The sequence below is a fragment of the Anastrepha ludens genome, chromosome 2, assembly GCF_028408465.1.
Source record: "Anastrepha ludens isolate Willacy chromosome 2, idAnaLude1.1, whole genome shotgun sequence".
Taxonomy (NCBI): domain Eukaryota; kingdom Metazoa; phylum Arthropoda; class Insecta; order Diptera; family Tephritidae; genus Anastrepha; species Anastrepha ludens.
The window spans coordinates 31,875,146-31,947,234 of NC_071498.1; the positions used below are offsets into that span (position 1 = coordinate 31,875,146).

Consider the following 72,089-nt stretch of genomic DNA (forward strand, 5'->3'; position numbering starts at 1 on the left):
CCTCGGCAGACAATGGCAAATCTACGAATGAATTTCTGCCAAGAAAAGCCTACTCATAAAAACCACATGCCGTTCGGTGGCTGCATAAAGCTGTAGGAAGTCCATCAATTTGTGGAAAACATCAAGATGCCCACCACAAATAGGAGGAGAAACTCGGCCAAATGCTTTTTGGTCAATTACAGATTAGACACAGAAGACAACAGCTTAACTGAAGAAATGAAGAGGTTTGCAGTTATCGTCACAAATCACACCGATTTAAAATCTTAAATTTTCTTCAGTGCGTGAATTGGAAGCATCAGTCGGCGATGCAGAAAAAAAAGCAGGAGGAACCTTTGACACAGTCCGATCTGCAGAATTTATTCAAAAAGTGCAAGCGATCATTGATTTAGATGCTCCAACATCAAATGAGCGCAATTGCGAGTGAGCTAAATGTTTCTGAGGGTCTTATCCGTCTAGTTGTCCATGCAGATTTGCGCTATGAATACTACGTTACAAACACGAGACTTATCCGATCAAAACGTCTGCTAAACAAAATTAAACACCCTGAAACGCCCGAGATTATATGATTTTTTTCCGGCGAAAAAAATGTTGACCAAAACCAAAAGACCAACCACAGAAATGACCAGTATGACAGATGGTTATGTTCCAATCCTACAGAGGTTCCTGTCAAGGACATATCAAACCACCACACTTCTTTACTAACAGATTTCGAGTGAATTCTACTGCATATGCCGAGGTTCTAGGGATTGTAGTGTAACCCTGGATTGATATTGTACGCGGTGACAGTCCATACATCTTTCAGCAAGATTCTGTTCCTTCCTAAAAAGTGATGGCGACACAAGATTGGATGGCCGAATATTTCCATGACCCCATAATGCCGAACTTATGGCCGCCTAACTCCTTAGACTTTAATCCCCTGAATTACTACTATGGTGCATAGTTGAGCAAGAAACCAAAAGCATCCTGATAACACGAGCTCTTCTCTGAAGACTGCAATTAATGCCGTTATGGTCAATATGAATAAGGAGCATTTGATTCGGCATGCAATCGTATCCGGAATCGGATGGAGGAGGTTACTGCAGCTAATGGAAATTTTATTGAATGAATTTGTAGATATACAAATAAGTTAATGTTGTAAAAAACTTTCATGAAGCTTCACTGAATTTTGTTCATAATAAAAGTTATTTAGTTTTGCTCTCAAGTTGTCCTGAAATAACCCTGTAAATAGCTGTCATGGACGAGTTTATTTATTTAGAAAAAATTGCAATATTTGTGTTACAACGAAGGGTCAGGACACCCTATGAATTGCGGGTGGTTTGATTGTTTTTTTTTTTTCGTACAGCCCCCATTCGGTGTGTCCGCGTTCAGATCCCATGGTCCTATTAGGAGTTGGTATAAAACTATATATTAGATCATTCTATTTGACAAAAGCTCCGGTTGATACCTGGAGTACGTAAGCATAGGAAAACTATAATGGATTATTTTTTACCGACTACCCAAACTTTACCAGCTGTCAGAGGCCAAATTATGGCCAAACTCTGAAAATGAGCCAGGTAAATACTGTTTTCGCATTTTCATAGATGGCTCCAGGACCAAGCACTCTTCCGACTATGGTGTCTACGTGGAATCCAGCGGGACAAAACTACACATTGCTCTTGGAATGTACGCATCTGTGCTTCAAACGGAGGTATACGAATATGCTGTTCAAGAAGCAATGAACTCTGTTGTAGATAACATGTGGAAAGGTAGATCATGACTTTAGACAGCCCTCCTACCACTTCAAGAGTAATTGATCCTGTACTTCATGCTGAACTGTGTAGGTAAACATAATAGTCTGATGCTAACGTGGGTCCCGGAACACGTGGGTATCGCTCTCGGTAACGAGACCTCTGACTTTTTAGCTAGGATGGGCTACTTCTTTGACCCGGAGCCCGTTCTGCCACTTTCTTCTACAGCCTTCAAAGCCACGGTTAGCAAACGGATTACCTCAATCCACTGAGCTTTGCAAACTCAGAGAGGCTGCAGATGGACAAAACTGATGTTACCTATCATGTCCGACCGACTGTCGCAGATCCTTCTGTCATTAAGCAGAAGGGACTGTAGACAGCAGTTTAGTACAGTTAAAAGTTTGCGTCCAACTCCAAACGCTCTATATCTAAAAAGTATTATATTTTTGATGTATATATTACGTCAATAAAAAAAACGAAAACTAATAAAATTATATTGTATTTAAATTTAAACGAGTATGCACCACTATGATTTGTTCGAGGTTTAAAATAATCAGCTCAAAACAAAAAATGTTCAAGTTTCCGAACATTCGAGTTAGCGCGAGTCGGCTGCAGACATATGTATATATATGTATTTATCTTGATTCCTTTATGCTATTTCATACCACACAACAGTTATGTGTGCAAAATTATATTATAATTAATTATAATTATATGCCCTCATGCAAAAAAGCAAAAATTGTGAAAGTCGACTATTGGAGATGCGGGGCATCGATCCCCGTACCTCTCACATGCTAAGCGAGCGCTCTACCATCTGAGCTACATCCCCAGGCGACAAATTATTGTATACCAGCGCTATTTGTAACAACTATGAAAAGTGTTGAAACTGCACTACCGACATTACTAATGACAGCAACAACACCCCATAAATTAGGGTCATTAAGCTGCCTGCAAATGGGCAAGCAGTTCATTTCGGTTAGTTGGGCTGATTTCTACATGCGAATGCTCATAAAAATACATTAGTACAAATGCGTGTGTGTATGTACGCATGTGGCGTATTTTGCCTTCCTCGGTTCGTCAAAAAAAGCTTTCATACGAAACATGTAAAAATAGAAAAAGCTTTATAATTACCTTAGAAGATAAAAAAAGCAAATGCTAACAAATACTTTTCAAATAATAGTGAAATATTATAAAAAAAAACAAAAATAACATACAGAAAAACTATCGCTCATTTTAAATGATCGCAAATAGAAGGAGGTGATGGAAATTTCAATGAGAGAGGCTTGAAGAGAAATTCCGTTACAGAAACATACCTACATACTTACGAAATTACAACTAAAAATAAAAAAATTTAGAAAAAAATTAAAATATACCAATTTACAAGTTTACGAAATTCAGCTGAATAATATCAAAAATTTACTATTTAACCCTTCGTTAGGCACGTGGATTTTTGTAACGTGGTTAGGCACGTGGTCTACAATCGTAGACCATTTTAATATTATGACTAAAAGTGTTATTCATTTGTGTTTCTCAATAATACTTCATAAGTATATTCTGTGATTTAATGTGAGGAATATAAACTAATATTTTCACTAAAATATTTGTGTATCTTCTGTAAATTCAATAAAAACGTGAATGTATGTGTTTTTTAACATTTATTGCAATTCATAAAAGTTTTTTCTTATAACTAATGGACGATTTACAAAAGAGTTTTTATTATTCGTAAAAATTAAAATAAAAATATGTAAAATTCAATTCTTTAAATAAAAAAATAAAAGTTCAGTACAAAACTTATATGTTATGGTTTCTGAAAACTGCTTATATTTCCTCACTGAGACATTCCGTGCAACTTTCCCTCATATGATTTTTGCTAGGAAATCTGCCGCATTTAGTACACGACTTTCGGGATGATTTGTTCATATTGCGAGGGCAAATATGACAACGTCCAATATAGTTACTTGGTGATTGAGTGGGTTGTGGTGCAATGCTTAGGATGCCAAGAAGGTTGTGGGCTCGCTGCCTCATTTCCATGGGTAGTCGAGGATTCTTTGATCTAACTTCAATTTGTGGTCGAATGAGCTCCCAAGCGCATTTTTCAAGAAAATCACTTGGTTTTTTTCATCATTTGTTTGCTCATCTATTGCGTTATCATGGTGCATAGATGATATCAGGATCACTGACCGGTTTTTTTGGGCAGTACGACACTAATATAGTATACAATTTTCTTGGAAACCAAAAATACTTGACTTTTCTTTACGATTCTTCCTGGGAAAGAATTCTTTGGGAACTTCGCGTTTATTTTTTCTCACAGTTCCCAAATATGTAAGCTTTTTCTTTAGCATCCATAGCACTTTCTTCACTACTTGATAGTTCGGAGAGCGGATTTTTGCTGCTTTCCAATCGTTTTTTTTTTTGGAATCAGACATAATATTATCTGAAACTAATTAAATTAGCACACTCTTGTAAAAAAATATAAGCAAAACTTAACTGAACTTAATTCAAATATTTAATATATCAAGTAATATTGCCGCAAGAAAAAGTAACGTCGTTAGTCACGTGGTCTACATATGTAGACCAGCACTGTTCAGACCTTGATAAAATTTACAACTGTACGTCAAACTCGCACTGAATGCACTAATTGGATAAAGAGATTAATTATAAACAGCTATTAAAAAGCTTAGGTAATTTAAGAGACAAATTTAAGGAGTTGCACGACTTTGAAAAGACGTGGTCTACCATTGTAGACCACGTGCCTAATGAAGGGTTAAGGAGTTATATACACTTGAAAGGCTGAAAAACCACGTTTTTTTTGAGAATTTTTTACAAAGAACGATTTTATTAAACAATGTCTACTTTAAAGTTAATTATAGCACGTAAAGTTTGTGAAAATATTGAAGTGCACGGCTCCTGCAGATGATCTCCCAAGCGTCCTCCAAAAAACGCGTTCGGCCGTGGACAAAATATCTCCGGTTTGGATGATCTGAAATCGAAAAACCAATTCGATTCTTTTTGTGGATAGATAAAGCTAGGTGTTAATCGAAGGAATAGTCAAAATTTTATTTTTTTATAAAATGGCGGCTATAGGAAAAAAATCGAAAAAAAAATAGATAAAATCATCAGAATTCCTATTTCTTCGATTAATACCTGGAGAATATATCTTCGAAGGTTGCGTCAAAATTTCAAGACGGTCGGTTCTTGAGAAATGGTGTCCACCGGCTTCGAAAACACGGTTTTGAGAACAACGCGTTTAAAGTTTGAAAAACACATTACATTAAGTAAAAATTCTCTGAAACGCCTTTCCAAATTTGCGTGTAACTTCGAAAATATTCCCCGGAACGATATTAAATTTTAAATGTGCATTCTTAAATATATGTACATTAAGAAAATAAAATAAAAACCAAATCGATTTTTTGAAAATTCTAACTGTATAATCAATAAAACTGTAATAAATTATTCAATCCGCAAAATAGAAAACTTACCTACCCTGCGGCGAATTACAAAAAAAAAAACCTTTTTTGATTGATTCGATATTCCTTAAATTTTATTTAAGAAAGTGGCCTGTTCTACAGAAAAAACCAAAATCGAGATAAATGGCGGTGATTGCGTGAAAAGAGCCTAAACATTAAAAAAGCTCAGTTTAGTAAGAGCTAAAAATATCTTTTTAATAGAAATTTACCAGAAATTATTGGATTTCGCTTAGTCCAAAAAGAATTTCCACTTTATTAAGTTCACGCAAGGACCTTTGACTAGGTAGGTGGGTAGGTAGAAGTGAAAGTCGGTCTTCAAACATACCCACTTAGACTAGAAAATATCAATAAAACCTTATTATAACCTCCCATAGACAAAAAAGCAATACCGTGGATACGACAACTTTGTCACAAACCACTAGTTTACAACCAAAAACACCCAAGAAACAGGTAATGGTAAAAATTCGAAGGTGGCGCAAAATTAACCACCGTATACGAAGATTTTAATTTTTACTAATGGCGGCTTACGCCAATCATATCTGACACTTATGAACTAGACAGCTGCCTGGACTATGTAGGATTTTGGACTAAGTAGCCAATTGATTAGTAAAGTCCTCTCTCAACGAACAAAACTATCACTCTACAAGGCTCTCATCATGTCCGTGCTATCGTATGGTACAGAAGTTTGGACGAAGACAATATGAAATGAGGCGTCCCTTTAAGAGAAATATTCTGTGGACGATGGAGCAATGAGCTGTATGCGCTTTTCGATGGCATAGACATAGCGCAGCGAATAAAGATAAAAATAAAATATTTCCAACCTGGTAGCAGCAGGCTAATCACCTGCCCTGCCAGAAAGCAAAACAGATTAACGAAGCCAACACAAGACTGAGTCTTGTCGAGGCCTTGTGCTCCCGAGTGGAGTAAAAAAGGAAAAACAAAATCTCATCACTCAAAATTTTTTTTTTGAAAAAAGTTATTCAAAAGAAAAATTGCTTATGATGATTAATTTTGCGCCACATTGTGTATAAAATCAAACACAAAATCTGAAAATCTATCTGATTTATTTTCTCTCATGTAATTTTCGTGATATTGTCAAAAAGCGATTTTGGTGAAAAAAGATAGATTGCAAAAATTTCTAATATCCGGAAAATTTGTTTGTCGATCAAAACAAGTGAAATATCGATTTAAAGAAAATTCAGATTTCTATCTTTTTTTAATAAAATGTATCTAAAAATTAATTTTTCAATAAAATCAAAAGTTTTCAAGATATTTTCAAGACGAATCTATTAAAGATGATAGCAGTTGGCCAGTTGATTTCTTACTTTTGCGCTGCACATTTGGATATCAGCAAAAAATTGATTTAGGAAATTTCTAATTATGAGAATTAAATAAGAAATAAATAAAAAATAGCAAAATGATAGAAAAAGGTTTTTCTATAGCGGTCGCCCCTCGGCAGGCAATGGCAAACCTGCGATTGTATATCTGCCATGAAAAAGCTCCGCGTGAGAAGTCATCTGCCGTTCGGAGGCGGCGTAAAATTTTAGATCCCTCCACAAGCATAACAAACTGCTCAGTAAGCAGTTTCTGCTAGGGTGTTACCGCAGGCCTCACCTATGCAGACATCTGCTCGAGCCTGAGCCACCTCCCAGGCACATCAGGAGGCACTTTCTCAACTACGCGGACGAGATCTCAGACAAAACAAACAGACAGTTACAGGATCGGACAGTGTACAGACAGGCCATAAATGACATTCATCGGGAGACTCTCACCACCTTCTTAAGCTCCCGTCCCCCGAATGCCGTTATCAGAGTCCAACCACCACCAATCGCAGACGAAGAGCTCCAACTCGAAGGTCCCGCGTAATCTTGGCACAATTACGTTCTGGATATTGTAGCAGGTTAAACTCCTACTTATCCAGAATCGACCCCGACATACTGAACATATGTCCAGCATGTGAAGGCACCCCGCACGACACTAACCACCTTTTCACATGCCCTATTAAATCCACTCATCTAACACCCCTCTCCTTCTGGACCGAGCCTGTCGAAACAGCTAGTTTCCTGGGCCTACCGTTAGATGAGCTAGACGGAGACGACCAGTGATTACGCTACACTGACAGGGCAAAGGTACTGCTACAACAACAACAACAGATCCATCCACTTGTAGAAAACCTCAAAACGCACAGCACAAATAAGAGGAGGGGCTCTTACTGAGAGATTTAATGAAAGACTATTTTTACACCTCTGCGGAACACAAATTATACGGCCTGGTCTCACTTTTTATGTTCCCGAAGTAAAAATTACCACTTCGGAAAATGTGTTAAGCGAACTGAGGCCATTATATGTAGATATGTAGAAAATAGATTGCAGAAGTTGAAACATCAGAATCAGCCTACAAGAAGTGTATTGAGATTTAAAATGAGTTGTCGCAGGAGTTCACTTTGAATAAAAAAATATTATAATACTCGTATTAATAAATATTTTATTATTGGCAAAAGTTGTATTCACATGAAATGTTCATTGCTGCTCCCAACTAAATAAAAAAAAACCAAATTACACCCAAGCGATCAATAACGAATTTTTCCAGCATTTGAGTCGCACACAATCACTCAAACTTAATTAAAAAGCAATTTATTTAGTTGAAAAGCGCTCGAGATATGCACTTGGATTTGCACATACACACACAAAAACAAGTGCATGCTTACGCTCAGCTGCATTGTGGAGCACTGCGAACAGTGCCACGGTTGCAGTGTGTCAACGCTTTAGATAACCCAGTATGGATCAACGCCGGGGCCACGCTGGGATCGCTGCACATTTCAAAACATGTAAAATGACAAGCGGCTTAACGCAAGCACACTCGCATTCGCATGCTGGAGTAAATGTAAATGTTTTAGTAGGTAGGTGAGTATTTGCAACCAAGTTCCAGCCGGCGGCTCTACGTACAATGGATCGCCAATCAGCTGGAATAAATCAATTTTATCATTTAGCAAAGTGACAAGTGGCCGCAGGCAAATTGAGTTTGTACGAGTATGTATTTAAGCGGCGTAGGAGATTAGCCGTGAGTGTTCGCGAAGCTTATGAAAATATGAATATGCATATACTCCGTATATATGTATGTGTGTGTGAGTGTGTGCATTTGTTGAGCGCGCGCGCTTCTAATTCATGTAAATTACTGTTAAAATAAAAGGTGGCGTAAGTCGACTAAATAGTCACCGACAAATGATTTATCGGCATTGGCGCCAGACCCTGACAATGATACGATTACCGTGCGATCGGCGATCATTTAATTAATAAATTATGAGAAAAACAAAAATTTATTGCCGATATATATGATATTTTATTGTAAAATATGTAGTAAAATACGTAAAATATATTGCAGAAAACTCCAGGTACCCGTGTAATTAATACAAAAAAAAATATTTTTCCATTGAAATCAGCGCTCTAGCTTCAACACCTCAAATTTCAAACCATCCTTCAGACGACTCAATTCCTCAATGAGGCCGGTGTTTGCAAAGGCATAGCCGGGCGATATGACGCCGCCGCTGGAGAATAAAAAGTTAAGAAAATAACAGATAATTTATAGAATTTGTGGCAGATACATTGAATTCATTTTTTAATTTTATTTTATTTACTTTATTTTTATTTTTTTTATTACTTTACTTTTATTTATATTTTTTTAATTAATTTCATGCAATTTAGTTGTTTTTTTTTTTTGTTTATTTTATTTTTATTTTTTCATTTCTAAGTACCTCGTTTTATTTTATTTGATTTGGTTCGTTTAAGGGTGACCCCGCATCGGAGTGCCACATAGACCGCAAGTTGGGTCCGTTGTGTTTCCCTAGAGCTCATTATTTTATATGATTTCCCCACCTAACCGAGATTTTTATTATAGATTTTGGTCCAAAATATTAATTCGTTTCGAGAATTTAATGAGAGATTCGATTTTCAGGTCCGAGAGTGCTGAAAGATTGTCAATTGTGGGAAAGCCTAGAGCGAGTCGACTTCTGGCTAGACCGGGACAACTGCACAGCAAATGTCTGCTCGATACTTCCTCATCTTCGTCCTCGCAGTATCTGCACAGGTCGTTCTGAGGAACCCCGAGCCGACGTGCGTGAGTGCCCAAAAGGCAGTGGCCGGTGAGAAGAGATATTATATGCCTTAGTTCGTGTTTCGAAAGACTTATAAGGGTTTTTGTCTGTTTCAGATTGTAGGATGGCCAGATTTTTCTGGTCGTAACGCAAGTAGTTTCCACTCGTCACCTCCGATCAGCAATGCTGTGAAATTCTCGATCAATGATCATTTTACATGTTGCGAGCGGAATGTGGATTGTGCGTAAGTTACTAATATTTGATTGCGCAGCTCCAGCTCTTGCGAGCTCATCAGCTTTGCAGTTACCTTCGAATCCACGGTGGTCCGGTATCCAGATAACTTGGACAGAATTCTGAACACTTATCTCGAGAGATAAGAGAGAGGATCGAACCACATCTGAGTGGGTATAAGAGGAGCTGATTGCTCGAACGGCCGCTTGACTGTCAGTGAAAAAGCGGATATCCTCAAGTGATATTCTCTTTTCTAAGATAGTTTTCGCAGCATACCAGATAGCGCATACTTCCGCTTGGAATACACTACAGGAGTCGGGTAATCTAAATGATACCACTTACCGTCTTGTTTTGAACCATCTGTATATATAATCAGGGGGCCATCGATTTCGGTAAGAGTTGTCTTCCCTTCTTCCCTGGTTGGGAGTGAACAGGAGAATAGCAAGGGTGGTTATTTATTTAATATTTTTTTTTGGTTCTTTTTTTAATTTTATTCATTCATTATTTTGTAGAATTTAATTTATTTTATTTAATTTTCTTTTAATTTAGTTAATTATTTATTTATTTTCTAACTTTGTTCTCCCTTAATTTTATTTACTATTTTTTTTATTTGACTAATTTGTGAACATTTATATTCTTACTTTGTTTTATTTATAATTTGTTATATTTTATTTCATTTCATTTATTTATCACTTTAAGTAATTTTATTTTATTTTTCTTTAATTGATTTTATTTCACTAAACTGGTTTTTGTTGATCCAATTGGTTTAGTTTATGATAACTTATTTTTTAATTAAAATTAGTTCAATTAGAATTGTATCAGATTTCACTTTAATTAATTTGGTTTTGTTTTCATTATAATTCATCCGAATTTATCTTAATTTATTTTAATTAATTTTTTCGCTGTTTGTTTTTTTTCTATACCTTCTTTTAATTTAATTTTACTTTAATTAAATAATTTAAATTATTTGTTCAGGTATTTTTGCTTGTTTTAATTATATATAATTTTATTTTCTTTTTGTTTAATTTTAATTAATTAATTTTTTTTTTTATTTTTTTTTTAAATTAAATTATTTTACTTTCTTTAATTCATTTGATTTTATTTTGCTTCACTCTATGCATTGTTTTTTTTTTTTTTTATATAGTATTTTATTTTTCTTTTCTCATTTTGCTTATTTTATTTAACTTTTTCATTTCATTTCATTAATCATCACTTTTATTCAATAACTTCAGCAACTTACTTCTTGGGCATTTTATCATTCTCCTTTAGTATAATTTTTGCCGCCGCCAAAATCGACACGCTTGTCATGCCATAGAACGGGTCAGTAGCTGAGAGCCGTGTTAGAAGTTCTTGTTTGGGTTCCTCGGTGAATGGCTGTCCCTCAGCCCAACCTTTGGTGCGAAAAGTCATTTGAAATTTTTGCGTTGCTCGATTTGCTGCGACTGGTCCCTCGTGGGACATGAGACCTCTAGTGAAGAATTTCGGATTTTTAATTAGAATTCGTTGCATGCAAGGAATTTGTGCCATTATAGCGGTGAATAGAAGTATCATTTGCGTCACTAGAGTGGTCCAAAAGGAACTAGGTAATATTTGAAAAAAGAGTAAAATAGAGAAAGAATTTTTTTTATACGCGTTCATTTTTTAAACCCACTTGAAACCAATATAATTTTCGAACTGTACTGGACGCTTCTGATTGTCCACATAGCGCAAGCGTTGAGTATTCATTACGACATCACGATCGCCGGAGTGTATGGCAAAGAAGTAGCGATCGAGAAATTGGACTTTGCGTATAAAGGGGCTGCGAGATAGAAGAGAAGAAAAGATACGCAAATTAATGTGTTATAAAATTTCACTTCAATAAGTGCAATTAAAAATAGTGAGTTCTAAATAAAAATTCTGCTAAAGTAGAATTAGTAAAATTCATTAATGGTTCAAGAAATTAGAATGCCATCAAAACTATGATATGCTGTAATATTTTATTTAAATAAATTTATTTTTAACAATTTTTCTTTTAAACTTTTGAAAATTTCCATTTCATAGGAGACGCGGCAATCTCGCTTAATTAATACGACAACCTACCATACAATAAGTTTGCCTACCACATTTCGTTAATAAAATACTTTTCTCTCACCAGTACTTCAATTTAGGCCGCAAATCTGGCAGCTTCTCGTGCTCCAACGCGTGATGCAACCTTCGCAGTTCCCTATAGTTGGCCATGGCATGAATGGCACTCTCCCAAGTGCCGGCGTGTAAAACAGCCTTGGAGTCTTTGTCGCGGTAATCAAGCATGTTTTCCCAAAACATTTCGCACGAATTTACAGTACCTGCGGGAATACAAAGCAAGCACTTGGTTTTTCTGTAGCGTGAAGATGGTTTAAGGAAGAGGAAATTTTATTGGCAACACCAAGAATTTGGAATTAAGGCAAGAGTAAAGGTTAAGGTCAAAGTGTGTGAGAAAAAGTAAGTGAGGGAAGGGAAATGTAATAAAAAGGAGGTAAGTGAGAGAAGGGAAAAGTGTTCAAAGTGTAATGCTTACATTAGGGATTGAAAAGATGGAGACCTGGAGATGGAGAGACTGGTAAAAATGGTAATGGTAATATTGGCGGGAATGGAATTTGAAATTAAAAAAATTTTTTTTTTTTTAATCAAGAGTGAAAAAAATTAAAAAATGTTTGGAAAAAAATAATTTTGTTTTAATTTTTGAACATTTTTTTGTTAAAAATGTTTGAAGAAATACATATTTTCTAAAAAAAAACTAAAATATTACTTAAATAAATGTAATTAAAAAAATTTTTTTCCACTCTTTGAAAAAAATTACAAAAAAATTTTTTCCCAAAAAATTAAAAGTAACAAATTAAATATTATTCCAAAAAAAAATTTCTTTAATTTTTTTATATCAAATCAAATATATTATTTTTTTTAATTTTCTGAACATTTTTAGAAATGTTCAATGAAGCATAGAAAATAGATTTTTTCGCTTTCGATTTTTTGGAAAAGCGTTGAAAAAGATTTTTTTAAGTATATTTAAGTAATGTTTTAATTTTTTTATACAATATAAAAATCCACCTCTCAAAATCTTTGAACAAAAATTGTTTGCAAATAATTTGATTTTTCCATTTTAGATATTGAAAAAAAAGTTTTTTGTCATTTTTGAAAAGCACCGCCCTCCCCTCTAAGGGGATATTTTACAAGAACTATAAAAAATAATATCCCCAAGAGTTTCCTAAGAAATTAGAAAAACAATTTCTGGAATTTGTAATTTTTTTTTTTCAAAATTTGTTGCTAATCAAATGTGAAAAGAATTATATACTTCTTGAAGAAAAAAACGTTTGTTTTAATTTTTTTTTAATTTTGTTTTTTTGTTAAAAATGTTTGAAGAAACTTTTTCTAAAACAAAAAAATGAAATATTACTTGAGTATAATTAAAAAATTGTTTCTTCCACTTTTTGAAAAAAAAATTACAAAAAATTTTTTTCCCAAAACATTAAAAGTGAAAAATTAAATATTTTTCCAACAGAAAATTTGTTTTTCTTTTTGACTTTTTTTATATATTTTTTATATGAAGTGAAGTGAAAAAAATTAAATAGTTTTTGCAAAATTTCTTGTTTTAATTTTCGAACATTTTAAAAATGTTAAAAGAAACATTTTTTGAAAAAAAAATAGATTTTCGCTTTTGATTTGTTGAAAAAAAGTTTTTTTGTGTTATTTTGTTTTCAAAAAGTTGAAAAAATTTGTTTAAGAATATTTAAGTAATGTTTTAATTCTTTCATATAAAACTCCACCATTTAAAACCTTTGAAGGAAAAATTTTTGGAAATAATTTGATTTTTTCGCATTAGATTTTTTGAAAAAAAAAAAAAAAAACCCCTCTCAGGGTGTATTTTACAAGAACTATAAAAAACAATGTCCCCAAAGGTTTCCTAAAAAAATTTGAAAAAAAAAATTCTTGAAGATATTGCATTTTAAAGAATTGTGTACCAAAATTTTCAGCATGGAAAGAATGTTTTTTTTTGTTCATTTACTTCTTTATATACACAAACCTGCGAACAAACTAATTTTCATAAAAATTTTCAACAATGCTTAATACTGATATCACTTGACTTGGAATCGCTTGGAATAGTAACGGTAATAGTTTCTCACATACAAATTCGAATAGTACTGCTTATATTAATGGTAACGGTAATTGTAATAGTGTTAGTGGTAATTAACTTTAGAATGTTTGAGTATTCAATTAAAGCTTGCAGTTTAATTATAACTAAGTTCCATTGCAATCAAATTTCATTCACAAGTAAATACAAAAAATATCGAATTATTATAGCTGTTACTTCTCTTTCCTGATCATGTAAAAATGATATATGCACCCAATCATATTACTCACTTGCATTTCATTCACACTTATCACAATACCAGTACTATCTATTTTATTAAAAATCGAGAAGTCAATTAACCCACCTGGAAAATTCCTCTCTGCATGCACCACGCCCATTTCGGCGGGTATGCTGTCAAATCCACAGGCCGAGATCACATAGGCGTGCTTCTCCTGCGCCAGTTCATGATATTTAACTTGCATTCCGTCTATGTATTGCGGCTCCCCGCTAATGTCCACGTGATGTGTACCGGCTTCAATGCACGCCTTAACCACCACTTCGCCAAAGAAACGATAGGGGCCACAACAATTGATTACGATCTTAGCGATATTGAAATAAAAATGACAAGTATTTATTGATTTTAGTAAATCGCTTCAACCATTTCATATTAACCTTGCATTTTTTCGCCATTTCTTCAATCGATTTCCGGTCCTCCACATCTGCCAAGATAATTGGCACCGCACTCAGATCTTTCCCGGTTGCCTGACTTGCTTTTCTCAGCACGTTTTCGAGTTTACTCTAACAGTGTGAAGAGCACTGTAGCTTATGAGATTTTCCAAGCCCTTTTACTCACCTTATTACGGCCGGCAATGCCCCATGTGAGGCTCTCCAATACCTCTGGCGCTTTTTCAACCACAATTTGACCCGTAAATCCGGTAGCCCCAAATATGATTGCATCTAATTTCACGGACATTTTCACTTTTACTACGTTTCAACACGAAAAAAAAAACTGTTAACGCTTTAAACGCTACGCTTTAACTAAACTTGTATTCTCATCCGTTTGTTGTGTTATTGTTGTGGCGAAGGTTATGTAAGCGCAGTTGAGAATTGCGACTGAACTGCATCGTCATTCCAATCTAAAGCTTACTTGCATTGAGATGTACATATGTCAGCTGTGTAATTAAAAGTAATTACATGCATAACCCGGCAGTAAAGTATTCCGAACTAGTGATTTTAGGACTAGATATGTACTAGTGTGATGGTATAAAGAATTTTATCAATAGCAAAATGTCCGATTTAAATGAATTATCCGATCAGATATCTCAATGGAACTGATGCTATTCACCAAGAAAACCAAGGTGCCAAACTTTAATCTCCCAAAACTAAACGGCGTCAGCCTCACGCTAACCAAACAGGCAAAATACCTAGGGGTTATCCTGGATCCCAAACTCAGCTGGAAGTCCAACGTAGAGTACAGGGTAAAGAAAGCGAACATAGCACTTTACACATGTAAGAGAATGTTGGGAAAAAAATGGGGTATCCAACCAAAATTATCCAACTGGTCCTACACAGCCATTGTAAGGCCAATACTAACATATGCGGCACTAGTTTGGTGGCCTGCAACAGAAAGGAAATACAACAAAACTAAGCTGAACAAGATACAAAGAACAGCGTGTATCTTGACTACAGGAGCACTTAGCACCAGTCCTACTGAAGCGCTCAATGTACTAACACATCTATTGCCATTAGATTTACACATTAAAACAATAGCTACTTGCAGCGCGGTGAGACTCAGAGACATAGGAAGCTGGACAACAAGGCCGTACGGTCACAGCAAGATCCTCCTACAGGGACCCCCGCTGCTCAAAAACGGATCAGACTACACAGTCCCCGACCTCAACTTCAAGAAAGGCTTTACGGTACGTTTTCCACCGAGAGCCGAGTGGAGCAAAGGAGAGGTGATTGGAAGACACGATATCGAAATCTATACCGATGGTTCTAAGATGAACTGTGGTGTGGGAGCTGGCTTCCATTCGGAGCCACTCAACCTATCTCAATCAATTCGTCTTCCTGATTATGCCAGCGTGTTCCAGGCAGAACTTTTAGCGATCAGAGAAGCATACAAATCCCTAGAACTCTACAAGGTAGTTGGTGCAAGAGTAGCTATCTTCTCAGACAGTCAAGCAGCTATTAAGGCCTTAGACTCCAACTACATTTCATCCAAACTGGTCCTACAGTGTAGAGAGAAGCTGAAACTGCTCAGCCATTGGCTTGAAATTACCCTGATATGGGTCCCCGGTCATAGGAACATACGAGGCAATGAGATAGCGGATGAGCTAGCAAGAAAGGGCTCAACACTAGACATAGCAGAGGCGGTGGCAGTTTCCACCCCACTGAACACACTAAAAGCATCTATTGCTTCACACTATCATGCTTTAGCCGAAAGAAGGTGGAAGCAAATACCTACATGTATCACAACAAAAAACACATGGCCGTCATATAAAATCCAAAGGACGAATGACCTGTTAGGATGTTCTCGGCCAAACATTTCACGTATCACTGCAACCCTTACAGGACATTGGAAAGTAGGGGATCATGGAGCTACCCTTCAATCCTATCTGTAGAAGCTGTCCAGCGGAAGGGGTGAAGGAAAGTCTGTTCCACTATTTATGTGAATGTCCGGGACTAGCCAGGGCACGACTCCGATCCTTCGGTAAGCCTTTCCTACAGCAAATTAAGGAGATCTCAGTCATCGAGATAAAGGATTTGCCCCTATACTTGGACCTCACTAAATGGATCTGACTCGGAAACACCAAAAAAAAAAAACAACAACAACAACAACAACAAGAACTCATCATTTCACGAAATAGTGGTATTAAAACGGTGCTGGTCACTAATTAGGAGCATTTCAGCTAAGAAATGTTCAACCACCTCAACAACCACAACAACAACAACATCTCAATGAAACTGCGTGCATGTAACAAAACTAGCTGCCCAGGACAGTACTCAAGTGCACAATTGAAAAATTGGAAAACAAAATTTTAAAAATGTTTAACTGCTAAAACAAAATGTTAATTTTGATATCAAGCAAAAAATTCGATTATTACAAAATCGTGGCAAGAAGACATGGCACGATAGGTTGCTGCTAAAATTTTAAGATATGGCAACACTACCGTGTGTAGATAATTTTTTAAATTCGAAATCCAATCCATCAGTCAGTTGTCAGAGGCGTAGGGTATATTCAGAAACGCCTTATAAATGCGCAGTAATTGCAGCGCTGGCAGCACTGCCAATGTGACAAGTGATGCAATTGATAGATTTGTTAACGATTTGCAAAAAGATTTGTTGCATTTATGAACGCGTTTTACACTAAAATGGAAGTATTATTGAGTTTAGTTGTTGACGATATATTTGAAGTAAAAAATGATAGTTTTTTGCTAAATTTAAAAAAAAAAGCTAAAAAGAAGATCACATATAGTAAGATGTTCATTAAAACGAAAAATTCCCAAAAATAAATCTTTTTTGCTAGTCGCTAACGCTTTTTAATTTATTGTGATTGTAATTCATTACTTTTCCAATTTTCAAAAAAAAAAAACAAAAACAAAAAAAAAAAAAATTTTTTTTAAACAATTAGAAAATTTTCGCCGCGCGATTTGCCCGTCTATTTTCAAATCTTTATCCACTTTTTTTATTTCTTCCGCCACCTTATTCCACAAAACACTCTTTTTCCTCCTCCCTGAAGCAAATTCACTTTCCATGCTCAGTCGGACTCTGAGAAGCAACTTTACTTCCGATGTACTTAGATAATCGCTAAAATCAAGAAAAATGTAATAAAATATTGTTTTAATAACGTATATTTAATATATCTTTGCATTAAAAGCTAAAAAAATTAGTTTTATACTCAGTTTTCATCAAACATCATATTAGCGTAATCAGCGGCAGTATTAAATTTTTTCCTGCAAATAATGCATGACGTTTGATACAAAAATGGCGTTTTGGAACGCGACGCATTTGCAGTACTGCCATATTTGCATTTCTGAACGCATTGCCAACACTGCAAAAGTACGTTGCGCATTATAATGCGTTTCTGAATATACCCGTACCTAGAGGACGTAGCAACCATGGCAGCGAAAAAATTGCTCTTAGTATAGTTTTGACAGTATAAGTTTTAACTTGCTGTAGGATCTCTCGCAGCTAGCAATGGAAACTGCTATTGTCAGTAGAATTTGAATTGCGACGCGAAAATTCGGGAGCATGCTTTTATCTCCAAACTGAACAATGAATTCGAGGAGTGTCTCTGGACTTGAAATGATTTTTTTTTCGGCTCGTGAGTAGCATCCTGCAGTCAAGAATTTCTTCGTAAAGTTCATTTCCATCAATCTCACTCACGTAGAATTGACCTAACTCGTAGCACTTTTTTTTAGATCGTATTCTTTTTCCTGATAAATAAGACCTTTGACATCGAGAAGGAATCCAAATTTGTCATCGATTTCATTCAACCGTACGAATCTTCCGTTCATTTCTTGAAATAGTCGATCATCCATATTTTTATTCTTCTTCGGCGTCTTTCAGTTGCAACGTCCCATTTTTGACATAAAATTATCCCTTCCTCGAGTGAACTATCAACGATGGCCTCTCAAATTTTCAGCAGCATCGTGAAAATTCATCGTGGGATCTTGCAGCTTCTTTTGAATGCGTTCAATGCGGATTAGTACTTTATTCCAAAATCCCAGCAAAAGCAAGAAATCATACTTCAATATTCGGTTGTTTAGTTACTGGGCATCACTTTTTGTTTTACTTGTTTGATTCTTGTCTTCGGCCATTTCTGGAAGAACTTCCAAAATTTCTACGTTTGCACTCCATCTGGTTTCAGATTTGGATTTCATAACAACTGGTATAGCTTCCTTAAGTTTTTCCAAACGTTGTGTTGGACGAGAAAAAAATGCATACAGACTTTCGATCGTTCCAAAAAAGTGATCATTGCTACATTATTGCTACATTTTGTTTTGCTGCATGTACACCAACTAAGTTATTACACAATTTTTATCTTTATGTGACAAACAATCAAACTATTCAATTACTGAGAAAAAAAGGATGAAAAACACTGAGTGAAGATTATGATTACACCGAAGTGCCGTGACGTAGCAAGTTAGTGCATGCAAAGATGTAAAATGTTGAGAAGGGGGGCGGTCCTTCGATTTCCACCTCGGTGTTTTCTCTAGATCGCACATACTGCTTTCTCCGTCGCGCTCGCGCCCGATTCACCGGCACTCGCCAGCTTAACCGGCTTTGACTTTAAACAACGTAAAGGGGCGCGGACAGTATACGTTTCAGTTTTTCTCGCTGGCGAGTATACAGATTACAGAGCCGACTATCGTGACTTCTTGTATCTCTATTTAAAACTGAAGTTCTAAATCGTGATTGAATATACATTGAATACTCAAAGTTGAGGTGTCACTTTGTGCCGCCACCCCTAGAGTAGCGCCCATGGCACATGCCCTGCTTGCCATACCCTAGTTACGCCACTGGTTCTGGTGGCGGAAAAATTCGATGTTGTGTGTAAGCTGATATTGTATCTGCTTACCAATGCACTGATGCCTTGGTCCAACTGCAAACGGGCGTAATATACGAATAGGCTACGCTAGAGCAGTAGTTTGCACTGCATGCAATTAAATATAAAAATAGTAAATAGATAATAATAATACAATGGATTGTATTAATGGAGAAAACAATTTCACAAATGTTGATGTAAAAAATACAATTACTTTCTAATTTATTTTCCAAAATGCTGATAAAAAATTCATTATTATTTTCCCAAGTTTTTTCTTCAAAAACGTTGATACAAAAAAATTTAATTATTTTCCCAATTTTTCCCTAAAATGTTGATAATAAATTATTCTTACTTTCCGAAATTTTTTTTCTCAAAAATGTTGATTTAAAAATATATATTTATTTTCCTAATTTTTTTTTATAAAATGTTCATAAAAAAAATTATACTATTTTCCTAATTTTTTTTCTCAAAAATGTTGATTTAAAAATATATATTTATTTTCCTAATTTTTTTTTTAAATATTCATAAAAAAAATTATAGCTATTTTCCTAATTTTTTATTCTCAAAAAGGTTGATATAAAAAAAGTTTATTATTTTCCCAATTTTTTCTTTTTCAAAATATTGATATAAAAATATATAATTATTTTCCCAAGTTTTTTTCTCAAAAATGTTGATTTAAAAATATAATTATTTTTCCAATTTTTTTTCTAAAATGTTGATATAAAAAAATACAACTATTTTCCAATTTTTTTTCCAAAATGTTGATAAAAAAATTATTATTTTTCCGAAGTTTTTCTTCAAAAATGTTGATATAAAAAATATACAATAGTTATTTTCTAATTTTTTTCCTAAAATGTTGATAAAAAATTATACTTATTTTCCGAAGTTTTTTTTCTCAAAAATGTTAATTTAAAAATATATATTTATTTTCATAATTTTTCTTTTATAAAATGTTCATAAAAAAAATTATAGCTATTTTCCTAATTTTTTTTTCTCAAAAATGTTGATTTAAAAATATATATTTATTTTCCTAATTTTTTTTCTAATATTCATAAAAAAAATTATAACCATTTTCCTAATTTTTTATTCTCAAAAATGTTGATATAAAAAAAAGAATTATTTTCTCAATTTTTTTCTTTTTCAAAATATTGATATAAAAAAATATAATTATTTTCCCAATTTTTTATTCTCAAAAATGTTGATTTAAAACTATAATTATTTTCCCAATTTTTGTCTTCAAAAATGTTGATATAAAATATTATAATTATTTCCCGAATTTTTTTCCTCAAAAATGTTAATATAAAAAAATTGGATTGTGTTCCCAAAAATTTTATTCAAGAAGTATATTTTATATCAAAAAATATAAAAATATTCATATATAGAAATGTTAAAAAAAAAACCGAAGGTATTTTACTTTACAGAACTCGAAAATTTTAACATTGAATAAATCTTAAAATTATAATATTTTTGTTTTTAATTTTTCAGTTTACTTCTTATTATATTCAAGCCTACATGTAAGCCAATTTTCAGAAGAATTAACGACAATGTCCAAAAAATTTGAATCACTTCACCATTCAATCATTCATTCAAAAGTTCATTGTCCCATTTTGTGAAACAAAAAAAATTCATTTTCGTTTATTGTGAAGTTTGTCTATGAAATTTTTGAAATCGGTCTATAGGTTATTCAACTATATAAGATAAATGTTTCTTTCTTGCGGACCATTTTTCCCTTCAAGTAGAAATTTTAATACTTACGAGACTTGGTACAACATATACTTATTAGGCTTGATATGAAATAGGAAGAATATTAAACGCCTGTGGTTAGTCTTGCCTACCTTTCACCCATCACGCCCACTCGTAAATAAAACTTTGTACTCACTTGGCAGTTGGTATCGTCTACTTACTCGTAATGCGCAAAGCGTCTCTGGCTAATGGACCGAATTTTATACTGTAAAGTATACAGAAGTATACTTTTATATATCAGCTGTATTTGCTGTGGGGTTTCACTGAAAAAATACGCCGCATATCCGTCAGAACTTAAATAATAGTTGGTTTTTTCATTAGTATTTTTATTTTTCTATAGATGGGTGTAGTGATCGATATCCCATAAAGTTTATGCTCGTTGTTGTATACTAAGAACTTATTTATTTTTCTCCGAAACTAATATTTCAATAGGGTGACTAATTTTGTATAATGACAACCTACCTTTTGTCTGATTAAATATTTTTCCAAAATGACCTTAAATGTGCATTTAGGTAAAAAACCAAAAAAATTGGGTGCTCAAAATGAAACCATCATCAATCACGACCCAAAGGTCAAACACTGAATGTTTTTATAGCTGATTGATTAAATATTTTTCCAAAATGACCTTAAATGTGCATTTAGGTAAAAAACCAAAAAAATTGGGTGCTCAAAATGAAACCATCATCAATCACGACCCAAAGGTCAAACACTGAATGTTTTTATAGCTGATTGCGCATGCGTAGCGCAACTGCCGTAGCCGACTACGCTTTCAACTTGCAAATCGGCTTTTAGACCGAATATTGAAGGTTCGATTAAAATTTTAATATTATTTTAATATTAAGTAATATTAAATATTTAATTTTTTAAATATAAAAAAAAATTCCTTAACACTTCACCTGCTCATAGTTAATGTTATAAAACAGTTTGTTTTTTTTTAAAGAAACGATTTAATTTCGAAAATATAAAATACAAAAAATTATCTATCTTATTACTGTTGTTTTTGTTCTTGTTTTTTTTTCTCATTACAAAAGTTAAAATGTTATCATCTAACCCATCTAATTATGAAAAGTAAAGAAATATTTCTGAGTCAAATTTAACATAAATCATTTAAATAGTTACTGCCCCGGTTTTACCACTTCATATTTAATGCCATATCTGAACTTCTGCAAATCCTCGATTATACTAGTTTTAGAAAAGGCGTAGCCAGGTGAGATAACACCACCCCTAAAATAGAAAATATTATTTAACAACAGAAGGAATTTTTTCTATAAAAGAGTGATAGGTAGAATCGATACTTAAATATCTACTTAATCGATACTCTATTCTCAAAAGTGAGTACTGAAAAGTACTCAAAAGCACTCACTACAGCACTCAAAAGTACTACACCGATGCTCATTTGAAAATCTGTGTGATCTGTGTGAATTCATGGAACGTTAGCTCAAGTACCGAAGAGTGATATACTGTTGTTGTAGCAGCTTACCAAACCCTGTCAGTGTGATGTAGTTACCGGTCGTCATCTAACGGTAGACGCAGGAAACGTGCTCTTTCGACAAGGGGGGGGAGGGATGTTAGGTTAGGAGGCGATATATTTGCTTTTGGTGTTGACTTACAGTATTCGAAAAACGTCACTACTACATGAGTATTACAGCGAGATGAATATATTTACCCTGCTACTCTCTTTTGAAGTTAGTAATGCTCGATTGAGTACTTTTGAGTCGTTTTCTTTTCAAATTAAAGGCTTTGTAGTCTGAGCAGATTGAAAATAAAATATCCGATTCTGAGCATCGATGCTGAACTACTCGATTTGCAAAAGTACTCGATACTTCCTATCACTTTTCATAGGTATATATTTAAAAAATATACAGTGAGTGTCACTTAAAATCGTACATCCACCAAGCTCAACTTTTTAAGTTTATTAATTACTTATATATAAAATTATGATTAATATTCTAGCAAAGCAGAAAATTAAAGTTTTAAACTTACAGATAGACAAACTTTCATCAAAATTCCAAATTTTAGTTTTTTAGAAATTTTTTAGCTGTGTATCAAAATTACGTTTAGTAAGTGGCATTTCTTGGAAGAACAAACATACATCAAGTTTTAGCCAGATGGGTATACTCGTAATCTTTTGTATTTGGTATTAGTTTGTAACGATAGAGCCGAGTGATCACAACAACACACCACCTCACGCCTCAGCAAGTTTGGTCGCAAAATTAATGGAAATAGGATTCCAACTCGTTTCATATCCCCCCTCTACTCTACATCCCTCCTCTGCTTCTCGGACAACTATTTGTTCCCCAATATGAAGAAATGGCTGGCGGAAAAAAGTTGTATTCAAAGGAGGAGACAATTGAAGAAACGAAGGCTATTTTCCAGACTTGAACAAATCCTATTATTCCGAAGGAATCAACAAAGTTGAAGAGCGTTCGACGAAGTGTATAAGCCAGACTATGACGAAAAATAAAAAAAATATTTAACCCTAACAATTAAGTACTTTCAACGACTCTCGTACACTTGCGCCTCATTCTACGACGAGTAAAATGGAAGGAGCTAAAGATCTGCATTTTTTTGAGAGCTTTTTAAAAACATTTTCGAACTCTGATTTAGGCTGTTTTTGAAAGAATATGAATTATGTTTTTATAATGAATTAACAAAAAAAGCACATTTTGAAGACAACGCAGTGGTGTATCTGTACGAGTTCAAAAAACAAACAAAAAATAAATAAAACAGTAACTGCACGATAAGAAGTCGTCACTATTTGGCTGTTGGTATAATACGACTCCAAGTTTTCTAGAGCCATGTACTAAAGCGGTTAAAATAAGTGAAATTAATTTGTTACCCCTTACCTTCCAGGCAACTTCTCCAATTCCTGCAACATTATCTTCGCTCCGGCTAACGCAGTCACACCAGTCGTAGCATAGAAAGGATTATAACCAGATGCGCAAGTCCATAACTGCTGTTTGGGTTTCTCACCAAGTGATTTTCCTTTGGCCCAGCCTTTGATTTTGAAATACATTTGGAAATAGTGAGAATTCATATTGGCCTCAGTAGGACCCTCCGGTGATATAAGACCAAGACTGAAAATTTGCGGAAACTTTAGCAGCAGTTTGCGTGTGAAACAAAATTGGCACAGTAGAGCGATTAAGATAGCAAAAACGGGTGCTGCGATGGCGTAGAGCAACGATCTAAGTGTTAGATGGTGAAATTGAAAAGAGAGTAAAAATATGGCAAAAATAATTGCACTTAATGAACTTTCGAACGCTGCGTCTTCGAATATAAACCTACTTGAAACCAATATAGTTTTCATACTGAATGGGACGCTTTTTCTCGTTCTCAAACCATAAACGTTGCGTATTCAAAACGGTATCGTGATCTCCGGACATCAAAGGTATGAAGTAATTGTTCAGCGGTGGCACTTTGTGTGGATAAGGGCTATGAGGCGGCACATGAAATAAGCAAAAAAAAAATTGAGAAAATTTATGATTATTTTATGATGCACTGTTAAGGCAAAATATGTACGAAGGAGTAGTGAGCAACACAGTAACAAATTAACAGTTATATTAACAGAGAGCATACATTTCTCGCCCTCGCTTGGACTGCCTATTCACGCTAAGACAGCCAACATACACAAATCAAAAACGAAAAAAAAACTGTGTTGAAAAGCTGTTGGTTAAACATTTTAATAGTAATATGAAAAAAATGTATAAATTTAATTAATGCAAGTTGATACTAAACATTTCAAAGTTGTATAGCAAAAAAAAAAATACGCACATCGGTTCAGTGATTTTTGATTTGTTTGAAAATTAGTTTTAGGATTTTTTAATATATTTTGGCTCAAAGATACTCCTCTTTCTAAGTTTATGCAATTTATATCAATAAAAGCCTTCTAGAAGCTAATAAGCTAAAATATAAAAAACCTTATGCAAATCGGAGGATTCTGTGTGCAGTTATTAGCGAACAAACATAGCCACCGATTAGCTGTTAGCCAAAACAAAAACTGTCAATTAAATAAATAAGATTTGGTTTTGCCATCGTTTTGCAAGTTTTTGTGTATTCCAAATAGGGTTTTGTGAATCCGACGTTAGCTACGAAGACCATTGTAACAAAATTCTGCTCCAAAATTTATGGGAATCTCATTATGAAATCTGCAGGCTTTACTGAAACTTTTGTAAAAGACATTCACAAAAAATAAGAAAAAAATGCTGGGTTTTTCTCAAAAATTACAAAAAAAGATTTTTTCTAAAAATTGTGGACAAAAAAAATTTAATTTTTTTCGAAAAAGTTTTTTTAAAGTATAACTTATAAAAGAATTTATAAAAACATTAACAATAATCGAGAAAATTGTCTTTTAAAAACCGCTTTACCAAAATTTTCAACATCGAGTAAATTTGAAATTTTTTTTTCAAAATTTTCAAATTTTTTTTTCAAAATTTTCAGAGATATTAAAAAATGTTTTTCTTAAATTTTGAAGAAAAAAAATAATATACATATTTTTCCAAACGAGTTTTTTTAACAAGTCTATTTTATAAAAAAATTTTGAAAACAGTAAAAATAATCGAGGAAATTTCTTTTAAAAACCGCTGTACCAAAATTTTCAAAATTGAAAAAATCTGAAAATTGTTAATTTTTTTTCCAAAATTTGATAAAAAAATTTGTTCTTCAAATTTTGGACAAAAATGTATAATTTTTCCCCGAAAAAAAGTTTAACAAGTATATTTAATTCAAAAATGAATCAATACATTAAAAAAAATCGAGGAAATTTACTTTTGCAAGCCGCTATACCAAAATTTTTACCATTGAAGAAACCTGAAAATTATTAGTTCTTTTTCAAAAATTTTCAGTTTACTCTCTTATACTCGAAACTAATTTTTAGTTGAAGTATCACTCCGGTACTCCTCAAGTAGCACTAAAGCGCCATTTTGATACCATTATTCAACAGGAGGATATCTACAGCAGAGAGCTGTTGGTGTAATGGAGAAGATTGATGGGACTATAGTTGGCGCACTGCCCCAGGATTTCGAAGAAAGGAGTCCCCAGTGACCTTAATCGTCTAGCTGCCAAACCCGGACATTTGCAGAGAAAGTGCTCAACAGTCTCCTCGGAAGTGCCTTCCTTCGGAACTTTCATCCTTAAATTGCTCCTTTAGACTCCCAGACTGATGTAGCGTCTGCCAAGCAGAGATCTGCGCTATAGACAAAGCAAAAAAAAAAAAAACGATAGGACTAATGGACTTACCTCCAGGAAACCTTGACATTTCTTTATAGTCAAGCAGCGATCAAGGCACAGACCTCAACGCGCATCAATTGAAGATCTGTTAAAGAATGCACGCGGTCGCTTTCGCTCATTCAACAACACAACATCCCACTTTGTTGGTTTCCCGGCCACTTTGTAGTGGAGGGAAATGAAAGAGCGGATGAGTGTGCAAAGAAAGGCTCTGAATTTGAGCTTCAGTGAATGGTAGAGGACATTACCTTTCCTCTAAACGAACTGTAAATTGCGATCGCCTTAAGCCTAATTGGGAAAAACTATAGGATTGGAGGTCTCTGACTATTAACTGCAGTACCTCCCAAGTGCGCTGGCCAAAACTGAATCTTAAAAGGACAAAATGCCTGCTTGGGTGCAATAGAACAATTCCTCACTGGTCCTTGAGTGTATTGAGAAACTTCACATACAAGGAAGGCACAATTGCATTAAGCTATTTTGGGTCCTAGAGCATAGGATTATAACTGGGAACTGAGAGAGGTTGCGGCCTCGCCTCTAATAGGACCCACGCCCTTCCTTCACTTGGGACAAAACAACATCAAGGGGAAGCTCAGGAGTAAAGAGCTAGAGCTAAGAGAGGTTTGTTGGCACCAAACTATAAGAGTACAACCAAAAGAGGTTCAAAAACCCATAACTCTACCAGGGATAAGCTAGCTCTTAGGCATTTTCACAGGCGACTGCAGGTTGCGAAGTCATCTACACATGATCGGAACTTGGTCTATGGACTTTTGTTGTTTCTGCAACCAATTTCAGGATACTCCAATTCACCTTATCCTGGAATGCTGCGCTATAGCGCAGAGAAGGTTGAAACATCTTGGCCACTCGCGTCCAGAGAAAGGGAAAGGGAGTCTGGATGAGGTACTGTGGTAAGTAGAAGTGCGAACCTCATAAAGAATCTAATCTAAGAATAAACTCAAAATGCTCACTGGCATTGATTGCACAGCCATCTGCGTAGGCTCAAAATGTGGTTCACCGACTTTTGCCTTTTTTGGGATCAATCACTGGAAACTTCAATACATCTTCTTCTCTAATGCGCTACCATAGCGGAATATAATTACATCGCGGTCTTCGTCAGCCAGAAGAAATGCACATACGCTCAGTCCAACCCAGCTTCATCTACTCCGAATTCCGAATGGTAGTCACGCTCCAACCCATTCGGCTACGGCGGTCATAACTTAGTTAACCGATGGAAATCAAATGCAGGTATCACAATGTGCCTTAGAGCCATCGAGTGTCTTGTTGGTTGAAAGGAACCTGGCTAACCTAACCTAAGCCAACCTAGAAGAATTGATGGCAATATTCAAAATACTTCGCTTTCTTGACAGAAGGAATGCGAACCTATTCTAAATTCGTCATGAGGACACATGTTCAGTACTAGCGCCGCATTTCCCTACACGGCAATTCCTACAGAGCTCCTTAACAATATTGCATGGTCTGATCGGTCGCATTATAAAAGTAGTTAGAAATATCATAATCAATGAACTTTATTTTTTCATACCACACTCTCAAAACCGGTTTCAAGTCGGGATAATCTTTCGGTTTCATCTGATTTTTGATTGCCAAAAGTTCCTTAGCATGGCTTATTATTTGTATGGCACTCTGCCAAGTACCGGTATGTAACAATGCTTTTGAGTGCTGATCTTTGAAATCAACGGTATTCTCCCAGTAGGTTTCAATAGAGTTAACGGTACCTATGAAACATAAATGTCACTGTGAAAGTGAAAAATCACATATAGAGGGAGAGCGAATTTATTTGTTCTTACCTGGAAAATTACGCTCGGCATATACCACACCCATTTCGGCGGCCACGCTGTTAAATCCGCAAGCAGATATCACAAAGGTATGGGACGCCTTGGCCAAATCATGATATTTCAAGGCCATACGATCGATAAACTGTGGCTCAGCACTAATGTCCACATAATGAGTGCCAACATCAATGCAGGCCTTTACCACCACTTCGCCATAGGTATAATATGGGCCGCAAAAGTTGACGAGGACCTGGCGCAGTTAAAAATGGCATTAACAATTTTGAATAGCTGGCAATTATATATATATTTTTAAATAAAAACGTAATTTAGTGCTTTACTTTCTTTGAGTCTAATTTTATTTTTGGTGATTTTAAAAGCTTGAGCTGAAAAGCTCAAAACAGTTCACTTAGCTCTTATTCGATGGTACTGTACATGTATGTATGTATGTATGTCTGCACGTAATATAAATTTCACTTTCACACCACTACCATTGCATTATAATCACCTTGCACTTCTTCGCCATTTCTTTGATTGAATTTTCATCTTCAACATCCGCCAAAGTGATGGACACATAACTTAGATCCTTGTCAATTTTCTGGCTAAGTTTTTTCAATACATTTTCCAATTTAGCCTAGTTATTTAAGATTTTTTTGATTAGTATATACGATGATCAACATGATCCTGTGCCGCTAACAGGAGCAGTTATTTTTTTTTTTTTTTTTTGTTTACCAAATTCCTGCCTGCGATGCCCCATCTCAGTCCATGAAATACTTCCAGCGCATTTTCAACCGCAGTTTGGCCAGCAAAACCGGTGGCGCCGAAAATGATTGCATCCAATTTTTCAGTCATTCTATTTGAATTTGCTGTTTCCCAAAAGCCTACACACAAATTCGAAAGTAACTAGTTGATGTTAAACAGTTTACGTGTTGAATACCTCGCAGTAACTAAATTCACTGATGATTAGCTAGAAGAGTCCGCTGGAAGAATTAACACGATGACGGTCAAGGTCAACCAACGCCTTCGTGATTTGCACTCACAGAACTTTTTGTGAGTAATTATGCTCAGAGAGGGAAGATTCATGAGTATTGCCATTTGCTCACTAGGTTTGGTGGGTTTTTCAGTCGACAAGGTACGATCAAGAGTTCCTGAAGGTGACTTCTAGATAAGTTAAAAATATCGACAAATAAATAAAAGCAATAATTCAATTTATTATTCACTTCCTAAACTGGCCTTGAGTTCCTGACGGTGACTTCTAGATAAGCTCAAAATATCGACAAATAAATAAAAGCAATAATTTAATTTATTATTCACTTCCTAAACTGGCCTTGAGTTAAAAAAATAAAAGAAAGAGCATGAAATATCTTGGTCGAAACTAACACTAATGGGTTGAAAAGTATCAGAGGTTTTCCATTGCTTGCCGATGGGACGACCACTATAAGAAAGAAGCTGTTTCTATCGCTAGGATATTCATGTCCGCGAACCCGACCGAATGATAGTCATACATCAACCCATTAGGTTGTAGCAGCCACGTAGGTCGCATTATTATACTCATACTTCGTGAAGTCATTAATCTGAGAAAGTAAACCAGATAATATGGACAGCTTCGGAGGCAATTTGTCGTGTTATTAGTAGGATAAGTTCTGAAAATAGTAGTAAAAAATTGACCTGATCATCCATATTCCTCCATGAGGCTCCAAGGCATGAGACGATACCAAGATCTCATAAAATTCCGGGGGAGTACAAATAAAATATCTAGAAAGCAAACACCCATTAGTAGATTAAAAAGTTGAATGTTTGTAAATGGTCCACTATGAGTTTTGCACTCCTACTGCTACACGTTTTCTTCATGGCACAACCACAAATCGAATCCTTAGATTAAAGGAATCCAATAGTGCGACACATTGCAATCGAGTCAGATTCAAAATTTTGAGATTTTAGGGTTTTCCTCAAATAATTATAGCAAGTTTACTTAGACACATACTCGATCCCATATTAAAATAACAAACTTTAATTAATTATGTCCATGAAAACCTCCACGCTTAGCTTGACCGTACTGAAAATTTCTTCCGTTCCAGTTTTGGTTTTATTACTTTGGAAGTGGGAGGTGAAGGTCAACCGACTTTAGGCATACAGCGATTTCAGCTGAAATTAATGGTTACGGCTTATGGGCTCAAAGTTGATTGAATAACTTTCTGCTTTTCCACCTAAGCTTCCCATATAGTTTCCTATACGCGAAGAATGGACGGTGAAGCTTCGAATGTGAAAAAGTAATATTACGGTAAATTGTTATGTAAATGTCTCGTTGATGGAAAGAGCAATCGAAGAAAAACTACAGTGCCATTAAAGCAGAATATTTTTTACAAAGAGAGTTCCTGCGAGGTGGGTCGGGCAATAACCATCCATGTTTGAAATGATAGCCAATGAGGCCAAGTGCACTCAAGATGAAGATTCCAAATCAGGAATTGCAAGTAAATTTTCACGTTCTGGCACTGGGATTCGCAGCACACTACTGCGTTCGCTGGCATAGCAATCACAAACATTTCTGATCCATTGTGAAAAATTGTCTAGTTGCAGTAAAAAATTATCTAGAAAAGTGTGAAAATGGCACAGGGAAGACAAATGTCCTATTATATATAAATAATTGGCTCTTACATCCTTTATTGGGTCTTTGGCAGAGCTCCTCCTCCTATTTGGGAGAAGCAGAAATACGGATATTTGCCATTGCCGCTATTAGGAAAAAACATTTTCTATCGATGAGTGTTTCGTGCAGGAAGATTCGATTGGTAGTTCCGAATGGTAGTCACACACATATCCATTCGGCTACGGCGGCCGTCTTTCCTGTAAAGACTTCTAAAATGCTGAAAGGGGTCATCATTGTGCAATTCAACTGATGATCCGAGGATGGCGTATAAGGCTTCATATTGTCATATTTGTTTACAACGCCGGTGCTTCTGGGGCAGGAGTTAGAATATATTTTACAATTTTTAAAATGGAGACTAATCGACGGTTAAAAAATTACCGAGAAAAATCAAGAAAAATCTAATTAGGGCATTATCTTCCATGCAAAATCTATGCGAGTCCGGCCTAATGCATTAGGTGCGAGAGTGAAGTGGCCACCTAAACACCCTTGTATGAAATTTCACTAAGAAATCTTAGTACAAAATTAGAAAAAGGCCTAGGCAGACTCAACTACCAAACGAAGGGTTTTTATATAATTGTTGATATTTTTTTAGATGGCAACGCCGAGCGCGAGCTTGATTGCATTATCAACAACGCTGTCATAGAATGAAGCGAAGAAAAATGTATGTATGTAGCGTAAATGATTCACTAGCTGCACACCGTAGAGCCGAAGGTTGAGCGACGCGACGTTTTCAAAGCTTGCCGGCGTTCATATAAATATAATTTATGTATTTATGTATGTTTATGATGGGCATTATTTTGCAAATTAACGCTTATTCGTTTTCAAAGCAAAACATTAAATAAAATAAATAATTTATATAAGCGCCATAACAAAGCCCTCTGTGACCTTTAACACATTTAGTTCACATATTTTATAGTATCCCTGTAGGAAATTCGACTGACTATGAACCATTTTTTTGATACTTGTCACTAACAATTTTGCACTGACAAGGCACTGGCATCAGCTTATTTTTAGCTAACTGTAAACTGGTTATTTCAAAGTGGACTTAAAATGGCGCCAAACGAAAATGTAATTTTTCCCCAGCAGCAATATGAGAGACATATTATTATATATAAATGAAGCTGGATTCATTAAAATACTTAAAACTTTAAGTTCTCATTTGCTGTGAAGTAATTTTTAGAAATTTAATGGAATCTTCATACTTTCCCTATAGGAAAGGCGGAGTTTAGTTCGTAGCTACTGTGCCGATTGCTAAATTTTTTAGCTGAATCTGTGGAATCTAACGATGAACAAGTTGTTGTTAGACCTAGACGAGACGAGAATTTAGGTTGTGGCCTACACCGACAATGTAACTATACTACTAAGGGTCACGCTTCCAGACATTCTCTGAGGTCTAATGCAAAGAACATTAAAATAACATAGGGAGATAGTTTAATCCCCACGCGGCCAATACTGAACTAGTGATGTTTACAAGGAAATAGGTATGAAACTCTCGACCTTCGGCTTGCGACACTGAACGAAATTGTTCTGCCGTTCGGTGACAAAGGAAGCTACCAGCTTTAACCTGGGAAACAGCTTGGATTAAAGGAGGAGCTTTACTCCTGTAAAAGAACAGTAGGCTTAAAGTGAGGCCTATCCCCAAAATAGCTCACTGGTTATATACAACTATTGTCAGATCAATTATGACCTACGGAATTCTGGTCTGGTGGCCAACCCTCTATAAAAAACAACGCCAAGCGGGGCGCTAGACAGTATGCAAAGGACGGCTAGCCTAAGTATTGCTGGGGCGCTCAAAACAACGCCAACTTCGGCTCTAAATTGTATGCAGCGTTTATTGTCGACTGACCTTTTTTGTACACAACTAGCCGCCAAACCTGTGCTAAGGTTGAGGGAAGCATCGATGCTCAAGACAAACAACCAGGGACATTCAAGCATACGTGAACTGTTTTCTGGTATGCCTAACACTACCGACTTTTGTGACTCGGTGAATACATACCTAGACAGCTCTAATACAATCCATTTTCCATCTCGAGAGGACTGAGAAAACGATGAAAGAAAAAAAAAAGCTGGTAGCTCAAAACTGATCAAGAGGGAGGTGGTGTATATTTCGAAACTATAGGCAACAATCTATCCTTTCGCTTGAGTCATCATTGCAGCGAATTCCAAGCCGAAATCTTGGCACTCGCAGAAAGCCTTTTGGTGCTAAATGAAAGTATAGTCACAGTTAGAGAAATCTTTATTTACTCCGATAGTTAAGCAGCTCTGAAACCGCTCCTATCATGTAAACATCTATCTTAATCTTCTCTGGGTGCCAAAACATAGTAACATTAAAGGTAACTATATGGCAGATGAGTTAATTAAATTGAGCTCCTCGCTTCAAATTAGTCAGGGGAAGGTCGACTTGCCCATGCCTTTGCCAACATGTAAACTTTTAGTAGACAGACATGAAACAGTTAAACACCTGCATTATCAGGAGACAAACGTGGGCCGAGTGGAAAATGGCACTAAGATTTTACTTAAATTAAGTAGGAAAGATTTAAGAATCGTGGTAGGTGTCCTATTTGGGCACTGTCTAATAGGCAGACATGCCAGTAGGTTAGCCGCACCATTCAATGGCTATTGCAGAAGCTGTCAAGATATAGAAGATGAAGAGACAGGCGAGCGCCTTGTATGCGGGTGCATGGCTCTGTGTAGAAGACGGTTGAGACTACTCAGTTTCGCTTCTCGCTTTTCAACATTGGGGATGTTGCGAGTCTCAAACTAGCCAGCTTTTTAAGGCCTACACAATGGTTTAAAGAGAACCAAGTAGAGTAAGGATAGCATAGTTCCGGTTGTATCACAAAGGGTTTCCAACTGGCCTAGGTGCGTCGAAGGACGGCTGTCCTTCACCTAACCTTACCTAGTGTTGAATTCAATAAAAATATAATGGTGTATGGTGCTTCATGATTTTTATCTAAAGGCATTTGCAAAATAAGCAAAGAATTAAAAAATGGTTTTCTGAAGTTTTAATGATTTTGGTACAAAGGCAAGTCTCAATTACTTTTGAATTATATTAATTTTCAAAAAAATTATTTATTTATTAGAATTCAATTAATATACCATTTGAAATTTTTGGTTTTCAAATTGTTCACATACAAGGTGGCGCAAAATTAATCACTCTATCGGAACATTTATAATTTTTGCAATTGGCGTCGTACGGCAATCATATTTGGCACTTGTGAACTAAACAGCTACAGTATACAAACAGACAAGTAATAGAGAGCGCAGAGGTGAAAAGAAATATTTCGATTACCGAACATTTTTTTATTAAGTAAAAAAGTTATTCAAAAACAAAATTGGCTGATTAATTGCGCCAAATGTCTCTCATTTCATAAAACCTCCCAGTTGGTTTATAAAGGGCAGGTAAGGAATATTTCTGAATCGATATTTTCGAAACTAGTCAAATTTCCTGCCGGGCTCATATACACATCTGTATGCACGAGTGTACACATGCATGCCATTAGTATTTATTGCTGCCTTAAACTGAACTTTTCATTTGTGTGCTAAAATTATTTATAATTTGTAGGCATGACTAAACAAGTTTCGTTACTTGAAGATGCGAAAAAACTAATCGAAGTAAATTAATTGAAGGCACTCCCCTCTCATATATGGATCAAAGTGCGCCAAGTGTACCCGCCTAAAAACTTCATTGCTCCAATTTCGATGAAATCTGTTGAAGATGCTCTACTATACATAGAAAAGCATAAATTGTACAGAGGGGTGAAAGAAGATATAGAGAGACTGCCGATATACGAGTACGGAGGCTAAAAATTTTGATTTTTTTTTTGATAGTGGTTTTTCTTTGGATTGTAAGGCAAATATATTTTAGTCTAAAAGAAAACAAAATAAATGTTTTCTAAAGAATTTTTTTCCGAACTTTACGATACAAAATGTAACAAAGTAAAATTAGAAAATATTTTAAATAATCTCAATTAATTAAGAAATTAAAAATAAATAAAATGAAATAATAAATTAAAAATGGTGGCCGCGCAAGTGACAGCTTTACCGGTTGCGATATAAAATAATATAATTTTAAATTGTGCTTACACGTGAAGTAAAATTTTTTTAAAAACAAATTAACTTTGACTGCGGTAATAAAAATTATTGGAAAAAAATTTCACATACACAAAAAATTAAAACATCAGAAATATTGGAAAAAAAAAAATTACACTAAATCTTATTTTTTTTCATATGTGATATTTTTCTCCTAAAATTAAAAAAACTTGCTGTTGTTTTAAACTTCAATATTTTTTTATTTCAAACTTTTTTTTGTGAATATGAAATTTTTTCAAAAATTAAATTTTTTAAATTAATAAATTTTTTTTTTTACTTTTCTTTTGCCGATATTTTAATTTTGCTCAAATTTTTTGTTACAAAATTAATAAATGCTTTTTTTTAATTTCTAAAAGTTTTCCAAAATTGTATATTATTAGGTGCGCAACTAAGTTCACGCTGTTTGTCAATAGATGCCGCCAGCCAGGCCCGTGCGCACGAAGTTTGAAACATTTTTTTGACATGAATCGATATGGAAAAAAATAGGCACTGCAACAAAAGTTGGAACCCCCCTAAATCTGAGGGTCTGCGGACGGGCCTGCCGCCAGCAGTGTGTGCTAGTCGATTCTAACATAACCTAAACGTCATAAAACAAGCTTAGACATATGGTGAACAAACTGCTTCGACACATTAGTGAGTTTGTTCTGGTATCATATACTTTTGGTTTTGTGAAAATGTCTGATTTTGTGCCGAATAATCGTCATTTGCGGAAGTGTTGATTTTCCTCTTTCATTCGAAAAAAAACGGCGGCTGAAGCGCATCGAGAGCTACAAAAAGTTTGTGGAGATGCTGCTTTAAGTGAAACAACGTGCCGAGATTGGTTCTGTCGTTTCAAAGACGGTGATTTTAATGTTGACGACCGTCCGCGTGAAGGAAGGCCAAAAACGTTCTAAGACGCTGAATTGGAGGCATTGCTCAATGAGGATCCGTGTTAAACGCAAGAAGATCCTGCTTCAGTATTAGGAGTTACCCGCCAATCCATTTCCAAGCGATTGCATGCTCTGAGAATGATTCAGAAACAGGGGACTTGGGTTCGGTATGAGTTAAAACCAAGGTATGTTGAATGTCGCTTTTTCGCTTGGGAACAACTGCTCCAGTGGCAAAAAGAAAGGGGTTTCTTCATCGTATGGTGATGGATGATGAAAAATGGATTCATAACAGCAATCCAAAGAAAAGAAAGTCATGGGGACTGTCCGGTCATGCTTCTACGTCGTCGCCACGGCCGAATATTCACGCTGCGAAGGTTGTGCTATGTATTTGGTGGGACCGAGTTGGTGCTATTTATTATGAACTGTTAAAACCAAGCGAAACCATCACTGGGGATCGGTATCGACTTCAATTGATTCGATTGAGCCGAGCACTGCGCGAGAAGCGGCCGCAATACGCGAAGAGGCATGAAAAAGTGATTCTACAGCATGACAAGGCTCGGCCTCACGTTGCCAAACCCGTTAAAACCTACCTGGAAACACTGAAATGGGAAATCCTACCCGACCCGCCATATTCTCCAGATATTGCGCCGTCCGATTATCACCTGTACCGATCGATGGCACATGGTCTAGCTGACCAGCAGTTCCATTCACATGAAGACATCAAAAAAGGGCTTGATCCGTGCATAGTTTTACCGCGACGGTATACGAGATCTACCAGAAAGGTGGAAAAAAGTAGTAGCCAGCGATGGGCAATACTTGCAATGATTCACTTTAAAGTATTTTTTCAGAATAAAGTTGTATTTTCATCAAAAAAGAAGAAGAAAGGAACTTAGTTGCGCACCTAATAATACATTTTTTTTAACTTGAATATTAATTATGTTTAAATTGTGCTCAAACTGTAGCATGGAAATTTTTTGTTTTAACATTAATACAATTTTTTTTTTTATTTGAAATTTTTTTCCAAAAATATTTCAACCTGTTTTTAAATATATATTCTTTTAAAAATATGACTAACTTATTGTAGAAAGAGTCATAAATTTTTATCAAGAGAAACTCGAGTGAACTTAGCTCTTGAACTCACTTTCCGCCACGTCACAGAAACTGAAAACGAAATAATAATAGGACTATGAATAAGTTCGTGCGGTTTTACAACAGATGGCGTAACTTGATTATTATTCCATCGATCCACATTTCCAAACATTCATTGGAGAGCTACTGTCGTAAGGCACAAACGTCAGTATAAGTTTTTTATTTGAAGCGTAAACAACAATATTTTTACCACACTTGAAAATGTCGAATTTCGTGCCAAATAATGTGTTTTTGCGGGGAATTCTTCTTCATTATTTTAATATGAAGAAAAAAGCAGCCGAAAGTCATCGTATCTTGGTGGAAGTTTATGGTGAGCATGCTCTATCTGAGCGAACGTGCCAGAAGTGGTTTGCACGCTTTAAAAGTGGTGATTTTGGCTTGGAAGACGAAGAACGCGAGGGTGCGCCGCCAAAGTTCATGGATACCGAATTGGAGGAATTGCTCGATCAAGATCCGGCTCAAACGCAAGAAGAGGTTGCAAAAACTTTGGGAGTTGATCAATCAACCATTTCCAAACGTTTAAAAGCCATGGGAATGATCCGAAAGGTAGGCCATTGGGTGCCGTATGAATTGAAGCCAAGAGACGTTGAACGCCGTTTTATGGCATGCGAACAACTGCTTCAACGGCACAAAAGAAAGGGTTTTTTGCATCGAATTGTGACTGGCGATGAAAAGTGGGTCCATTACGACAATCCAAAACGTCGGGCAACGTATGGATACCCTGGCCATGCTTCAACATCGACGTCGGCGCAGAATATTCATGGCCTGAAGGTTATGCTGTGTATCTGGTGGGACCAGCTGGGTGTTGTGTATTATGAGCTACTGAAACCGAATGAAACGATTACGGGGGATGTCTACCGACGACAATTGATGCGTTTGAGCCGAGCACTGCGAGAAAAACGGCCGCAATACGCCGATAGACACGACAAAGTTATTTTGCAACATGACAATGCTCGGCCACATGTTGCACAAGTGGTCAAAACATACTTAGAAACGCTCAAATGGGATGTCCTACCCCACCCGCCGTATAGTCCAGACCTTGCGCCATCCGATTACTATCTCTTCCGATCGATGCAACATGGCCTGGCTGACCAGCACTTCCGTAATTACGATGAAGTCAAAAAATGGATCGATTCGTGGATTGCGGCAAAACCGACCGAATTTTTCACAAAGGGAATCCGTGAATTGCCAGAAAGATGGGAAAAAGTAGTAGTAAGCGATGGACAATATTTTGAATATTAAATTTGTAACCATTTTACGTCAATAAAGTTTCAAATTTCGAAAAAAACCGCACGAACTTATTCATAGTCCATTAATAAAAAAAAATCTCGAAGTTTAATTAAAAAATACATAAAAAAATTTTATACTTCGTCATAGTGAAAAGATTTTTAGAGGTATGACCAAAATCAAAACCTTAACCGGCTCTTAGAGAATTTGAAAGAATCGAGTAATTGGCTGACGTAACATGGCCAAACCTAGTTGGAATACGGCTATAGGTATAACCGTCTCTGGATGGTTCGCATAGCATTTGTCCTTAACGGCTCCCCACAAAAAATAGTCTAACGGGCTTAAATCTCAGCTCCGAGGCGGCCAATTGATATCGGAACTTCGGCTGATTATTCGGTTTTCAAAAACGGTAGCCAAAAGTGCGAATGCAACTTTGGCAGTGTGACAAGTTGCGCTGGCGTGTTGAAACCAAATGTCGTCCATGTCATCCTCTGCAATTTTTGGAAACAAAAACTCGTTAAGCATGTCACGGTAACGCTCGCCATTTACCCGAACCGCGGAAGAAGAAGAAGACTCACCACTTTGGAAATAGGTTTTCAATATTTCCCAATTTTGTTCAAGCGTATAGTGTCCTATTTGGTAAATGTCAAACCTTTAAGTAAATTATGAACACATTTGAGATGTCATTTATGTTACCAATTTCAAAAAAATAGGTGGTTCAAAAAGCAAACGCTATATGGCCCATATATGTTAAATTTTAAAATTTGAGGCTTAATGCTATTCTCGATAAGATTCAATTGCAATGAATGCGGAATACCAACTATTAATAGCCACTCACTTTTTCTGCTCACTTACACACATACATATGTATAGTATGCACATACATATTTAAATACAGGGCCCGCCATCTATCGTTACGGATTTGAACTAGGTATTATTTGAAGAATGGTAACACTTAGCTGTCATCTGATTTGACAGAAAATTAGTTTTATTCTTCCGCTGAACGAAAATGGTTGTGTATACGCTCAAAGAACGCTGGGAAATATTGCGACATTACTTTGAAAATCATGGTAATGTTGCAGAATGTGTACGAAAATTACGTACGGCAATGGGAAGAAGAAAATCACCGAATGAAGCTGATATCGTTTGGCCGCCTCGGAGCTGCGATTTGACTCTGTTGGATTATTATCTTTGGGGTGCCGTGCACTGAAGACCAAAATACGCGATGTCATAGCTGAAATACAGCCGCATACAATCGAAAATGTGTTGAAAAATTGGACCGATCGTATGGGATGGTGCATGGCTAGCCTAGGCAGCCATATGAATGAAGTTGTGTTCCATCATTAACCGGAAGGATTGTACTTCAAAATAAAAAAAAACAGTTTGGAAAAATATTCAGTAGTTTCTTTTTTATAGCATTTTTAATTCCGTAAAGTTATATGGCGGACCCTTTATATATCTGCCTATTGGTATTCTCGATATTCAGTACATTTCACTGATTTCGTGATCTGTGCTGCTTGATCGCAAAGAATTTCGAAATGAACTTATTCGGTTTTACTTATTAACCTTCCTACGGTCTTCGGGTCATTTTTGACCCATTTCAGGAAAAAAATTAAGTTTTTTCAAGAACCAAATTTTTTCAGGACTTGATGTTTCGTGACTTTTTCTAATTTATTATATTTTATATAATAAGCGTAAAATTAAAAAATAATAATTTAGGCTCTGTCGCGTAGAAATTTTTATACATCTACGACCCTCGGGTAAAATTTGACCCAACGTATTGTATAAATCAGACGTTATTTGAGTTAAATTTATTTGCTAATTGCAAATTTTCGGCTCAGCGGTTGTATTATTGTATTATTTAATCTGCTTTTATTGAGTTCACAGTAAACATAAATTTAAAAGCACGTGCTTTGTTTGGTTATTCGACTATTTATTTCGTAACGATGAGTGATAGTGAAAGTGAATTCTCTTTGGCCGCGGTTTCGGATGATGAGGAATCATGTTCTGAATTCGAAGATCATGTTGAGGTTGCAGATTCTTCCGACAGTGATTTTAGTGATGACGAAAATTCTCTTGTGCCTTCTGAAATCATGTCGTCAAAAAATGGTCAAATAAACTTTTCAAAAACCCCTCTTGTAACAAGTGCCGAGAGAGCTGCAAGAGAAAATATTATCAGCTTGATTCCTGGACTAACGCGTTACTCGTGCTCACGAATTACCGAAAAAGAAATTTCTAGCTTTGAACTATTTTTTCCACCTCCTTTGATACGTACGATATTGACCTACACAAACATTGAGGGAAAACGAATATGCGGCGAAGAATGGCTGGATATTGAAAACATCGAACTATTTGCATTTATTGGATTACTAATATTAGCTGGCGTTTTTCGATCAAATAAGGAAAGCTGTGAAAGTCTTTGGAACCCTGAAACCGGAAGACCAATATTCGCTGCAAACTATGCCTTTGAAAATTTTCAAAAAAATATCGAGAGTGATTAGGTTCGACAACAGGGAAACTCGAAGTGAACGAAGATCGTTGGATAAATTTGCTCCTATACGTGATTTGTGGAATCAATGGGTTGAGACATTACCTAAGCTTTACAATCCAACGGAAAACGTGACCATCGATGAACAATTAGTAGCTTTCTGAGGAAGATGTCCATTCCGCCAGTACATGCCAGCAAAGCCTGCAAAGTATGGAATCAAATTTTGGGTACTTTGTAATTCAACAACGAGCTATGTTTGGAACATCCAACCTTACACTGGCAAGGCAATCGGAAGAACCCCCGAAAAAAAATCAAGGCATGCGTGTTGTTCTTGATTTGATTGAAGGGCTAAAAATTATTGGAGAAACGTATTACGATAGTAGGAACAATACGCAAAAACAAGCCCGAACTACCACCAGACTTAGTGAACCTAAAAAGAAGACCACTAAATTCATCAATCTTCGCTTTTACCGAACAAACAACTCTCGTTTCGTACATACCTAAGAAGAATAGAGCTGTGATTCTACTTAGCACTCTACACCATGATTCAAAAATTAGTAATCGTCGGGATAAAACGCCAGAAGTAATACTGGACTACAATAAATGTAAAGGTGGTGTAGACACATTGGACAAAGCTGTAAGCGGTTACACTTGCAAACGAATGACAAAACGGTGGCCTCAAGTAGTGTTTAGTAGCATTATCGACATTTCAGCTTATAACGCTTTCGTTTTATTCAAATCCGCCAACCACACCTGGAAAGAGGGCTGTCTTACAAAGCGCCGTTTTTACTTGGAAAATCTTGGTATGCAGCTCGTAACACCCTATATAAAAAAGCGACAAACTTTACCACGAGCACATTTTTCACTTGAAATTGCCAAAAAAAAAAACGCAAGGATTCTCAACTGGATGCACAACCATCATCATCAGGTCAATTTGGAAACACGTCGGAAAAGAAAATAACTAAAAGAAGTCGATATCAACTATGCCCAAAAACTGATAACAAAACAGGATTAGTTTGCGACATTTGTAATAAATATATATGTAAACAACATTCTAAAACTATTACTTTGTGTACAAACTGTCTGAAATAATTTATTTCTTTTTTCTTTCATTATTAAATACACTTTTTATTTAAAGTTTTCGTTATTCATGAATATCTTTTTGTTATTGAATAAAGGTTTTTGTTAAAGTTTGTATTATTCACATAAAAATAAAATACAAATTTTCATAAATACATTAATAAAAAAATATGATAATGGAATAAATATATTTGGATTTTCATTTTTATTTAAGATACCCATTTAATGGAAAAAACTTAACAGTAAAAATAATCAAAAACCAAGTATAAACCTTGAAAATATAGTATTGGGTCAAATTTGACCCGAAGTCCGTCCGCGTCAGTTAATTTGAAGACCGTAGGAAGGTTAACTACATAGTACTGGCAATCACTCTGCGCTTTGCCAACTTAAAAATAAACTGCACAATGTAGCATAACTGTACCAGCGTCGATAATGTGGTTTCCGTAGTGTAGTGGTTATCACGTGTGCTTCACACGCACAAGGTCCTCAGTTCGACCCTGGGCGGAAACAAATGAAATCATTTTTTATATTTTTTTTCGATTTTCTTCACTTATAATATTATAAAATTAATATCTAAAAATAAACAATTAATAATTATCTATTGAGAAAGCACAAATTAATATTGTATTAATATTTTATGAATAAATATTTAAAAAAATATAAAACGCTAACTTTTTTTTACAAAATACTCAGCTTCGAAAGCACAAAGCCTTGTGTCTCTTGTTTCCGCCCAGGTTCGAACTGAGGACCTTGTGCGTGTGAAGCACACGTGATAACCACTACACTACGGAAACCTATGCTTAATAATTGTCCAACCACATTCTTCACCACACGTAGCCATCAAACAATATTGTAATGGTAAATGTGGATTAAGCTCCAAAAAAGAAACAAAACAGTGGCTCATAGCAACAATCAAAATTTTATATAACAGAAATTTCATTTATCTATAGAATAGAAGTGCAACTGAGCTGAGTGCCGGTAATTGTATCTGCACGTACATATTTGAAATGCTCTTTCCTTAGCTAGTTGAATGCGAGAGTGGAGAAGAGAAAGCGCGTTATTGTTAATCAAATTTATACAAATTTGTAAATAAAAAATATTTTTATTTATAGGTACACCGATCAACAACCATACGAAAGAAAATTTCGTCATACGCCAACCGTATAAGTTGAATCGTACTGAAAACAACGAATGCAAACGAATTTATTTTAATTTCAGAATAGTTTTCAAGTTCCAAAAAGCTTTGAATCGTACTTCGTACTATTGAAAAATTTCACAAATACAAATAAAATATAACAGTGGATCGGACTTTGTTTTTATATACTAGTTCTAGAGAAAGTGATGGGCATGAAAAATAGTGCGGAGGCAGCTAAGAGTGAGGAGCAATTCTTTGGCAGATTCCTGAAGCGATTCTGCCTGACCAAAGTGGCATTTGAATTTGTTCTGCAACATATAAATTTAACGAAATCAGACACCAAGACACCAGCGGTGTCTCCAGTGCTACGATTGGCAGCCACACTTTCACTTTTGGCTAGTGGTGGGTACCAGCACAGTTTTGGCAGCAACTATTTGAGCGGTATGGGCCAGAGCACTGTTTCGAAGATGACATCCCACATACCGAAAGAAATGGAAACGAAGTTATGCTCGCAGTTAATACGATTTGCGCCAGAAGATTCGCTTAGTTGCAAAGAGTGATTTGTCGTACCTTCACCTTGACCGGTATTCGGCAGTTTATTTTTTGCCAAGCTAGGTCTGTTAGCCATCTGCTATGACACCTTTTTGGGTGGGGTTGAGTTTGTTAAAATTCCTCCTATAATAAATTTATTACAAAAACCATATTTAAGTATATGTTTTTACAATTCACTTATACCTTTGGTTAAATTCGATCGTTTTCGAGCGGTTGTTGGTGTTCGAATGCCAATTCAGCATTCGTTCACATATGTCAGGATACGAAACTGTAATTTAAAGATATGTTCTCGTACGCCATAATCCAAACTCTGCATTTTTCAGTGAGGAGTGGTACGTTCACTGATGTGATAATTCGAGTCCAGTTCTTTCTGTTTAAATAGTACTAATCGTCTAAAACGAACCAAATCTAAAAGTACCGACCGAATTAAGCCGAACTTAAGGTTATTTATGAGTTTATTTATAAAAACGGAAGAAAAGTTGTGCTAACATTTTAATCAGCTGTTTCTTTGAGACTTAGTTATCAATGAGCAGCAGATCTGCTGTTTATTTTGTTAATTGTGATCGTCTTATTTTTCAAAGTATTTTTGAATAGTTACATTTATGTTTAAAAATTTACACTTATAAAGCTCAAAATGGGTTATCGAACCATAAGAAAAATGGAAAAATGCGACACTATTAAACGGTTATAAATATTTGAAGCATTTGGAAAAAAATAAAAGAAATGTATTTAATTCTAAAAAAAGTATAAACATCGTGGTATAAAGACCTTGAGAAGTGCTAATTGGAGTGATTCACTCAAAAACGGGCTAATATTGATTAGCAATTCTGTGGAAGGGAAAGAATAATGGACCAGCTGGCTGAAGTTGAAAGATATTTTAATAAAACCCATATACCATAAATACTAAGCAAAGTAAATTGGTGGATTTTTTCAATACTAAATCAATATAAATACTCAGCACAATAAACTGGGCTTTTAATAATGTTACGCGTTACGTGTGTGGTCTCAAAAGATATGACCACATTTCTATGTGGAAAAAAGCAAAATTCTAGGTTGCAGCATTTTTGTTTATCTTGCGTCTAGAAATTTTATATTTATGAATTCAAAACTCCCAAAATCTTTACGAGAAATTGAGATTGATGAGATCAAATAGACATCAAAGTCTGATTGCCCTGAAATTTTCTTAATTGCCTTCAACATGGCTGTTCTTCATTAGTGCATTAGAACTCAATTCCTGAATCTGTGTGTGATCGGTATGAGTAACTACAAAGCCTAATGCATGATTACTTTAATTATATTAAATAGGTAAATGGTTGTCATCTTGTATGTTCCTATTTATGGTCTCATTATTCCTATAGTTATCTTAATCAGGACCACTATACACCATTTTCTGTGGGTAAGCGGACTAGATAACGGGAATACATAGCCTATCCCTCCCAATTGTCATCCTCACCTTCAAGCGGCACCTTCACTGTTCTCCAAAACTAACGAGGTTCTAGCGATCTTGCAGAGGCGGTATAACCTTACCATTTTTAAGCAGAGGAAATGTTGTCATAACCCACAAAACTGAGCTCTTATCTGAAGCATTAGTTGACAACCCCAGCACCAGAATCGGATGCGGTGGTCTAAGCACCCACCCATCCGAAAACAACCAGATTGTCGAAACCACAACGATAGAGAGATGTGGCCTATATCTTATTTTAGTTAGTTTAAACTTTGCTTTGTGTGAAAATATTTGATTTTGGATTTTTTAACTTTCAACCAGTTGAAGTATTATAAAAGATAAAAAAGTCTTACAGGTACAGTGTCATTTCCAATAATAAATAAATAAAATAAATGAAAATTAATTCGAGGATTTTTTCATTACTAAATAAACATAACAAATTCATCCTTTGTGCAAATACAAATTTCGCTTAAAACAAATCGATTTCCCCGGCCTCTTGGAGTACGTTTTAAGCGGGAACTACTGTATATTTATTCTTTACGGCTGAGCAATAACACTTGTAAAGATCTTTCGTGCAGGTAATGCAGTTCGTATTCGGCCAGCTGTGGTACACAAGTTTCCGTAGTGTAGTGGTTATCACGTGTGCTTCACACGCACAAGGTCCTCAGTTCGAACCTGGGCGGAAACAAGCGAAAATGTGTTTATTTTTTTTTTTTTTTTGAAACGTGAAAATGTTTTTTTTTAAGAATTGAAATGGATAAATCAAAATATGTAACGCTGTTATTTAAAATTAGCGGCATTTTACATCTTAGAATCGCAGTTCCTTATAGGTGGCGTTAATCTGGATTACCGACTTAATTTGGAACTATTTTAGGAATTAAGTGCAAAGAGTGCAGATTGACAAATAGACTTAATTCTCATAGCACCACCGAAATATGACAGTTGATGTCTATTGTGAATGAAAAATAATGAAACTTTTAAAGAGAAGAACAAGAAAGACTGAATGCAATGTTAGTTTGCACTAACACGTTCAAAATTATTGTACATTTAATATTGTACATAAATATTTTGATATTTCAGAGCAATTTGAGAAATATCAATTTGAGATTTATTTTAAATAAATAATTATTTCTTAGTATCAGCGCAGTTAAAACCCGCATTTGTTGTCTGCGGTTCATCTTTTACTTACTAAACATCAAATAAACAAATCAGCGATTCACTAAAGCACTTAACAACCGGCTGCCACAGTACTAATGGGCTATGAATAAGTTCGTGCGGTTTTACAACAGATGGCGTAACTTGATTATTATTCCATCGATCCACATTTCCAAACATTCATAGGAGAGCTACTGTCGTAAGGCACAAACGTCAGTATAAGTTTTTTATTTGAAGCGTAAACAACAATATTTTTACCACACTTGAAAATGTCGAATTTCGTGCCAAATAATGTGTTTTTGCGGGGAATTCTTCTTCATTATTTTAATATGAAGAAAAAAGCAGCCGAAAGTCATCGTATCTTGGTGGAAGTTTATGGTGAGCATGCTCTATCTGAGCGAACGTGCCAGAAGTGGTTTGCACGCTTTAAAAGTGGTGATTTTGGCTTGGAAGACGAAGAACGCGAGGGTGCGCCGCCAAAGTTCATGGATACCGAATTGGAGGAATTGCTCGATCAAGATCCGGCTCAAACGCAAGAAGAGGTTGCAAAAACTTTGGGAGTTGATCAATCAACCATTTCCAAACGTTTAAAAGCCATGGGAATGATCCGAAAGGTAGGCCATTGGGTGCCGTATGAATTGAAGCCAAGAGACGTTGAACGCCGTTTTATGGCATGCGAACAACTGCTTCAACGGCACAAAAGAAAGGGTTTTTTGCATCGAATTGTGACTGGCGATGAAAAGTGGGTCCATTACGACAATCCAAAACGTCGGGCAACGTATGGATACCCTGGCCATGCTTCAACATCGACGTCGGCGCAGAATATTCATGGCCTGAAGGTTATGCTGTGTATCTGGTGGGACCAGCTGGGTGTTGTGTATTATGAGCTACTGAAACCGAATGAAACGATTACGGGGGATGTCTACCGACGACAATTGATGCGTTTGAGCCGAGCACTGCGAGAAAAACGGCCGCAATACGCCGATAGACACGACAAAGTTATTTTGCAACATGACAATGCTCGGCCACATGTTGCACAAGTGGTCAAAACATACTTAGAAACGCTCAAATGGGATGTCCTACCCCACCCGCCGTATAGTCCAGACCTTGCGCCATCCGATTACTATCTCTTCCGATCGATGCAACATGGCCTGGCTGACCAGCACTTCCGTAATTACGATGAAGTCAAAAAATGGATCGATTCGTGGATTGCGGCAAAACCGACCGAATTTTTCACAAAGGGAATCCGTGAATTGCCAGAAAGATGGGAAAAAGTAGTAGTAAGCGATGGACAATATTTTGAATATTAAATTTGTAACCATTTTACGTCAATAAAGTTTCAAATTTCGAAAAAAACCGCACGAACTTATTCATAGTCCTATTAATATATTTAAGTCAAAATTAACTGCGCCGGCAATTTTGATGTCACATTTTCTATAATAATACTCCCAGAAGCTTATTAAAATCCTATGCAAAATGTTTTTGAGAAATTAAAAAAAGTATTTTTTTTACTTTTTTATATAAAATTTCTTCAATATTTTTGTATAATACTAACGCATTGCAACACAATTTTACAAAGTCTCTGCGAGGATTTTTTATTCATTTTATTATTTAATTTTTTTGGAGCAAAATGTATTATTAAGTATTAAAATCTAATATAATTTAATCAGTTTCCGTAGTGTAGCAGTTATCACGTGTGCTTCACACGCACAAGGTCCTCAGTTCGAACCTGGGCGGAAACAAGCGAAAATGTGTTCAAACGTATTTTTTTGCATCGTAGTAGTAGCACATAGACACTTTTAGAGTAATTTGTATACCCTGAATGTTCGGCACTGTTACCAGAGAATGTTAATGCATGAACATTCTCTGCTGTTACGTCAGACGGCCATTGAAGCACTGCTCAACTGCTTCACGACGCCTTCTAAGACATCCGCCTGGTACACTTTTGCCCTGGTCATAACCCCTTTTTCGCAGTAACGTCTTTATAAGACACTTCCCACCAAATGATTACAGAGGCTGGATATTGGCCACGCTTATCACTTGGAACAACATTTTTTACGCCTTTAGAAGTTTAGAAGTTTAAGGGGGAAAACCGGTTGAGGAGGCCGAAATTTTGGTGTTTTTCGAGAATTTTTTGAACAAGGAAGGAATAATCAGAAATTTTTTAAACATGGAGGATATTTTACTCATATTTTTAAGTACACTTTAAAATTCTTTCAAACCATTTCCGCCGGAAATAGTTGCGTTAGAGCGTGTTGTCCATGGACGATCGCCATCCGAGTATCTTGCTGGTGGGCATTCCTGAAGTTGCAATTTTTCTCCGTAATCAACAACAATTTTTTTTTTCGTTTACAACATATTTCCTAAGAATATAAACTAATTGTGATAAAATAATATTGAAAATTGCATATCTTTGAGGCGCTTGAACACAATGTAATTTTTTCATACCATATTTTTTCATCTACATATTTTGCTTAAAAAAATATTTTTAATGATAATATAATCCCAGAATTAGGTTCATATAAATGAGAATTGAATAAAGAATACTGCGAAAAAAATGTATAACGATTGGTCGAGAACTTTTTGAGCTAGAGTGCCCACCAGTTGGAAAAAAGTAGTTTTGATAAAAACGACGTTCTAACTAACGCGCGCTACGGTGCGGAACCGACGGGCAGTCACTTAAGTGCTCATAGAATCGGGAATAATTCACACACATATGCCTGAGTAGTTATACTAACAATTTATGCAACCAAAAAAGTAGATTTTTTGATAAGTCTAAAGTGGTTTCCCCCCTTAAAATTATTAAAAGCCCCCTTTGCTTATTAAAAACTTCTTCCACAGTGAACATTTTCTCATCTGTGAAAAGAATATTTTCATGGCCGTTGACCGACTGCCACCGTAGAAGCCGCTTGCATCTGACGAGTCGAATTTTCTTCAAGAGCGCTGTCAAAAGATGATCAGTTGAACGACGGAAGGCTTTCATGTGGCGATCATCTCTAATTAGTCTTGATATGGATCTGGTCGATACCTTCATTTCCCTGGACATGATTTTTTGCTTTCTAAGGGGATTTCTGTGAATTCTTTCTCCAACGGCTGTTATGGCCGCACTGGTTCGGGCCACGCGAGGAGAACCACTTCTTTTTCAATCTGTCACTTCAAACGTTTGGGAAAAACGATAGATGGTGCGTTAAACAAACCTTCGCGAAATATTAAGATTTCTTCAGCAATTCGTGAATCTCACTTGCACCTTTACCACACTTAAGTACTGCAACCACTGCGATGCGATTTTCCTTAGCTCCCCACTCCATAGTTAACGAGCAAAATTTGCCGCGAAACTGAGTATAATTTATGAGTATGTAGATAATACATACGAACAAAAGAAAAAATAACGGAACTTTTTCTGCGAATTCATTCTCCCGTATACATTTAAAATTTGTCACAGAGTGTATGGGTAGTTTAAGTATATTTCAAAGTCCAAAGACGTTAGAAAATTCTGCCTGAAAATTCTGTTGAACCACCCTTTGTTAAAAGCTGATTTTTTCGTATGTTCCAAACTCTCAAGACCTTACAAAACTCCCTACTTACTTCTGCAATTCTGACTTTTCGGAAACATTCAGTAGATGAGTTCATCAACAATCTTTTACCAAATATTTGGACTCAATTCTTTTTTATCAAAATTCCTTTTTCATTTATAAATTTCTTTTGCACTGAACCATTTCACATCTGATATAAAACAAGAATACCCACACTTTTATTTTGTGCCTACTTAAAATTTTTGTCTCATTGAACTTCATCAAAAATCTTCATTCAGTTTGAAATTAAATAATCCAGATAAGCTAATATGCGCCTAAAGCAGCTTAGAAACCTCCGAGGTGTGGTGAAGTACCTCAAGAGCCCTCATGCCAATGATATTGCACTGCTGCTCAATTAACTGAAATCGCTAATTTGTGATAATTCATCAGTTTGAAATGCAAATTTCGTTTGCTCTGAACAACTAAATGGTGCGAATTGCTAATGAGCTTATCAAAACGCAAGTTTTATAAGCCAGCTTTAATTAGCCGAGTGTGTTGCCGCCTTGAATGATGTTAAATCAAAGAAGCGTAAAATCCGACGCCACTGACGCCACAGCCATTAACGACGAGCATTTAAGAACGTTCATAATCAATGGTCGACGACAGGCGTCAGACGGCGGAAGTTCACTTTGGAGCCGATCGCATTAAATTAGAACTGCTTTTCAATTTGTCATTGGCGCCGGCGCCAATTTCCGCTAACCCCACCAAGTCCTGCGTGGACGCTGTAAACTAAATACATTCGACATTTGCAATGTGTTTATTGAAATGGCTCCAGCTCTTCAAGGTGTCAGCAAATTCTCCGCCAAGCCGAAGCGGCAGCAAGGCGGCGAAATTTTGCTAAGCGGGTGGGTCACAGTGTTTCAATTTAAGTGTTCATATCTTTAAAAATGTATTTAGTTGAAATTTTAGAAAATTGGAACTAAGCGTTTGTGAAAGCTTCTGAGAGCTTTGTTTAGTCCGCAGTTGGCATCTTCATCTGCTCCACCGTCTGTCGTGATAGTCCAGCCGAGGTAGCAGAAGTTGATTCAATCGAATGCCAAACACAAAGAAATAGACTGATCTGGCTGCAGCTTTGTGTGAGATGCTACCAACTAAACATAACCTCGATATGCGCCAGTAGTACCATCTTCCTGAATTTGCACGGACTTTTTAACGGATCCTCGTTTAGTGATTTGGATATCAAATGAAAAGAGACGCGATTGACAAATGGGAAACGTTGTAACTTCAATAGTGAAATCTAAAAATGTGCGGCGATGGAAAAATGTGCTGTATGAGCTCATCCTCGACATACACGTAGTGCAGCGAATAAAGATCCAACGGTTTCGTTGGCTGGGTCATGTCGTCAAAATGGAAACAAAAGCTCTGGTTCTGAAAGTATTCAATGCGGTACCAGTTGCTAGTAGCAGAGGAAGAAGACCTCCTCTACGTTGGAAAGATCAGGGGGAGAAGGTTTTGGCTTCACTTGGTTAGAACGAGAAAGAAACGACTGGCGCGATTTGTTAAATTCGGTCAAAACCACATAAGCAGTTATCGCATCAATAAGGAAGAAGAAGAAGTATGCCTATACTTAAAAATAAATTTTTGTAATGAAAAATCTGGGGATTTTAATATAACTGACGATAATCATTATGAAAGCTTCATTCTAGAGCTCGATAGTCTTTCCATATTTCTTCCAACAGAATTTGCTAGTTTTTAATTCAAATTTTGTATCTTCATTTTATGACAACCAAACCACTGTGCATAAGCGGCTATGCAAATGCTTTACGAAATGTATAATGCTTTTCAGTTCGTACAAGGTGGCGCAAAATTAATCACCCTATTTTAAGATTTGTAATTTTTGCAAATGGCGTCGAAAGTCCGCCATATTTGACACTGTGAACTAAAAAACTGCAGGATAGACAAACAAGCAATCAAGCGCGTAATGGACAAAATAAAGATTTCCATCACTAAAAATAATGTATACACTTTTTTATTTAGTAAAAAGGTATTTAAAAAATAAAAATTGCAAGATTCATTTTGAGCCACCTTGTACAACATTCATTCACATGCGCCTAGGTGCCAACAGGCGTTTCACCCGCACCTTTCACTGCGCCCACTCCACCACCAAGTCGCCTACAACTATTTACTTAAGCAAATAAATACCTCCGCCTAACTGGTTGTCTAGCGATTTGATAGATCACTGGAATGATCGTAATGGCGATTTTCATCGTTTAATAACTAATATACGAATCATTTTCCAACTACTTATTTAATTAAATAAATATTTATTATATTCTTAATCTACTCGAAACAATTCTAATGGCGCTAATTAAGTGGCTGCGCTTAAACTTCGCTATGCAAATCAGAATTTATGAGCTCATGTCTGCGAGTTGTCAGATTTATTTATTGTTTTTATTATTTCTGTACGATTTGCGTCGCTGTCGTGTTGAAGAAGTGGTTTACTATTTCGCACAAATCGTGATTGCTAATTGAATTGCCATTTGTTGTGCAAAACCATGTAACATAGAAATATTGTTTGGACAATTGCGAGAGTAAATATGAAAACGGAAAATACCTTCGCTTAAGTAGCAGCCGAATGTACTAAGTATTTGGGTTGGGCGCCTGCAAAAGTCATACAACTGCACGCAACTCATAAATTATACTCCATGAAACTTTATAAGAAAAAATTATACATAAAAAATGTATCGATGTGTCGCAATAATTTTTCTTATTTTTTACACCTGATCAATTGTAATGGGCCAGTAGCAAGATCGTTTGGCTGATTATGCGAACATTTCTATGCTGGCTTGACCAGGTCTGGTATCTTGCGGTATTAAGTTTCATCTTGCGATTTCCATCGTTTCTTCTAAGGTAGCGGAAAGGCTCATTTAATGTTTTTGATTTATTTTAAATTTATGTTATATGCAAATAGGGGTCATTAAGAAAGACAAATGGAGCTATGCAACAGCGGCGGTTTTCACTGATCTTTCATAAGTTCAAAGCTATTTAAAATAAGTATATCTGGATAGTGAGAAAATTATATTAAATGCTGTGTTAAATAATATCTTGCTGTAACAAAATGTAGCAAAAATAACAATCACGTTTTTGTATGGAAAAATGTAACCTTACTTTTAAATTACAATTTTTAAAAAGATAGCGTCAAATCTTCAAAAGTCTTGCCTAGATGTTCTTTTAAAGTAAAACATGTAAAAATTTAGATTCTTTCAGGTTTCCCTGTTTTTTTTCAAAAATAACAGTACTAAGGAAAAATTACATAATTTATAAGTCCACCATAGGCAAGTCTACAGGTAAAATCCGCCAAGCAGTAAATTCCTGAAAGCCTAATTGTTCAGTACGTCGAGATATCGATGTTGAAGGTGGTCCAGCAACACTTTGCGCTACAGCAGCAAGGTAGGTAGGTAGGTATAGTGGTTGTCGGTTGACACACCTAGGCCTGCTGTAGGCCCATTGTGATACCACCAGGGCTGTCCCCTCTCCTCACTCTACATTGTCCTCATTGAACCAACCTGTGGCTTTAATATATTTAACAAGACTTGTTATTTTTACATTAGCTACTTCTGCCAAGTTATTCAGGGAACTTTTTCCTAAAATATTGAACCTTCTTCCATCCAGAGCCATGCACCCGCATAGAAAGTGTTCTATAGTCTCTTCTTCTTCAATATCGTTACAGCTTCTACAATAGTCGTTATAGGGCGCTCCCAGCCTACTGGCATGTCTGCCAATCAGACAATGCCCTGTTAGGACCCCGAGTAGATTTCTCATATTTTTCCTGTTTAGTTTTAACAGTCGGTTTGTGCGGCCCATGTTCCATTCCGGCCACGTCATTTTACTAGTTCTACAGGTCAAGGTCTGAGACCACAGCCTGTTGGCAGCACTGATAGTGTGTTTATCTATAAGCATCTTACAAGTGCTAAGGGTATAGGAATGTCCTCTTTGCCTGGTTGGATCGGTAACGTGGTCCCCAATCTCGCTAATTCATCTGCTTTGCAGTTGCCTTCTATTTCTCTATGACCCGGCACCCAGAGCAGGTTTATTGCAAAGTACTGTGATAGTTCTGTCAAAACGTCGATACATTCTTTTACTGTCTTCGAGTTAATATTGGGCGATTTTAAAGCTTTCAGGGCCGATTGGCTATCTGAAAATATGTTTATATCCCTTGTGGTGAGGACACTTTTATTTAGGGCTAGCAGGCCCTCCCTGATAGCCAAAATTTCAGCTTGAAATACACTGCAGTGATCCGGTAACCGGAATGAGGTGTTGGCATACATTCCTTCAGAATAAATGCCTCCGCCTACTTGATCATTTAGCTTGGAACCGTCTGTATAGATGCTGATTCCGCTTTTATTGTCCATTACCCCATTGTCCCAATCTTCCCTCGTTGGGAAAGTTATGGTAAAGGATGTGTTTAAGTGCAACTCTACTGAGCTACAAAAGTCTGTCGCTTGATGTAGGAAGGGATATTCGTCTAGTATTCTAGCGTGACCCCTTCTGTTAGTGGCTAAGTTAGAAGATTCTCTTAGCCTAAGTGCCGATTTCGCTGCCAGCTGCTTGCTGTAGGCCTCAATCGGTAATAAATGCAGCATGACATTCATCGCTGCCGTGGGTGTAGTCTTTAGTGCCCCGCTTATGCAGAGACTAGCACCTCTTTGAATACTTTCTAGGCGTTTTACTGTTGTTCTTTTCTCGAGTATTGGCCACCAGACCAATGCACCGTATGTCATGATAGGCCGTACCACTGCTGTATATAGCCAGTGTACTATTTTTGGGGTTAGGCCCCATTTTGCCCCCACAATTCTTTTGCATGTATAGAGTGCTGTGGCTGCTTTTTTTACTCTATCATTAATCGTTTGTTTCCACGAGAGCTTCCTATCTAATATCAGTCCTAGGTAGCTCGCCTCTTCCCCAATTGATAGTGTGATACCCTCAAGAGTAGGGGGGTTTAGGACAGGTAACCTGTATTTCCTGGTGAACATGATTAGGTCTGTTTTGCTGGGATTCACCCCAAGACCACTCGATGCAGCCCACCGGCTTACATCGTTCAAAGCATTTTGCATTATATTGCAGAGGGTATCTGGGATTTCCCTCTTATTAATATTGCAACATCGTCTGCGTAGGCCACTACGTGTATTCTCCTTTCCTCTAGATTCTTCAACAATTGATTCATTGCCAGAATCCACAGCAGAGGAGAAAGTACACCGCCCTGAGGGGTGCCCCTCCTGACGGATCTGCGTATCGTCGAGGGGCCCAACGTCGAAATTACTAACCTGCCTAGTAGCAACTGTTTAGTAAATTTCACAAGGCCCTCGGCGACACCCAAGTCAGTCATTGCGCTTGTTATGGCCTCCGGTAGGATGTTGTTGAAAGCGCCTTCTATGTCTAGGAAGGCTACCAGAGAATACTCTTTGTCCTCTATTGATTTCTCTATCTCTGAAACTAGTGAATTTAATGCTGTCTCTGTGGATCTACCTTTACAGTAAGCGTGTTGTGATCTCGCCAGTAGCGACGGGGTTAAGTTTTCCCTTATAAAGGCGTCTATTAATCGCTCTAGCGTCTTTAATAGGAATGAGGAAAGGCTAATAGGTCTGAAGTCTTTAGGCTTTGTATGCGAGCTCCTACCAGCCTTTGGTATGAAAACTACTTTGACTTCCCTCCATCTTAGGGGGACGTAGTTTAGTCGTAATGCTGCTCTGAATATGGTTATCAGCCATTGCATAATGTTGTCCAATGTTGTTGTAGTTGCGCAGTGATACAGCAGCAATACTGTCAATAAAATGTCCAGTCCTTGGCCTGTCAATTCTTTTTCCATGCTCAACAGAATCGGTTTCTTAAAATTTGTTCACCAATCTTTGAATTGTCTACTCATTCGGACGATTATTTCCAACAAAAAAATAACGAATTTTGCTATGGGTAATGGGTGATTTAAGCGTGGCTTGGCAAGGTTTGTAGGACCTTAGAAGACGATCCACATCAAGTACGTCCAAAATTGGCAACAACATCAGAAGTCGTAGAAAAAAATACAGGAAAATGTTGGAAAGACGACAAGTGGCTGAAAGAGATTTAGAGAAGCTCTAGGCATCTCTGTGGGCGGTGTAAGACTGAAGTATTGGGTTTAAAAGGTTGTGTGCAAAATTGGTGCCGCAAGCAATGGAACAAAAGCACATTTGAATGCGACTTTCTCAGCAACATTTAGAGCATTTTCGAAAGGATAAAGTGGATTTTGTGCATCGATTCATACCACGGATGCGACTTGGGTCTGTCACCATGACCCTAAAACAAAGCAAGAGGCTTAAGGGTGGTGTGCCCATAAATCGGCCACGCAGGTGTTGCCATCAGTTTTTTGGGAGGCGAAAGGAATTTTGTTTGTGAATTACTTGCAAACTGGTAAAACAATAAACTAATAAACTAATAAACTCGGCCAAATACCCAAAAAGAGTGTACGTGCCAATTATATATATAAAATCCATATATTAATGTTCGAATTTTTGGTGCATCCACCGTATTTCCCAGATGTGGCGCCTAGCGACTTCCATCTGTTTCCAGACCTAAAAAATTCTTGCGCAGAAAGCGTTGCTCATGTAATGGTGAGGCCATAACAGCTGTGGAAGCGTATCTTGCAGCCATTCCAGATGGAAATCATAAATTGGATTCTCGTTGAAACAAGTATATTGACGTTCAGGGAGACTATACTGAACAATAAAATGTATTTCAAACCATTAAATTATGTTTTTCCTGTCGCACAAACAAAACTTATTGAACAACCTAGTAAAGTGCAAGTTTCAAGTGGCTCAAAAGTTGCGTTGATTTTTGATAATTTTTTCTCTGACGGTGTTGCGCATTTGCTCCATGTAATAAGGAGAAAATGCGTAGCATCATCGATGAAAAAGAATATAAAGGGTGGTTAAATTTCAAGGGCCGATGTTGAATGTGAACCACACCTAAACGTCAACGACACCGTTGGACTTCTTTCTTTCGGGTTATTTGAAAGAAAAGGTGGACGTCGATAAGCCAGCAACAATTCAAGAGCTAAAGGATGAGATAATTCAGCACATTAACGGCATAGAACCTTAATTATGCCTCAGCGTCAACGAAAATTTGGACCATTGGATGGAGGTGTGCCGCCGAGGACGCGGCCGGCATTTGGCCGATATTTTGTTTCATACGTAATTGAGCCATACCAATATTATCATAATAAAGAGGAATGACAATAATTTCCTAAAAAAATTCTATTTTATTTAAAATCAACACTGGCCCTTGAAACTTAACCACCCTTTATAAGTAGAGATTATCGCGATTTTCTAGCAATTTCGACTTTCTTATGCAAAGTGGTACAAAATTAATCAGCCTATGGGAAGATTTATAATTTTGTCAAACGGCGTCGTACGTCAATCATATCTGACACTTGTAAACTAAACTATATATGTATGTATGTAAGTATGTCTATATTTCAATAGCGGCGACTCGAATGTCAAGCATCATGTGGGTGATAAAACTGCAATGGCCTCAGATGAAATTTTTTTTTTATTATAAGGGTCACATGCGCTGGTGCTACTTGCTGTATTTCCATATATGTACCAGCAGATAACATTTGTGGCAACATATGCTGAACATGCAAAGTACAAGTGCACAGAGCCATACACATGCAAAAGTACTTGTACATATTTTATGTAATAAGGGTCACTGTGATCTCTGCTCAGTCAACTCCCTTACTAACTGATTGATGACACGATATTTGACAGCGACATGAATTGCGTATTAGAGGGAATATAAGAATTTCCACATGTATAGATGTGCGTATAGAAGGGAGCTTAGACAATATATTAATCTATTTAACTAAACTGTATTAAACCAAATTTGCGCCACTTGATGGCTGATATTTGCGCAAATTTTCGAGTAGTTTTAAGCTGCTGCGTGCTATGAGCGGACGACTCGTTCAATTACATTTTGCTGACTTCTAACGCATTCAGTGTTACACCATTAAGGAAATTTAATAGAGACAGAGCTATAAGAAATCTATCGGATATTCTTATAACCTACTTTTCGTCTTGTTACTGCTAAAGATCTGCTTCAAAAATTTCACTGCAATGATACCTAATTAGTTATTTCCGTTTATGCCTTTAGAAAATGTGTTGAAAATATTAGAATGCTGATATTTTAATGCTTCAATTGAAAAACGATTCAGTTCGCTGAAATTCCTGACACCTTGAGGGCGCAGCACAAGCGCGTGATCGTTACAAAGATCAACGAGCGCCAACAAATCTATCCGTTTCCCATTAGTTGGTAATTTAGGTAAATATCTTAAGGCAAACTTAATGTGCACATATGTATGTATTTATGTGTGTTTGTATGTATGTGCACGCATGCAAGTTTATATCAGAAAAATTATTCTACTCCTCAAGCCAATCTTTCGCTTCGCGGTAATCGATGACACTTTAGCTTGAGGTTCATTGGAGGCGCACTAATTCGTGTCACAATCGTCATGTTGCATGCCTCAATTATTGTTAAATTCTTGTTAGTGTAGATGAAAAATCCAAGACGATTTGTTGTGAGTTGGTGTAAGTAGTTCTATACGCACAAAATACCACACACACACAGCCACGAAGCAAAGTGGTGCCTGCCACATCCTCGAATTTGTTAATAGCAAATGTTTCAACTAATATCGAGGGCGCGCATTCATCATCAGCCATGGCATACACAATTGTTGCAGTATATCTAAACATATGCACGTTTGTATGTGAGTACAAGGGGCGTTAAATGGCCATATGTGGCGCGATCCCACGCACTTCACCATTCCACGGCATTTCGGCTTTGCGGCTCTTATGATGGCATCTTTGGGGCGAGTGAAATTTATGTAACTCATTAGCAGCTCAATCATTCATTCACTCACTCATAGACTCGCCCGCATGCGTATGCAGCGGCATGCCTGCCTTGCAAGCCTTCTGATTTCGGCTGCTACATTTTTTGGGCCATGCATACACACACACGCACTACATATCAACGTACGATATTCTAAATAAATATACATTCGTGCTCTTGATTTTATATTTAACCGCGCCTCCCTTCCAGCTTATTGCGTGAATGATGAATGATTGGTAGCCACAGACTTATTACTGCTTTGAAAAGTTCTGTCACTCTTTTTAATATTATATTTGTTTTTTCTTCCTTTTTTTAAGTTCTAGGAAAATGCATTGTGCACCGAGTATTATTTGTGTCATGCGTGCCTGTGCATCTGAGTGTTTGGGTTTATTTGTTGCACAATGTTTTGGTGCTAGAAATTTGTATCGGTTTTATTTTTTGGCAATTTGCTGATGGATGCGTGAGCATTTTTAGTTTTAGTTCCATATGCAGGGTTAAGGTCTGAAGCTTTGTAAGCTTTAATATACTCGTCCGCTATTAATCAGAGGGACTGGAAAAAATTAAGCAATCGCATTTGAAAATGTGTATTACGTAAAGTAAATACGTATGTGTGCGTGGGTGTGTGCATGCATTAATATGTTGCAGATCAACATTTTGATGTTTTTTGGTTCATAAGTAATATTTTTTTGGTCCCAAGCATTTTTGTACATTTTTCTGAAAATTGGTTTATTTGTAATCTTGAGTATAACAAAGTAAACTGAAAATTGTACAAAAAAACTAATAAATAATTGTATTATTCATTCAAGGTTGAAAAGTAGCTTAGGGTTTCTTCTTCGGTAATTTTTAAGAGAGAACCACTGAAATATCAGTGAAAAATGTTGCGCTAGCAAAGCGCTGGCGTACTTATTCATATGTTGGGTTCATTTCCAAATCGATCAAAGCGTCATTTTTCACTGGTTCGGTGTACGTATTTCAATATAACTTGAAAAGTTATGGGAATCTTACTATGAAACTTACAGGGTTTACTAAGCATAGTCGCAGTTATTAAAAACAAAAGAAAAAATCTGAAAGGTGGTTTTCAAAATTACAAAAAAAAAAAAAAAATTAAACCAAAAAAAATAACAAATAAATCTGAGAGGGGTGTTTTTCAAAAATTACAAAAACATATAAAAAAATAAAAATGTTTGCTAAAAATTTAAAACCAAAAAAAATTGTATTCTTAAAAATCTTTAGCAACAAACATTTCAAAAACAATAAAAAAGAAAAATATATTTCTAAACAATTTCCAAAAATTCAATTTACAAAAACATAAAAATAAGAATGTTTGCATAGAAAAACATCTGAGAGGTGTTTTCAAAGTTACAAAACAAAAACAATTCAAGAAAAAAAATAATAAGGAACAAATCTGAGAGGGGTGCTTTTTCAAAATTTACAAAAAAATAAAAATGTTTGCCAAAAAAATATTTAATTTATTTATTAAAATTATTTATTTAAAAACAAAACAATTCTAAAAAAAAATCCAAACAAATATTTAACAAAATGTCAAAAATTACCAAAAAAAAAATGTTTTCCCAAAACTATTTAACAACAAACATTTCTAAAAAGAAAAATTTTCAAATAAAAAAAATTTAAAAAAAGCAAATTTCCAGAAAATAATTAAAAAAATTTGTTTCTAAATGTCAAAAAATTACAAAAAAAAAAAATAAGAAGTTTGCCAATGAAAAAAATCTGAGAAGTGTTGTGCAAAATTACAAAAAAGTTTACCAAAAAAAATTTGGTTTTCTTAAAAATATTTAACAACAAACATACAAAAAAAAATTTTAAAAAATGTTTCTAGAAAACATTTCCAAAGTTGGTTTTTGGTTTTCTTAAAAATGTTAAGCAACAAACATTAAAAAAAAAAAAATTCCAAAAAAAAAATGCTCCAATAGAAAACATTTATGAAAATATAATAACTGAGAGAAATTAAAAAAAATGTTTGCCATAAATTTAAAAACAAAAACAAAATTTTTTTTTTCACAAAATTATTTAACAACAAACATTTCCAAAAGAAAAATTTTCAAAAAAAAAAAAGTATTAAAAAAAACAATATCCACGTTGTTGCAAAAAAAACATTCAAGAAATGTGTTTTTAATGTCAAAAATTACCAAACATAGAAAATGAGAACGTTTGCCAACAATAGAAATCAGAGAGGTATATTTTAAAATTATAAAAAAAAAAATATTACGAAACAAATCTGATAGGGGTGATTTTCAAAAATTACAAATTAAAAAAAATAAAAATGTGTGGCAAACATTTTCACAAAAGAAAATTTTTTTCCTCAAAAATATTTAACAGTAAACATACAAAATTTTCCGAAAAAAAAATTTTAAAAATAAAAAATTTCCAGAAAGAAAATTGTTCCAAAAAAACAATCAAACAAATGTCTTTTAAATGTCATAAAAAACCGAAATCAAATTTGAATAGTCACAAAATTATAATTTTTTTTAATTTACTTTTTAAAGAATGGGCACGAAAGATATTGATCGGGTGAAAATCTATGATGATTAAAAAATAACTTTCATATTATAGTTATACTATTATAATTATACAGAAAATTTTTATAAGCTATCAAAACAATTCCTATTTTATTTTCTTCTTTATTAAGCCTACTATCTAAACAGAAAACGCATATCAATTCTCTTTGTTGTAAACAAAATGGCGCAATTTAGATTCGACTCCTCTCATTAGGTGATGGACATTCCTTTTTGTTACGGTATCTGCCGCTCTCTGCCAATTAAATTTAAGCTGCTGCTCATTTTTAATTTCCAGAAAAAAAATTAGCCTATAACAACGCCGTTTCTTATCGAACCGCAAAACTTATTGAACAACCTTAGTAGTATTATATCAAAATTTAATGGGATATAAAAAAAAAATATTTTTTCGTTTTGTTAATTCTGATGAGAATTTTTAAATTTTGATGAAAATTTGTTGCATTTTTATAAGTCTTATACAAAGTTTGAAACTTAAACTAATGTGTCGAGGTGCTGAAAATTCTATACATACATACATACAAACGATTAGGCATTATAGGTGTTGCAGACCTGCTCTATGTTGAATAGTTGTATACCTTTGAGTATTCCCAAAAAACTCTGCTTACATATTTCAACAATAAATAAAATGCTAAAATAATAATGCAAATACCACCCTAAACTAAAATATCAAACTAAAATATCAAATATCAAAACTCGAAGGTATTTGCTTCAAATGGGTATATTAAATATGCCACCCTGTGATTTTAATTTTTTTATTTTTGTTGTTTTTTTATTATCAGCAATTCGTTAGTGAAAATGCAAATTAGGTTCAATAAAACTTATAATTAATCGCATTTGAACAGAAACAGAACATATATATTTTTGTACTAACATGCATAAGCAAGAATAAATATGTATGTATGTGCATATGCCTATATTTTATTCCCAACATGTAAACATCGCTGTTCGAATATCAGAACGGAAGAAAGTGTTTGAGTAACTTGGTCGTAATTTATTGAGATGTAAATCCCACTAAATACTAAAAATAAGATTAGAGGCGGCAATAAAACATTCGGTCAAGTGCATAAATTATCACAAATGAATGAGTATTTTAACGATATTATTGAGTTCTCAAAACTTACACACGCACATACGTTCATACATATAAACATATATTTACTTATACCTATACTTACGTAAGTATTCATTTGGGTACACCCACACAAATGGCGGCACTTTTTAATTAAGTTGGCTCACTTGAAAGCTAATAAAACTTCTGAAATGGATATAAATTTGATTAAACAAACAAGATAATAATTTTCGGGATTTATTACAAGAAAGTAAAGGCATTTAAGTCGATTGATGTGATATGACGTGTTGCAATAATCAGTTAGCAGTGCCAGTGGCGGCTCCAACCAGGCCAAGATCACTGATGCGTAATCGCAGTGCGAGTATAAATGTCAAGTGACATTTCAAGGCGCGCCATGTGGTATGCGACACGCGGAAGAGATTCCAGTTTTTTAGCCAAACGCAAAGGTGGTGTGTGTTACTAACGATATTTTAATTTATTTATAGGAAAAGAACGAAAAAGTCGTTATCTGTCCGAATTCTTACAATCGATGCCCGCAGATGCTTTACATATAAACGCATCATTTAAATGCCGATAACAAAGAATTGGGCATTGTGTTTGATGATACGACGTTGCGCTGCTCTGTTTCTGCCAGCTGCGGCTGTAATGGTGGTCTTTAGAACTACAACAATACCTCCAGCCACTGGTATGGGTCGTGTTGATGATGACGCCAACACCAACGCTAACATTGACGAGGTGATTTATTTTTATTATAGCATTTCGAGGGCGAGCAGTAAAACCAAAATGAAACGAAAAAATTGTGGAACAAAGCAAATAAACAGACTGCCAGACGCAAGAACAGACAGATGGAAGAAATAAAAAATAAATACTTGCAAGTACAATAAACCAAATGCAACCGAATAACATCAATGACCAAAAGTTGAAACCGCAAGGCAGACGCGCCGGCGCAACAGATGTCAGATGACGGACGGATTTAGTAATGAAAGCGACGGATAGATGACGAAGGGATCGATATATTTTACAAACAAAAGAGGTGTAATGAGCAAAGGAACAGTGTTTTGAAATGATAAAAAAGTATACGCAAGCAATGAAGATTCTTCTCCTTGGCAGGCGCGCCGCTTAAACGTTTTTGAACGCGTTCAACAGAGCGACCGAGTTTTCTTTTTCTATCACCTTCAACTTCATCAGTAACTTTCAATGTAGAAATGTTTGTAACCACCTGTATATTAAAACATAGTCAACAGTGCCGCTGGTTCCTCATGCACTGTACAAATCTCAGTCTTTAGTTGAGGTTAAGTAGATTTTCAGTTAAGAATAGTTTTTGCTGACAAGTGTTTTTTTTTTGCATTTGGCTATTTCACTCTTGTAATGTGGGCTTATGGTAGGCTAGTCAAAAAACTGTATTTTTAATTTTACAAAAGAAATTTCGATTCGCTGGGACACGTATTTTTGGACGGCACAGCTTCTTTGAGCATCGAATGAACCGAACCCACTGTGTCACAAATTGTAAAAGTGGTAATCGAAATTGCTGTGACGCAAATTGCATTGGTGTTGGCGTAACTGCCGGCCGGTAATGATCTCCGTTGGGTACCACGTGACTGCTAAATCAGACCTTCGAAGAAGTAAATTTCATGAATTTTATGGTAATGGTCTGTTTTTAAACATGACTATTTTCTTCTGTAAATGAGTAATGGAAAATTTTACGTCATTTCATTAATGAAACACTTTCCTACTTCACACTCGCCTCTATGATTTGCCACGTCGCACGAAAGCGTTCGACAGGCAGAATTTCACATTAGACCTTATCAGCCGTTTTCGCGGACCACTACGTATTTCATGGCGCTATGACGACTTCCGTAATCAAATGAGTTGATGCATGACTACCATTCAGGAGTGCATAGGTGCGAATCTCCTTGCATGAAACACCAAAAATTATAAAAAGAAAGTTTTTCCTAATAGTGGTCGCCCCTCGGCAGGTAATGCCATGTGTGTGTTTGTGTTTCTGACATGAAAAATCTCCTCATAAAAAGCCATTTGCCGTTAAGAGTAGGCTTAAAACCATAAATAGGATGCATTATTGTACGCCTAATGAAATCCATCAAGGGAAGAGTGGACGGGGGGCTACACTTCGGGGCAGGGTCTGGTGAACTTGTTCACGGATGGATCGAAGTTGGAAGGAAAGGTTGGCGGATTCAGGTTACCGGACCACTGCAGTGTGTTCCAGGCTGCGGTAGCCGCAATCAAGGAGGAAGCTGATTGGCTGCTCACATGCGTACTAACAGTCAGGAAAGTAAGTAATTACTCCGACAACCAAGCGGCAATAAGGGCCCTCGGGTCAGTGACGGTGCATTCGAAACTGGTCAGGGAATACCTGACCTCATTTCGACTCCGTCCGAATTCTTTGACATTAGCCTCATCTGGGTTCCTGGTCATAGCGACATTGCGGGAAACTGCGAGGCGGATGAGCTGGCCAGACAAGGGGCATGTGAGGTGATCTCCCCGTGAAAGGAGAGAATTGTGATCCCCCTGATTACCTGCGGTCTGCTCCTGGAAAGATAGGCATCGCGCCAACTCAGCGAGCGTTGGGCAAGTACACAAACTTGTAAGGTCTCGAAATCCTTCTGGCTACGTGTAGACCGGGGGCACTCGGGCGAGCTTCTCAGGTTGACAAAATATCAGCTTTCGAAACTCGTGGGTTTTTTCACAAGTCACTATGCGCGAGGAATGCATGCTGTGAGGCTTGGAATTACCTCAAGTCCCATTTGCGAAGGATGTATGGAGGTTGAGGTGGAATCATCTCAGCACCTTCTCCTTAGCTGCTCTGCTCTGGTGGGGCTAAGATCCATGCATCTTGGCTCTTACTTTTTTGCTGCGCCTACTGATATAGCTGGCGTTGACATTAAAAATCTGATGAATTTCATCAGTAGCACAAAGCGGTTGACGCAAACGCAGCACAGTCATTGTTCGTAGTCCACACACTCTAAGCCCACCCTCCTAACCATCCCAGCACCATCACTTCCTGCATCCCATCGGTCTTCCTCTCTCACCTCACCTCCTTCATAATGGTATCACAAAGGACGAAACCGTTTTTTCTTCGTCCTAGTTTGCTCATTGCTTGGGCAACCATATTAACCTAACCTAATCTAATGAAATAACAAAGGAGCTCGAGGATCGATCAGAAGTCCATATATACTACTACCCATACACCATTTCTAACGAAAAATTTACTTGAGCTCCGGTGAAGATTTTTCTCAAATCCACTCAATGTGTTAATGAAATTCTCCAAAATAAGTTGTATGCCTCTGTCACTTGCTTTGAAGTGAAACCTCCTACAAGTACATACTTTTTCAAAACTTCTTGAAATATTGTAATAACCCCACAATACAAATACTCTCAATGGTGAGAGTAAATACTTAGTGCTCTAGAGCAATACTACTGTCAATACCTTATTTTCTGTGTTTGCTTGAAGTTTTCTGATTTATTGCATTGAGAGTGGCCCCGCTCATGCGACCGAACACGTACTCGCCATTCTCGCATCGGCGGCAATTACTTCTAATGGCAGATGTTTGTTGGCTTAGCGCCCATATTTCACCGTACAATGTCCCGGCCCGTCGTTCAGCCAAGCATCAGTAGCCAATTATGAACAAACAAATCGAGGGAGAGTGAATTAAAATTCCCACATGCAAAAATCGTTCAATTTTTGCTACATTTCGTGCGCTCATTACGCTTTGTTTGCTTTCTTTAGTTGAGCGGCTCATACAAATGTACACACATACATACGTACGTACACATGGTATTATTCTATATTCGCTTGCACAATCGTGTCCAAATGCACGTAAATCATTTTCAATTACACATTAAACGCTTATTATTATTGTTATGACCAATAACATCACATAAATTGGTTGATTTGCGCGTTCGCTGTAATTCGCATTTGCATTTGGATTCGATGTCTGGCCGAATGTGTCGGACGAAACCTTCTGCATTTTAATGAAAAGTGAAATACTTGCAACTAAATGAATGACTGTTGATTGAATACTTTATTTAAGTAATCTTATTTATCACTTTTGCCATTTAATTCATTTAGCATTCGCACGATTTACCTGAAATTCATTGAGGGCATGATTTCATAATTGTGGAAAAATTCCACAGAATACCGAATGATACCCTTTTGGTCGTGAATATTATAGCATAATGGAATAATGTGAAATCGAGAGTATTTCGTAAGAGGATTAAAAATGTGCCTTTATATTTTTTATAGCACTGGGAAAAACGGCATGTGTCACCAGTTCAAAAAAAAAAAGGAAAAGTAAGATATGTAAAGAAAGCAGAAATCGCTTTATATACCTGTAAACGTATGCTAGGAAGAATATGGGGTCTTCAACTCAAGTATACACTATGGTTGTATAAGGCGGTTATACGACCAATATTAACGCGTGGCTCGGTGGATTGGTGGAAAGCTCTATAGAGAGAATACAACATCAAATTACTTGGCAGAATACAAAGATTAGCCTGTGCAATAACAGTCGGTGCAATGCAACCATGTCCTAGGGAGTCCCTGAACGCATTGACACACGTTATTCCGGTAGGTCTACATATCAAGAAGATGACAACAATGAGTGCATTTAGGTTAAATGAAGCGGGTCGCTGAAAGGAAAAAATTCATGGCCATGCCAGTCTATTACTGCGACAAACCCAGTATACCTCGAATAGGACTGACTACATCGTCCCGACGGTAACATTCATTAGAAATTTTGCCACTCTCTTTCCATCTAGGAAATAATGGAATAAGGGATTCTCACTAAACAACTTTGAAATTACAGTCTACACAGATGGCAGTAAAATAGATTGTGGTGTTGGAGCTGGTATATATTCTCACAGACTTAAAACTGAGAAATCTGTGCGTATCCCTAATACCAGCAGTGTCTACCAGGCAGAAGTACTGGCAATTGGGCAATTTTGTGGGCTACTAATCACGGATTACTCTTTTAAGGACAATATCGCTATTGTTTCGGATAGCCAAGCTGCAATTCAGGCACTGCACTCGCCTACAACAACCTCCAAAGTGGTGGAACCAAGTAGGAATAGCCTTACCACCTTGAATGAAAACCATAAAGTTACCTTAATCTGGTTCCCGGGGCATCGGAACATTGAAGGTAACGAAAAAGCAGATGAACTGGCAAGAGGGGGATCTGCCATGAATAACGCTCTTGCAGAATCGGTATTCACACCATTAGGTGTAGTCAAGAATATAATTTCCCAAGCATGACTCCGAATCGCGGATTGAATGTAGATGGAAAGACCAGACTACAACCTCAAGCAATCGTCGACATTAATAAACATGATACGACGGGATGCCTGGAGACTAACGGCAGTCATAACTACCATTTGGTCTATCGGAGAACATGCAGCCAAAATGGGTATCCCTCGCAATACATATTGTCACAGTTGCAAACAACCGGAGAAAAGGGAAACAATCGTCCATTTCCTCTGCGAATGTAATGCCCTATGGAAGGACGGAATGTTAACCCTGGGTAAACCGCTGTTCGAGAGTCTTGAACTACCGTCTGGCTTAGATGTTAATAACCTGATAAGGTTCCTGAACCGCAAAGACTGGATATAGTCATGCTGTAAATGACTGGTAAACAAGCTGGTACCGAGGATGTGGCAACAAAATGGTGCGGAAGCGCTAGTTATTCCAAGCTTTTGTGCATGAGTACCGATCACCCAGGGAGCAGTGAACACCGCAATGAGTTTGGAAATTGAATGGTTTGGGATTCCCACCACCTTAAACGTTCTGTTTATATCGAATTGAGGTCATACTGTTTTCGAAATGGCGCACGATGAGACAGCCTCCATCTGTTTTGCGCTTTTTTTAGAAAGAAATTTTGTAGTTTCTCTTTAACAACGGTCAAGGGGACAGCGATGTCTGAAAAGGTGATGGCTGAAATCGATTCTGTCGACCCCTTTCTGGCAAGTTCATCGGCAATTTCATTTTCCTCTATATTCCTATGCCCAGGAACCCAGATAAGCGAAATATTTTTGCACATTCGAGACGTTTGAGTTCCTCTTTACAGGAGTTTAACAGAAGAGAGCTGTAATACGGCGATGACAGGGTCTTGATCTCAACTTGACTATCGGAAAAAATATGAATGTCTCCCTCCCAACAGCGATCCCGAAGCCCTAAGCCCAAGTATAAACTATATTTTTATAAAAAAAAGTAGTGGTGCGCTTATAACTTTGCAACGGATCGTTGAGCTGCTTCTCCTATTTAAGGTTTGCGTCTCGATTTTATTTCACCATCTTCGAAAAGCAGAGATGTTTTTTTATGAGAAGCTTTTTCATGGCTATTAGAAAAAAAGTTTTCTATTATCATGCCCACAATAGGTTTCAAGCGCGGACTTCTTCTTCTTAATTGGCGCTATAACCGCTTACGCGATTTTGGCCGAGTTTAGCAAAGCGCGCCAGTCGTTTCTTTCTCGTGCTAACCGGCGCCAGTTGGACACACCAAGTGAAGCCAAGTCCTTCTCCACCTGATCTTTCCAACGCAGAGGAGGCCGCCCTCTTCCTCTGCTACCACCAGCTGGTACCGCATCGAATACTTTCAAAGCCGGAGCGTTTGTATCCATTCGGACGACATGACCCAGCCAACGTAGCCGTTGGATCTTTATTCGCTGCGCTATGTCTATGTCGTCGTAAAGCTCATACAGCTCATCGTTCCATCATCTGCGATATTCGCTGTTGCCAACGTGCAAAGGTCCAAAAATCTTACGCAGAATCTTTCTCTCGAACACTCCAAGCGTCGCTTCATCGGATGTTGTCATCGTCCAAGCTTCTGCGCCATACGTTAGGACGGGCATGATGAGAGTCTTGTAGAGTGTTAGTTTTGTTCGTCGAGAGAGGACTTTACTACTCAATTGCCTACTTAGTCCAAAGTAGCACTTGTTGGCAAGAGAGATTCTACGTTGGATTTCAAGGCTGACATTGTTATCGGTGTTAATGCTGGTTCCTAAATAGACGAAGTCTTTTACAACCTCGAAATTATAACTGTCTACAGTGACGTGGGTGCCGATACGCGAGTGCGCCGACTGTTTGTTTGAAGACAGGAGGTACTTCGTTTTGTCCTCGTTCACCACCAGGCCCATTCGCTTTGCCTCTTTGTCCAGTTTGGAGAAGGCAGAACTAACAGCGCGGTTGTTAAGGCCGATGATGTCAATGTCATCGGCATACGCCAGCAATTGTACGATCTTATAAAAAATTGTGCCTGAGCGATTAAGTTCTGCGGCTCGTACGATGCTCTCCAACATCAGGTTAAAGAAGTCACCGACAGCGAGTCACCCTGTCTGAAACCTCGTTTGGTATCAAACGGCTCGGAGAGGTCCTTCCCAATTCTGACGGTGCTGCTGGTGTTGAGCAACGTCATCTTACATAGCCGTATTAGTTTTGCGGGGATACCAAATTCAGACATCGCGGCATACAGGTAACTCCTTTCCGTACTGTCGAATGCAGCTTTGAAGTCGACGAAAAGATGGTGTGTGTCGATTCTCTTTTCATGGGTCTTTTCCAAGATTTGGCGTATTGAGAACATTTGGTCGAAGGTAGACTTTCCAGGTCTGAAGCCACACTGATAAGGTCCAATCAGTTGGTTGACGGTGGGCTTCAGCCTTTCACACAATACGCTCGCTAGAACCTTATAGGCGATACTTAGAAGACTAATCCCGCGGTAATTGGCACAAATTGCAGGATCGCCCTTCTTATGGATTGGGCAGAGCACACTTAAATTCCAATCGGCAGGCATGCTTTCATCCGACCATATTTTGCATAGAAGCTGATGCATGCACCTTACCAGCTCCTCGCCGCCATGTTTGAATAGCTCACCCGGCAGTCCGTCGACGCCCGCGGCTTTGTTATTCTTTAGCCGCGTTATCGCTATTCTCACCTCGTCATGATCGGGTAGCGGAACGACAATTCCGTCGTCAACGATTGGGGTATCGGGATCTTCACTTTCTTGGTGACATGCGCAGCTGTCACTGTTTAATAAGTTCGAGAAGTGTTCCCTCCATAATTTAAGATTGCTCTGTACGTCAGTCACCAGTTCGCCGTCTTTGTTCTTACAGGAAAACGCCCCGGTCTTAAAACCTTCTGTAAGCCGCCGAACTTTCTGGTAGAATTTTCGGGGATTGTTCCTGTTGGCCAGCATCTCAAGCTCTTCGCACTCACGTATTTCGGCCTCTCGTTTCTTTTTTCGGATAATACGTCTCTCTTCCTTTTTCAGCTCTTTGTAGCGATCCCACATGGCTCGCGTTGCGCCCGATCGCAGCGTGGCTCTATAGGCGGCATCCTTTCTTTCTGCGGCAGCGTGACATTCCTCGTCGTACCAACTGTTTTTTCGGGCTCGCCGGAATCCGATTTCTTCTTCGGCGGCGGTACGTAGAGAACGAGAAATGTTGCTCCATTGTTCGTGGATGCCGGTTTGTTAGGCAGTACTCTCTGAGAGCAGGAGTGAGAGTCGAGTGGCGAATCTTCTGGCTGTCTGTTGTGATTGCAGCTTTTCGATGTCGAACATTCTTTGCGTAGGTAGATGTACGTTTTTTGCTGCACAGAGGCGTGTGCGCAGTTTGGCTGCAACAAGGTAGTGATCCGAGTCGATCTTGGGTCCTCGGATCGTACGTACATCTAATACACTAGAAGCGTGTCTTCCATCTATCACAACATGATCGATTTGGTTTCATGTTTTTCGATCAGGAGACTTCAGGACTTCACCTAAAGGTAATACTGCACTAACCCATTCAGCTATGGCGTCCGCCAATTAATGTTTTGAATCTCTGATCAGAAAAGCATTTGAATATAAGGAAATCTTTAAATGAACACAAATTTTCACAGTACGCAGTTTTTTTTATAGCGATCCCAATGTGAAAGGACAGCACTCCATCCCATGTAATGTATCCGATTTCCTTCAGTCAATTACTGTCTCATCTTCGCATTATGCCCCCAATTAACATTTCAAACAAACTCTTGAACTTCTTCCTATAATTTGACATTTGCCCACTTAAGTGGATCTTAATTGAAAACGAAATGAGGAGCATAACCTTAATCCTGTAGCAAAAGTCGAAGGAGATTACCCTCAGCCTAAAATCTCAAACACTTAATAGGCAAAGAACAAGAAAACAAAGAAAAAACAACTACTATGACATGGATACAAGTAGCAACAGTCGGTTGAACGCACAATTAACGTCAAGCCAATCCAGAGAGGGTAAGCAAGGCAATCAGTGCTCGCAACATACACAAGATACATACCTACATACACATACATAGATAATTATTAAGTATGCAGTTCCGCTTGCGTAAGGCCATTGCCCTTCAACGGGGCACCCACAATTCACAGTTTGCACTAAGTGTGGCGATCAAGGCGGCTGTGAGTATGAAAACAAAAAGGCATTTACAATAAAAGTGAAAGGATCAAATTTCAAGAACTGCTTTTGAATGTCAAGCATGAGAGAGCACAGGCGCACCAAGCCCTCCACAGACAATCGCAGAACTAGGCGTGCATGAGCGCCTCAGCTGGAGCGCCGGCTGTGTGCATTTGCGATAGTCATTGATTTGTTTCTATTCTGCACCGCAATCAATAGTGCGGCATAATCACAATTATTACCCTTCGCCTGGGGCAACCTAATTGCGGCCACAAATCACGTGCTCGTTTAGGCTACTGTTGTTGTAGGTCTGTTATGTGGAAGGGTGATTCCGTAAGAAAGAAATACTTTCAATTTTCAAGTTTAACAATATTTATTTACAAACAAACGAACATTTTTACGGGCATGTGTGCATGTACTAATGCATTTTTACTCATGAACTCATTAACAGTGCGCAGGTGCTTGGCTTTGGTACTATTATGGCTGTATTTTGCCACTGGCATTCCCGGAATTGCCGCAAGTTGTATGGCAGTTTATGTGCCTTCAAAGTTTTATGACCCGAATTTATTTGCTTCTCATTTAATTTTAATAATTTCTCTATGCAAATATAATTCATTCTTCTTTAAGTTTCAAAGTTTGTGGAAATAAAAAACAATTTACGAATTTTTAACAATTTTATTTTCTCTTATTTAGGAGGAAATATAAAATACTTAGAGTTCTTCAATAGCGGGCGCTCCTTTGGTGCTTTCCTACAACATGAATTACTTGGGACTCTTCCTTGATAGAGGGCTAACGAGGAGGCCCAAAATTGAAGAGAGAATCAACAAGGCAACAGTCTCCATGTATGGAGTAAGGCAAAGAATAGGCCTCTTGGGTAAATTTGCATTTTGGCTTCATAACACAATTACAAAGC

The 72,089-nt window shown here is 36.7% G+C and overlaps 2 protein-coding genes and 5 non-coding genes across 7 annotated transcripts; 3 read left to right on the top strand and 4 right to left on the bottom strand.

Annotated features, from left to right (window-relative positions):
* Positions 1-2,483: 2,483 nt before the first annotated feature.
* Trnaa-agc (transfer RNA alanine (anticodon AGC)) lies at positions 2,484-2,556 on the bottom strand. Its single transcript has one exon. It is a non-coding gene; the product is annotated as a tRNA-Ala (tRNA).
* A 5,959-nt stretch (positions 2,557-8,515) lies between these two features.
* Positions 8,516-14,731, bottom strand: LOC128867834 (saccharopine dehydrogenase-like oxidoreductase). The gene is made up of 7 exons (XM_054109380.1): positions 14,456-14,731; positions 14,275-14,400; positions 13,967-14,201; positions 11,647-11,839; positions 11,167-11,313; positions 10,756-11,094; positions 8,516-8,738 (listed from the first exon to the last, which is right to left on the bottom strand). Exons 1-7 carry the CDS (start codon positions 14,573-14,575, stop codon positions 8,630-8,632), a joined length of 1,269 nt encoding a protein of 422 aa, XP_053965355.1. The 5' UTR covers positions 14,576-14,731; the 3' UTR covers positions 8,516-8,629.
* A 7,105-nt stretch (positions 14,732-21,836) lies between these two features.
* On the bottom strand, positions 21,837-28,869 carry LOC128867841 (saccharopine dehydrogenase-like oxidoreductase). The gene is made up of 7 exons (XM_054109393.1): positions 28,636-28,869; positions 28,412-28,537; positions 27,922-28,156; positions 27,657-27,849; positions 24,182-24,328; positions 23,743-24,081; positions 21,837-22,120 (listed from the first exon to the last, which is right to left on the bottom strand). The coding sequence occupies exons 1-7, from the start codon at positions 28,753-28,755 to the stop codon at positions 22,012-22,014; spliced, it is 1,269 nt and encodes a 422-aa protein (XP_053965368.1). The 5' UTR covers positions 28,756-28,869; the 3' UTR covers positions 21,837-22,011.
* Positions 28,870-41,889: 13,020 nt separating this feature from the next.
* Positions 41,890-41,962, top strand: Trnav-cac (transfer RNA valine (anticodon CAC)). Its single transcript has one exon. It is a non-coding gene; the product is annotated as a tRNA-Val (tRNA).
* Positions 41,963-42,173: 211 nt separating this feature from the next.
* Positions 42,174-42,246, bottom strand: Trnav-cac (transfer RNA valine (anticodon CAC)). The gene has a single exon. It is a non-coding gene; the product is annotated as a tRNA-Val (tRNA).
* A 2,952-nt stretch (positions 42,247-45,198) lies between these two features.
* On the top strand, positions 45,199-45,271 carry Trnav-cac (transfer RNA valine (anticodon CAC)). Its single transcript has one exon. It is a non-coding gene; the product is annotated as a tRNA-Val (tRNA).
* A 2,136-nt stretch (positions 45,272-47,407) lies between these two features.
* Trnav-cac (transfer RNA valine (anticodon CAC)) lies at positions 47,408-47,480 on the top strand. Its single transcript has one exon. It is a non-coding gene; the product is annotated as a tRNA-Val (tRNA).
* Positions 47,481-72,089: the final 24,609 nt, after the last annotated feature.

Excerpts from the sequence above, each read along its gene's own strand:
- LOC128867834 (XM_054109380.1), bottom strand. The coding sequence starts at position 14,575 with ATGTCCGTGAAATTAGATGCAATCATATTTGGGGCTACCGGATTTACG. Across the intron at positions 14,401-14,455 it reads GCATTGCCGGCCGTAATAAG|AGTAAACTCGAAAACGTGCT; the intron begins GTGAGTAAAAGG and ends TCACACTGTTAG. Across the intron at positions 8,739-10,755 it reads AATGATAAAATGCCCAAGAA|CGGCGGCGTCATATCGCCCG; the intron begins GTAAGTTGCTGA and ends TTTATTCTCCAG.
- LOC128867841 (XM_054109393.1), bottom strand. The coding sequence starts at position 28,755 with ATGACTGAAAAATTGGATGCAATCATTTTCGGCGCCACCGGTTTTGCT. Across the intron at positions 27,850-27,921 it reads TGCCGAGCGTAATTTTCCAG|GTACCGTTAACTCTATTGAA; the intron begins GTAAGAACAAAT and ends TATGTTTCATAG. Across the intron at positions 24,329-27,656 it reads AAACCGGTTTTGAGAGTGTG|CCCTTATCCACACAAAGTGC; the intron begins GTATGAAAAAAT and ends GCCGCCTCATAG.